Source organism: Tripterygium wilfordii, chromosome 15 (genome assembly GCF_013401445.1).
Source record: "Tripterygium wilfordii isolate XIE 37 chromosome 15, ASM1340144v1, whole genome shotgun sequence".
In the NCBI taxonomy this organism is placed as follows: Eukaryota; Viridiplantae; Streptophyta; class Magnoliopsida; order Celastrales; family Celastraceae; genus Tripterygium; species Tripterygium wilfordii.
The window spans coordinates 9,865,417-9,937,505 of record NC_052246.1 but is presented as its reverse complement, the minus strand read 5'-3'; the positions used below and the strand labels follow the sequence as shown (position 1 = coordinate 9,937,505).

Genomic DNA, 72,089 nt, shown 5'->3' with positions numbered 1-72,089 from the left:
TTTCAAAACTCGACTGGTGTAACTAGGGCAATTTTGGCAAATATATGTGATCAGTTTGAAAAGTTCCAAGTTGCTGTGGTGGAAGAGGAACAGAGTTCAGCTGCTAGACCTTGCTTTGTCATCTCGCGTCCTTCAAATTTCAAACTTAGCAACTGGACCAGTTTGGAGCTCCCAGTATCTCTCAAGAACCTGCAAGAGTAATCCCGAGTGCACTACCATCGTGGGCCTAACTCACGGCTTTCGTTTGGGTCTTTTGTAATGAGCATGCTTTACTTTGCTTTCAATAGATTTTATAGTATGGCGATTACATGTTCTATCTTTGTTCATATTTCCTTTTCCATGAAATGAAAATCTCCTGATAGTCATCCATATTCATGTTTCTTCATTTCCATTCAAGTGTTATTCTCCATTCTTAAAAACCACTTTCATTCCTTTCTTTAACAGGATTGAAAATGATGATAATAAAGATGACGAACTTAATGACCCAGATTTTGATGCACCCATTAGCAATGTTGAATCTGACTATGAAATAGACGAAGAAATTGAGATTTTTCCTGAGATATTAAGACAAGTCAATCAAGAAGAGAAAATAATACAGCCGCATCAAGAGTTAACTGAAGTCATGAATTTGGGAACTGAAACGGAGAAAAAGGAAGTCAAGGTAGGAGCTGCCTTTGAAGGAGAGAGCAAAAAAAAGTTGATAGATTTATTGCATAGTTACCAGGATGTCTTTGCATGGTCTTATCAGGACATGCCGGGTCTTGATACAAACATTGTTGTTCATAAGTTGCCATTAATTCCAGAATGTACCCCTGTGAAGCAAAAATTGAGGAAAATGAAAGTAGACATGTTGTTGAAGATAAGAGATGAAGTGAAGAAGCAGTTTGATGCTGGTTTCTTGGCAGTGGCTCGATATCCAAAATGGGTGGCGAATATTGTACCTGTCCCCAAAAAAAGATGGCAAAGTTCGGATGTGTGTCGACTATGGAGACCTTAATCGCGCAAGCCCGAAGGATAACTTCCCTCTTCCTCACATTGATGTTTTAGTGGATAATACAGCCAGGCATTCTACCTTCTCTTTCATGGATGGATTTTCGGGTTACAATCAGATCAAGATGGCACCAGAAGATCGCGAGAAAACAACTTTTATTACTCTATGGGGAACTTTCTGTTATAAAGTCATGCCTTTTGGTTTGAAGAATGCCGGTGCCACTTATCAAAGGGCCATGGTCACTTTGTTTCATGATATGATGCATAGAGAAGTTGAAGTATATGTCGATGATATGATAGCAAAATCCAAAGAAGGTGAAGATCATATTGTGAATCTCCAGAAGTTGTTTGATCGATTAAGGAAGCATCAATTGAAGTTGAATCCAGCTAAGTGCACATTTGGGGCAACCTCGGGGAAGTTGTTAGGTTTCATTGTAAGCAGGAAAGGAATCGAAGTAGATCCTGATAAAGTGAAGGCGATCTTGGAGATGTCACCCCCTCGGACAGAAAAGGAGGTTAGGGGTTTCTTGGGAAGATTGAATTACATTGCCAGATTCATTTCACAGTTGACGGCTACTTGTGAACCTATCTTTAAATTGTTGCGTAAAAGTAACTCTACTGAGTGGAATGAAGATTGTCAGGTAGCCTTCGAAAAGATCAAGCAATACTTGAAAAGTCCTCCAGTGTTGATGCCTCCTGTGGCTGGCAGGCCGCTTATTCTCTATTTGACTGTCTCAGATAGTTCGATGGGATGTGTGCTCGGACAACATGACTCATCAGGAAGGATAGAGCATGCCATTTATTACTTAAGCAAGAAGTTTACCAGTTGTGAAGCAAATTATTCGATGTTAGAGAAGACTTGTTGCTCGTTGGTTTGGGCTGCGCATCGACTTAAACAATACATGCTTTATCACACTACATGGTTGATTTCTAGGATGGATCCTATCAAGTACATTTTTGAGAAACCTTCTCTTTCAGGGAGGATAGCTAAATGGAAAATGTTATTATCAGAATATGATATTTTATATGTCACACAGAAGGCAACCAAGGGGAGTGCAATAGCAGATTATTTGGCAGAGGGAGCGATTGATGATACTCAAACTATGGATTTGAAATTTCCAGATATTGATGTCATGACTGTGTCGATAGAAGAAGAGAATCAAAAGAATTTGGCAAAATGGACTATGTTGTTTGATGGCGCTTCTAATATTATAGGATGCGGAATTGGTGCAGTGTTAATATCACCTGAAGAGAATGTTATACCGTTTACAGCTAAGTTGTATTTCGAATGTACCAACAATGTGGCTGAGTATGAAGCATGTACGATGGGAATTCAAGCTGCCATTGATATGGGGATTAGGAGGCTACAGGCCTATGGTGATTCACAGTTGGTGATTAGGCAATTGAATGACGAATGGGAAACCAAAGATGACAAGCTTATTCCATACTACCAGCATATCAAAAAATTAATCAAGTTTTTTGATTGGGTGGAGCTGGATTATATCCCAAGAGGAGAAAATCAAATAGCAGATGCTCTGGCAACTCTGGCAGCAATGTTTGATGTAGACGCAAAAGGGGAAGTGCAGGTGATTAAAATCGAGAAACGAGAAGTTCGAGGTTACTGTTTAAATTTGGAGGGAGAGCCTGATGGTAAACCGTGGTATCATGATATTCAACAGTACATTGAGAAGAAAGGATATCCATCAGGAGCATCAGAAAATGATAAGCGTACCATCAGGAGATTGGCGGGATCTTTCTTCTTGAGTGGAAATGTTCTTTATAAAAGGAATGATGGGATAGTTTTCTTACGATGTGTTGATATTGCTGAGGCTAAGCAAATCATGGAGGAAATTCATGAAGGGATATGTGGGACTTATTCTAGTGGATATGCAATGGCAAGGAAGATTATACGTGCAGGGTATTATTGGTTAACCATGGAGAGGGATTGTATAAGTTATGCAAATAGATGCCACAAGTGCCAGATTAATGCAGATAGGACACATGTTCCCGTTAATCCATTACATGTGTTGACGTCACCATGGCCTTTCTCTATGTGGGGATTAGATGTCATCGGTTCAATTGAGCCAAAGGCTTCTAATGGGCATCGTTTCATTTTGGTTGCTATCGATTATTTTACCAAATGGGTAGAGGCTGCTTCATATTCTAATGTGACGAGTAGCGTGGTTGTTCGGTTTTTGAGGAAAGAGATTGTTTGTCGATATGGAGTCCCGGAAAGAATTATTACTGATAATGGCACGAATTTCAATAGCAAAATGGTGAAAGGTTTTTGTGACCAGTTCAAAATTCGTCATCATAATTCGACGCCATACCGACCAAAGATGAATGGGGCTGTTGAGGCGGCGAATAAGAATATCAAGAAGATCATCAGGAAGATGACAGAGAATTACAAAGATTGGCATGAGAAGCTCCCTTTTGCTCTATATGGTTATCGAACATCAATACGCACATCTACCGGGGAGACTCCTTTCTCTTTGGTGTATGGTATGGAAGCAGTTTTGCCTATCGAAGTGGAGATTCCATCCCTTCGAGTAGTTCTGGAGGCAGGTTTGGAAGAATCAGAATGGACTCGAACGAGATATGAGCAGTTGAATTTGATAGAGGAACGAAGATTAAGAGCAATTTGCAAAGGGCAATTGTATCAAAGAAGATTGATGAAAGCACATAATAAGAAAGTCCGACCTCGCAATTTCAGGGAGGGAGATTTAGTGTTGAAGATGATTTTGCCACCTCAAAAAGATCACCGAGGGAAGTGGACACCGAATTATGAAGGACCATATGTGGTGAAAAAATCTTTTGAAGGAGGGGCATTAATTTTGACAAGAATGGATGGAGAAGAATTGCCTAATCCAGTGAATGCAGACGCCATCAAAAAGTATTACCCATAGCATAAAAAAAAATATAATAAAAAAAAAATTCTTTCTAGGTGGAAAACCCGAAAGGGCGACCTAGGCAAAAAATTAGAATTAAAAGCTCGATAGATTGAAAACCCGAAAGGGCGATCTAGGCAAAAATTAGAGCAAAAAAAAATAAAATTGCTGGAGTGAAAACTCCTTGTGGGTGCTTCAGGCAAAAATTAAGGAAAAAGGAAAGTCTCTGCTAGCGTGAAAATCCGTCCTGGGAGCTCCAAGTAACATTGAGATCAAAAAAGGCATGGAGAAAGCAATTAAGGGGAATTGGCAGAGGCCTTCATCAGGATTTGGGAAAATATGGGGAAATACAGTGAATAAAGATAGCAGGGCTGTATACAGTTGAACTAGTTATGATCAAAGATATACATGATGAATTTGTGGGGAAGAAGCTTCATATGGAAATAGTCAGATTCAATAATTGCAAAGTGGATGCACACAAAACTGGGGCAGTTTCGTGCAGAATCGGAATTATTTCATTTATATCTTGTAAAGATTTCTGCTATTTCCTTTGTTTCTAACCTTCTGGAATCATATATGTACCTCATCAGTTTCCCTTGTTATCTATCCATTTTAATAAAATGCTATGAGGTCATTCATTTCTGAGTTCCTAATTCATTGATTGTTTTCATCAAAATTTTGATTGCTTGCGTAAAATTCTTATATAGTACAAGTATCGCCATGCTGTTGAATTTATTTGAAATTAAGTAAAGTAATAAAAGAATTATGACAAGTGCATTAGGATATTGTTCTTAGCAGGAACTTGAAAGATTTTGGTGTTCTTGGCTATGAAGGAGCTAAAGGAAATTAAATGACGCTAAAAGGCATAGGGGAGTCGGAGAGATTTTGGTGTTCTTGGCTGTAAAGGAGCTGAAAGAAATTAAATGGCGCTAAAAGGCATGATGGAGCCAAAGAGATTGTAGTGTTCTTAACTCTAGGAGGGCTAAAAGAAATTAAATGGCATTAAAAGGCATTAGTGGAGGCCAGGGAGATTTTGTTTAGCATTAAAGGTATGTCGGATTTGATGGAAATCAGATGTAAACAGTAAATCGATGGGAAGATCAGACAAAAAGAGAATGAAAGATACAAGAATAAGGGTAACATGGCAGATTGAAGATAGGATGGAATCAAAAGATGCAGTCTTCTCACGAGGGATAATGGCAGGATGATAGGGGTGATGCTGCTGACGACAATTAACCGAAGTCGAATCTTCAAAATGAAAAAAATAAAATTTCTCTTCATACATTCATACACTCATGGATATTTTCTTGCATAAAGTTCACACAAACATTTGGCCAAGCCGGGAATGGCCTCGTGATCCCGTGCCATTTATTTTTCTGCACCAACATTTGGCCAAGCCGGGAATGGCCTCGTGATCCCGTGCCCTTTATTTTTCTGCACAAACATTTGGCCAAGCCGGGAATGGCCTTGTGATCCCGTGCCCTTTATTTTTCTGCACCAACATTTGGCCAAGCCGGGAATGGCCTCGTGATCCCGTGCCATTTATTTTTCTGCACAAACATTTGGCCAAGCCGGGAATGGCCTCGTGATCCCGTGCCCTTTATTTTTCTGCACCAACATTTGGCCAAGCCGGGAATGGCCTCGTGATCCCGTGCCATTTATTTTTCTGCACCAACATTTGGCCAAGCCGGGAATGGCCTCGTGATCCCGTGCCCTTTATTTTTCTGCACAAACATTTGGCCAAGCCGGGAATGGCCTCGTGATCCCGTGCCCTTTATTTTTCTGCACCAACATTTGGCCAAGCCGGGAATGGCCTCGTGATCCTGTGCCCTTTATTTTTCTGCACAAACATTTGGCCAAGCCGGGAATGGCCTCGTGATCCCGTGCCCTTTATTTTTCTGCACCAACATTTGGCCAAGCCGGGAATGGCCTCGTGATCCCGTGCCCTTTATTTTTCTGCACAAACATTTGGCCAAGCCGGGAATGGCCTCGTGATCTCGTGCCCTTCATTTTTCTGCACCAACATTTGGCCAAGCCGGGAATGGCCTCGTGATCCCGTGCCCTTTATTTTCTTGCATAGACATTGGCCAAGCCGGGAATGGCCTCGTGATCCCGTGCCCCTTTATTTTCTTGCACAAACATTTGGCCAAGCCGGGAATGGCCTTGTGATCCCGTGCCCTTTATTTTCTGGCAGAAGCAGTTGGCTAAGCTGGGAATGGCCATAGTGATCCTGTGCATTTTTAATTCCCGTACGAAATTTGGTTGACTACGCCTTTGTTTGCCCTTTATTTCATAAAGGACATACAAAGGGGGGCAGCTGTAGTAACCGGATTTCGTCCGATCCAAAAAAGAAAAAAATAGAAAAAAGAACACAAAAAATGCAAAAGCTCATTTCTTTGACCTATAAGCCCATAGATATTCATAATCCCTTTCTTGGATCCTTAAATACTCAAATCTTGACCCATTAAGATCAAATCTTAGAAAATATCTAAAAATAAGAGAATTGTTTTAAAAATGTCACATCTTTTTATTGTTTTTGCTAGAAGAATGGAAAAGTAAAAAAGAAAAAGCCAAGAAATAAGGAAAGTGGGGGAACAAAGAGAGAAAGGTGTGGCACAAATTGAGGAAAGAAAAAGAATAAAAAGAAGGAGACAAAGAGAGAAAGGTGGCACAAATTAGGGAAAGAAAAAGAATAAAAAGAAGGAGACAAAGAGAGAAAGGTGGCACAAATTGGGGAAAGAAAAAGAATAAGAAGAGAGGAGGCGTGAGAGAGAGAAGAAGGAAGGAGGCTTTGGCTTTTGGTGAAGCAAAACAAAAAAAAAGAAGAGAGGAAGAGAGGGAAGAGGAAGAAGAGAAGGAGAGAGGGGGAAAACCGATTCTTTGGATTTTTTTGGTAGAAGCTTCATACCCCTCCTATCTTTCACTCAAGTATTACTCTATTGACACTTGATTTCAATGTTTGATTCATTTTTAGCATCCTCGGATGTTGACTAAGAATAGATATGGTGTTTCTTGCATTCACCTTGGACATATGTGATGCTTGGGAGTGTTTTCGATACTAATATGTTGAGCCCCTTCTCTTTGCATTTTTTTTCCTTCTAGTTCTTGTTGGAAAAAGCGGGAGAGACCATATTTGGATTTGATTTTCTTGGTTTGGATATGTGTGAATCTCGTAATGTGGTCTTGACTCGATTTAAATCTTGATTTACATTTGAGTATTCTATTTTTCCCTCTCTTTATGTTTGTTTTGTTGGACGAGGCTCGGGCTTGGATATTATTTGGACGAGTTGATGGAGGCTTGAGCAATTTCAAGATTTTGTTTGGTTTATTGCGATATTTGGCCGCCATATTGTGTAATTTATCTTATTCATGTCGACTTGTATAATTTCGACATTTATTATTTGGATTATTTGTACAAGTATGGATTATGAATATATAAGTTTAAAATTGAATATAGGTCATTTTAATTAAGGAAATCATAAGTTGATTCCTTTTATTTGAATTATGGACCTTATTTGATTTCATTTATGAATTTGCCATAAGTTGGCAATAATAGATTAAGTTGATAGATGACACTTTTCCAAATAATCATTTATACCATAAGTTGGTATTTAAAATTAAACTTACCAAAAGTTGGTAGGGCATTTTATTAAATAAACCATAAGTTGATATCTAAAATTAAACCTATCAAAAGTTGGTAGGACATTTTATCATTCACACCATAAGTTGGTGTTTAAAATTAAACCTATCAAAAGTTGGTGGGACATTTTATCATTAACACCATAAGTTGGTGTTTAAAATTAAACCTACCAAAGTTGGTGGGACATTTTATCATTAACACCATAAGTTGGTGTTTAAAATTAAACCTACTAAAAGTTGGTAGGACATTTTATCATTAACACCATAAGTTGGTGTTTATAATTAAATCTACCAAAAGTTGGTAGTGTGTCTCCAAATACACTATCATAAGTTGATAAGTGTGTTGAAAGTAATAATTCAAACTTTAACAATTATACCTTGCAAAGAGCAAGTATCCATAAGATAGCCATGAAATTAATTAGGGTAACCGTTTTCAAATGGGAGTTGTGGGGTGCCTAACACCTTCCCCACACTCAATCGATCCCCGTACCCTTTTGTCTGGTTCGCAGGTCTTTACGGTGTCCAATTGCACCTTAAATCAATTGGTGGCGACTCTAAACATTTTTCATCCTCAAACGTCGGTCCGCGTCGTGACCCCGGTTGCGACACCTATAAAAGACATGGTGTTGCACGAGAGATGTTTAATCTCAATGCACTCACATCAATAATATTGTTCGCTTAATATTTCCCCTCACTTGTGGACTAAGACTAGACCAAACAAGTAGACAGGTAGAGATCCGTCCAACTAGAACAAGACATTGTTTTGGTATCATATCAAAAATCGCAGCCCACTTATATCAATATTGTCTGTTTTGGGTTTATCAGTTCACTGTAGATATATCAGGCCTACACAGCTTTATTTTTTGGGTTGTTGCTTATGGTACTTAAGTCCAGAAAAGCCTACAGGCCATCGTCCCTTTTGATACCTATACTTGGCAGTTGAAATTCATGGTAGAAGATTGTGTTTTTGACGTGTTTTATTTGATTTTAATTTTAGAATGAGCTCTCATGGATTTATAAAACCTACCAAAACACACGTTTTGGTGTGTTTTTAATTTATAGCACCCTAAAGCGGGTTTAGGTTCTCACGGGTCATGAATTAACGGGGATGAAAATATCTTTACTCTAATAGTAAGTTACGCAACATATATGCATCCTAGTTTTGTTGTTGTCTCATGATTTGCACAACAATCAAAACTCAAGAAGAATTTTTGAGTTAATTTTGACGTAACTTGAATCAATCGTTACTTTTTTTTTTGAATGTCTTGTGAATCATTTATTATAAGACAATTTATGTCATTTTAGTTTTAAAAAACTTTTGAAAACCCATCGAGATAAGCTCCCAAGCAATGAGTTTAAAATTCTCAATACTCAAAGGCTAAAACACCTAAAAACTCAACCCACCAAAACAACCGAAACCCATACATCATAAAACACCTGGAAACTCACCACAACATCAACCTTATGAAATTCCTTTTTTTGAACCCTTCCAACAAGTTGTGGATGATTCAATTATACTATCAAAAATCTCAGTCCACTCACATCAATAATGTTGTCCTCTTTGAGTTTATTGATTCGTTGTGAATACATTGAATTCGCACGACTTTATTTTTCTAAGCCATTGCTTACGGTACATAGGCATATAAAAGACTTGATGCATGAGAGATGTTTGAGCTTTTCTTATAAACCATATTGTTTGGTACTCTCTAAGCCATGAGGGATTACAAGATTGATGACAAACCTCTATTTTGAGGTCCCAATACCATCTAATTGGGGGGTTCTAGTGTCTAAAGTAATGCATTTGTGTTTAAATAAAGTAATTTTACCCTTATAGATATTTTTCCTCTGATTTTACAGGAAATTGGGCTTAAATGACTGAATTGGAGACTTTTGGAGCTGAATGAGGAAGCTGGAATTCATCAAGTGTCCGAACACCTTATGTACCGTCCGAACACTTCCTTAACAAATCGAAACAGAGTGACACCAAAACTATGGAAAGGAGAACCAACCTGTGCAATCTCTGTAAAAACCTTCTTGAATTAGATCTGTAAACCCAGTACAACAGTCCACAACCAACTATTCAAGTCATGATCATTTCAAGGAAAGAACTACTCAAGAGATAAAACCAACAAGGACAAAGCCTGTGGATAGCCAACGATGAATATACCAAGATAATCAAAATCAATCTCTGCCTACTACAACCAGACTAAGGGTTTTAAGAGACACACCAAAAGAAGAAAATACAAAAGTACCCTAACATAAATAAAACAAACCTAACACAAGTCTTCAAACAAAATAAAGTATTAAACAATGAAACACCCGTGTCATGCTCCCCCAGTTGAAGAAGACTCGTCCTCGAGTTTGGAACCAGCTTTGTCCACATAGTATGGAGATAAGTCAGAGATATTGAAAGTGGCTGAAACGTCGTAGTCTCCAAGAAGTTTGAGTTTATAAGCATTCTCTCCCACTCGTTGTAATACTTTAAAGGGACCATCTGCTCGTGGCATCAGTTTCTTATATCTTCCCGCAGGAAAGCGCTCTTTGCGAAGATGAATCCAAACTAAATCCCCCTCTTTGAAAGAGGCCGGTTTGTGGTGCTTGTTAACAGCCACACGATACTTCTCATTCCGCTTCACAATCTTGTCATGGATTTACTAATGTAGTTTTTTTATGGCTTGAACGCGCTCTTCAGCATAAGCGCTAAACTATTTTGTAATTGGAAGGGATCAAATCTAGAGTGCTAATTGAATTAAGGCCATAAACAACTTCAAAAGGACTGTGACCAGTGGTTTGACTTTGAGATCGATTGTAGGCGAACTCTGCTGGAGCCAACATGAGATCACATTGACGTATATTGTTACCAACAAGACTCCTAAGCAGGTTTCCCAAACTTCAATTAACTACGTCCGTTTGACCATCCATTTGTGGATGATGGGACGTGCTGAATAGCAATTGAGTTCCTAGCTTTTTCCACAAAGTGCGCCAAAAATGGCTGATGAACTTTGTGTCCCTATCAAAGACTATAGTTCTTGGGACTCCATGAAGTCGAACAATTTCACGAAAATACAAATCAGCCACCAATGAAGCATCTGTAGTTTTGTTACAAGGAATAAAGTGAGCCATTTTTGAGAATCGATCGACAACCACTATTATTGAATCCTTGTTCCGTTGCGTTCGTGGCAGCCCCAATACAAAATCAATACTCAACACCTCCCACGACACAGTTGCGACTGGCAAAGGAATATACAGCCCCTTGTTTTGCCCATGACTCTTGGCAATATGGCAAATTTTACAGCGCTCTAGGTGTCTTATAACATCATGATCCATCCGGGGCCAATAAAATTGATCCTTCACCAAGGCAAGAGTTTTATCTCGCCCAAAATGTCCTGCCAGCCCACCTGCATGAGCTTCATCAATAATTGTACTCCGTAATGAACATTGAGGAATACACAACCTGTTTCCCTTAAAAAGGAAGCCATTCTGCAAAATAAAATGCTTAAAAGGTCCTGTAGAACACATAGACAAAATGTGATTGAAGTTGGAATCAACTAGATAAAGCTCTTTGATGATTTCAAAACCTACAACCTTCACGTGCAAGGAAGTGAGCAAGGAGTGCCTCCTACTAAGAGCATCCGCAACCGTATTGAGCACACCCGATTTATGTTTGATAGTGAAGGGATAAGCTTGTAGTAATTCTACCCAACGTGCATGTCGCCCATTAAGCTTATGTTGGCCATTGATAAACCTCAAAGCTTCATGGTCAGAAAATAATACAAAATCTTTCGGCAACAAGTAATGATTCCAATGTTCCAACGTGCGCACAATAACATAGAACTCCTTGTCATAACTAGAGTACCATTTACGAACATCATTAAGCTTCTCAATAAAGTAGACAATAGGCCTTCCTTCTTGGCTAATGACAGGGCCAATTCCCACGTTAGAGGCATCACAGTCAACCTGAAATACTAATTCAAAATTTGACAGTGCAAGAATAGGGGATTCAGTCACCTTTTTCTTGAGAACATGAAAACTTTTTTGGGCATCATCAGTCCACTTGAACACTCCCCCTTTTAAGCAATCAATGATAGGGGCAGCAATAGTACTGATGTTGCGAATAAATCGACGATAAAAAGAAGCTAATCCGTGAAAACCACGAATCTCGTGAATAGACTTCGGAATAGCCAGCTTATTATTGCATCTATTTTATTGGAATCCATTTGGATCCCTTTGCTAGACACCACATATCCCAAAAAGACTACACTATCCGTGCAAAAGTGGCATTTCTTTTGATTAGCATACAGCTGCTGTTCTTAGAGTTTCTCAAAAACCTGACAAAGGTGAGATAGATGTTCTTCCATGTGATTGTTGTACACCAAAATATCATCAAAATATACCACCACAAATAGCCCAATAAAAGGTTTAAATATGTGATTCATGAGCTTCATAAACGTACTAGGGGCATTAGATAAACCAAACGGCATAACCATCAATTCATAAATGCCATCTCGGGTTTTGAAAGCAGTCTTCCATTCATCTCTAGGCCTCATTCTGATTTGATGATAACCACTGTAAAGATCAATCTTAGAGAGCATCGTAGCACCATGTAGTTGATCAAGGAGATCGTCCAAGTATGGGATAGGAAAATGGTATTTAATAGTGATTTTATTGACGGCTCCACTATCGACGCACATCGCCAAGATCCATCCTTTTTAGGAACAAAGAGAGCGGGCACGACACATGGACTCATGCTCTCCTTAACTAACCCTTTTTGAAGCAACTCATCAACTTGACTTGTAACTCAACTTGCTCACTAGGATTTATCCGATATGCTGCCTTGTTTGGGAGACTTGCTCCAGGCATAAGATCAATACAATGTTGTATGTCTCTCATAGGAGGTAGCCCAGATGGGGTTTCTTCTAGCATGACATCCCGAAACTGTTCCAATAGTGGTTCTATTACTAGTGGCACAACATTTATCTCCTTATTCTCCTCCAGAATTACTAAAGCATGGGGCTCAAGCAGCTCCATAATAGTCGTTTCCACTTTAGATTTTGACAACAAGTTACTTCCCTCCCCTGTAATAGGTTTAGGAGATTCATCCATCCTTGTAGGTCCCAACACTACCCTCACTCCCTCTTTTACAAAAGAGTAAGTATTAGCATAACCATCGTGAATTACCCTTCTGTCATATTGTCACGGACGACCAAGTAGCAAGTGGCAAGCATCCATTGGGATGACATCACATAGAATTTCATCTGAGTACTTCTTCCCAATGGAAAACTGAACAAGACAATGTTTCTAGACTTTAACTCATTACCTTTGAGAAGCCACGAGAGATTATAGGGTCGGGGATGATTTTCAGTTTTTAATCGTAGTTTCTCCACCATTTTGGTTGCTACTACATTTTCACAACTCCCGCCATCAATGATAACATCACATACCTTGCCTTGGGCAGTGCATTTGGTATGAAAGATGTTATTTCTTAGCCAATTTTTATCATCAATATGAGCAGCATTCAAACTCCTGCGAACAACCAGAGACTCCCCCTGATCAGCATAAATAATTTCATCATCATCTTTTTTCCCTTCATCGTATATTGGATCACTAGTTCCTCTTCCCCTTATCCAACACTTCTTCAACAAAAGACACAATTTTATGATTGGGACAATCGGAAGCAATATGCCTAATGCCCTGACACTTATAACATCGACGACCAGCAGGAGGGGTGGTACGATTAAGTGACGCACTCGAACTTTCTGGCTTGGTGACATGTGGGGGTGGTGGTGCCTTCACGGAAATTTTCGGTTTGGGTAACGATCTCGAAGTAGTACCCTCCCATTTTGAGCCTCCATCATGGTTTGTTGTCCGCCAATTGCCCCTACGTGACTCCTTCAACTATTTTTCAACCTTTAATGCGAGCTTGCACACATCATTGAAAGTCCAGTAGGGCTGTAGTTGAATAATATCACAAATTTCAGTACGTAGTCCCCCCAAATAGCGAGGAATAGTTTGTTCTTCAGGCTCTACCACATCGCATCATCAAATACCCAAATTTAGCCGTGTATTCAGTAACGGATAAGTCTTTTTGCTCGAAACTATGAAGCTTGAGAAAAGTATCTTGACGGTAGTTGTCTGGAAGAAATTTTCTTCTAAGTAACTTCTTCCTTTTCTCCCACGTTTCAATTGGAATCTTCCCTTCTCGAAGCCTCTGTTTTTTGAGCTGTTCCCACCAAATTGAGGCATACTTGCGAAGCCAAATGGGAACAATTTTTACTTTTTGAGGTTCCGCAACAGTTTTGTAGTCAAGAATTCGCTTCATCATGTGTAGCCAGTCAATGAATCCATCAGGTTGAGCCCTCCCATCGAATTCTGGAACTTCAATTTTGAAATTGAAAACTTCTCGCTGGGGCTCGAAATGTATTCGATTTGGATCGGGACTGGGTTCACGATGAAAGGGATTGAAAATCTCCCGTTCGTCGGTCGATTCATTGATCTCTGATCCGCGATATGAAGGATCATTCTGCAATGGCTGGTATCTCGCCAACTCTTGCTAAAGTTGATGTACCTACCTCCTTAGGTCTTCATTCTCCAATCGCGAAGTTCACGCTCACGGTTGGGTCTCTCAGGTTCCTGACCTCGGTGACCACCTCGACGACCTCGAGTTGCCATCACTCTCAACCTGAATCCGCTGATACCACTTGACATTGAAACTATGGAAAGGAGAACCAGCCTGTGCAATCTTTGTAAAAACCTTCTTGAATTAGATATGTAAACCCAGTACAACAGCCCACAACCAACTATTCAAGGCACGATCAGCTAAAGGAAAGAACTACTCAAGAGATAAAACCAACAAGCACAAAGCCTGTGGATAGCCAACGAATATACCAAGATAATCAAAATCAATCTCTGCCTACTACAACCAGACTAAGGATTTTAAGAGACACACCAAGAGAAGAAAATACGAAAGTACCCTAACACAAATAAAACAAACCCAACACAAGCCTTTAAACAAAATAAAGTATTAAACAATGAAACACCCGTGTCAACTGATTCCGGAAAGACTGACTCGGCCCAACCCAAGCCCAGCAACAAGCGTGCCTAACTAGCCACTAGAAAATTGGTTATCCAACGTCAGGTTTGTCCAACTTATATACTGCAACTTAGGGCCAGTTATCACCGATGTGGGATATTTATCCACATCACAGAGGCTTCACCAACTTGAGGACTCCTGAGGTGTCCGGACACCCTCTTGAAGTGTCCGAACACCTACTGTTCTGAGACCATATTTAAGTGTCCAAACACTTCCTTTGAAAAATGAAACAAAAGTAGCTAAAGCCAGCTCGAGTGTCCGGACACTTGTCGTGATTCTGCAATTTTCTGCACTGTAATTTCAGGGGCATTTGGGGCAAATCATGTATGTAATCAATGGGGGACGATTTTATAAGGGTAGTTAGGTATTTTATACTGTAAAAAGAGGGGAAAACCCTAGGATTTGGGGGATTGATGGATTACACAACATTAGAGCCACCATAGTTTTTCTCTCCCTTTTTCTCTCTAGGGGTTTTGCTTGATTCTTGTGATTTTGTTTGTAAACATTGATTTTCATCTATAAAATTGATGTTTATATCCATTATGATGAGTGGCTAAGTTTTCTTTCTAGTTTCTAGTCCCGAACGGTGGGTGCAAGGTTTCGAATACTCAAGGTATACTCAAAGAATCGTAGCTCCGATTTCTTTCTTTTAATTTCATGATAGTTGTGTGATTGGATATATGAGGATGACATATTTGATTGTATTCTTGGATTGTCTAGTCTAGGGATTACTTCTAATGTGTTCGATTGAGAATTGTTAAACCCATTGCATGATTTCCTTAATTAATTGAGTTTTCCATTGCATAGCTATTAATTATGTGTATTGATAATGGACTTTTGGGTTACTTTAGGAATGTATATGGGAGAGTTATGGTTAATTTGTCTTTGAGTGTGAAACTAGGGTGTTAGCAAAGCCGAGCCCCACGGGGGCACATTAATCCATAATATTAGGTGCATATCCATTTGCGTTCATCATACACTAAGAGACCCGATGACCTACATGTATGAATTGATGTCTTATAATCCCAATTCTCTTTGCATATGCATGATTGATAGTATCACACAATGCATTGTGTATGGTTGTGTGTGTTTACAATGATACCTTGAGTATGAGTACCGAGTAGCCATCGGGACGGATTAGAAACTAGGTTTTTTTCATTAATTGTTTTAAATCTAATTCTCACTTGCTTTGGTTACAAAAAGCGCTTATGCTATCGAGTCATTCGGCCATTTTTATTACTTTTCTTTATTTTGATATTCATTGCGTTTAGTAGTGTTAGCTAGTCAATTGCATATCATTCACCTTCAAATTTGCATTGCTTTCTCATGGATTGATACCGGACTCACCGGTTTATTACTTTCCGATACCTTACACTTGGGGTAAGTACACACACACACTTTGGTGTTGGTCACTTAACACTCCCCCGCACTTGTGGACCGGGGCCAAACCAAATAAGTGGACAAGTAGAGATCCGTCCAACTGAAACAAGACATTGCTTCGGTGCCATATCAAAAATTCCAACCCACTTATATCAACAATATTGTCTATTTTGAGTTTATCAGTTCACTATGGATATATTTGGTCTGCACGACTTTACTTTCTTGAGCCGTCGCCTACGATACTTAAGCTCAGAAGAGGGCTTGATGTATGATAGATGCTTGGACTTTCCTTATAAACCACATCGTTTGGTACTCTCCAATCAATGCGGGATTACAAATCTTGATATATACAAAGACCAAGTCCCGCCAACAAAATTTTCTAATTAACATAATGGTTTGCAGCTTTAAAAAGAGGTAGATTAGGCTGAATATGAGACTCACTATATATATATATATGTTGGCCTGTGAATGGGGACCTCAAGAATCAATTATGTTGGAATATATAACTCAAAATGGATTGAGATGCTTATATTTCTTATTTACATGACCTTTGAAATTTGCATTACATAGTTGACGCATACCAAGTCAACATAGCATTGGTAGACGCAAATCACTGATAGTGCATTGGAAGAAGAAGATATTTTCAATTGGATTAGTTTAAAAAAGGAAAAAATTTTGGAAAAAACCTCAATCAATTTTATGTAAAACCTACACTCGAGTCACTAGTTTGAGTGATAAGGATGGTGTGATCAGGGTTTGAATCCCCCTTCATTTATCAAAATTTTTTAAAGTAAAACCTTCATCAATTTTTTTTTAAGTAAAACCAACAATTATGTAATCAATGATATAAGAATCCGTCAAACATATCCATAGAGAATCTGCAAATACGTATCCAATGCTGATATTCAAAAAACTATTATTATGTTTTCACATTATCTACAAGATGACATGTGATTATTGATTCACCAAATCCGTCTACTGTAATTCCACAATTTGATTGCATAATATAGTATTATATCCACTATTGTACTTACAAATGTAAATTTTAAATTTTAATTAATAATGATTAAAATTTTATTTTTTATACTCGAATCTATTCATTATAGTCTAATTACAAATAAATCCCTCATGTAAGGTTTATAAACCAATAAGTACTTTATTAAAAGTATTATACAAATAAGTTCTTAAGCTAAACATTAAAATTTCATTAAGTACAAACTTATTTAAAATAAAAATTAAAATACAATTTTACCCTTACATGTTTTTATATAACGAGTTTTTTTTGTTTTACTTTGTGATGTCATGTTGACATCATCAACTTCTTTTTTTTTGTTTAAACAGATTTTAAAATATTTTATCTCTCAAAGTACATATCATATTAAACATGTAAGAATATTCATATGAAATTTCATAACAAACGAAGTATATATGGTAACTCAAACAAGTAATATCATTATTTTATAAGAATAGTAAAATTTCTTTAAATCAGTGAGATTCTCAATTATAACAGTGAAATTTATTTAACTTTCACTCATGATAAATCATATTAAACATGTAAGAATGTTCATATAAAATTTCAAACTAAACGGAGTACATATAAATACTCAAACAAGTAATATCATTGTTCTTAGAACAATGAAATTTCACTTCTGTTTTTCTACAAACTTTCTATCAGGATATCCAATTTTGCCCATAATTTATCTTTTTCTCAAGATTTTTAATTCTATACGGGGCTCCCACCTCACAGTTTTTATACAAAAAGCAACTTATTTCCCTTCAAATCTGACAACAACCGAGATTTTAAATTTTTTCTTTCACAACACCTGCAACAATATATGAAATAATACATCCACATTTTATACACTATATCCAAACTATTCCAAAATTGTAGATCTAGAAAAACAAATCGAAAAACTCAAAGAAAAAAAAAACAATGATATTACTTGTTTTGAAAACAGTGAATCATAATTGAAAATTGAGTGAGAAATTGAATTTCACTCATGATAAATTAGTTAGATTTTCAATCATAACAGTGAAATTTATTTAAGTTTCAATCATGATAAATCATATGAAGCATGTAAGAATTTTCATATGAAATTTCATAGCAAATGGAATATAAATGGTCACTCAAACAAGTAATATCATTGTTTTACAATAATAGTGATACTTATTTAAATTAGTGAGATTTTCAATTATAACAGTGAAATTTCTTTAAGTAATGGGCCAAATGGTGTATTATCAACCTATTAAGGACTTGTTGGTAAATCTCCCTTATATTATTCATTGGCAATTAGCCATATTTTTTTATGTAATTAGTTTATATATATATATATATATATATATATATATATATATATGTATATGTATTTTCTTATAATATAATAAAATATTTCTTGATATAACCTAAAATTTTTTTACCTAATTAATTATTTAAATAATTCATAAACATAGAGTCTTATTTACAAAAATAAACTTTTAATGCAACTACTATAAATTTTCACTTTTCTTTTATCAATATCAATAGGTAAAGTTCTAATCGAATTCATATTAATAATGTATGATTATTATTTTTTCTTGTTTTCTAAATAGACATATAGCATAATCGAATTATAAATTGGTGTTATATTTAGAGTAATGTAGCTCGAATTGTGAAGTTTGGCTCAAAGTTGAATTTTTTGCTTAGACCATATTGCCCTTCTCGAGGAAGGCCTGGGCCCTTCCTCCGGAAGGCACAAGCTATTATTTTTTTTTTAGTTGTAAAATCAGAATTCTATTAGATCTTGTGTTGGAATTAGGATTTTCTTCTTTATGTTTTGTGCGACCTATAAGATTTAAGGTTTGTGCGATTTTCTAGGGTGTGAGACAAAGCCGTCTAGAGAGAGGTTTGAGAGTGTGAGAGTCCGAGAGAAAGAGATTTGGGTTAGTTCTTCAGTTCAAGAGTTCATCTCTTTTGTAATCTTCTTCATATTAGTAGAGTTTTTCGTTGTTTTTTTCCCGAGAACGTAGGCAAGTTGTGTCGAATCTCGTTAAATCTTATGTCTTATTTCTCTCTTTTGTTTCCGCATACTTTTTATATTCAAGTTTTGTTCATTTAATTCACAACAAATTGGTATCGGAGCTTAGGTTCAATGTCGCTTGTAAAATTCGAGATAGAAAAGTTTGATGGAGAGAATAGTTTCAGTTTGTGACGTATCAAGATACTCGCACTTTTACGATAATAAAGTTTGATGAAGATTTTGTAGTAGATGAAGAAACACCCAAGGGGTTGTTGCACAAGCTAGAAAGCTTGTATATGATAAAGCTCTTACGAACCGGTTGTATCTGAAGTAACGGTTGTATACCCTCAAGATGGATTCAAGATCTTAGAAGCAGGTATAGCTTCGGATGAGACAATATGATGAACTCCATTTCGGTACTCTAGTTCAGTCTGTGGTAGAGAATTCTCAGGGAAGACAGGGTGGTCTTTCTCATATGAGAAGCATAGTTTCGGAAGCACTTACCAAGGCCACTACAACAAAAAACCTCATTGGCAACAATAATATTCGTTGTTTATAATCCTGATTTTCGTTGCCACATTTGTTGTTTATGCCGTGTTTTCTTTGCTCATTGGCAACGAATATTTGAGTCGTTGTCCACCACAGATATTAACAACGAAGTGGTAGTTGTTGCCATTACAAGTATTGGTAACGATAATTATTTTATTGCCTTTATATGCATTAACAACGAGTACTTAGTCGTTGCCTATCTAAGTATTGACAACGACAATTGTCTCATTGCCTATACATACATTGACAACTAAAATTGAGTCGTTGTCCGTAGAAGTATTGACAACGAAATATAAGTCATTGCCATATATGTATTTCCAATTAAATATTTTGTTCTCAATAATATTTTGTTAACCACAATTTTTTTGTTGTTGATACTTATTTTAATTTTTTTAAAATTTAACTCTTTAAAATTTTATATAATATATTATAATATTTTTAAACTGCAAAAGATAGTAAACCTCAAACAATCATCAAATAACGTTCACATACGAGTACATTTGAAAGTTTACTCCATAACAAGAAGAAGTGTATCACCATCACTTAATTAAAAAGTTCTAGCACACTTCAATCTGAGTACATGCTTAATCTCAAAAATTTGTGCCAAAGTTATCACCTCCACAAAATAGTCCAAAATAGTTAGGCACTCCACTAATCCTTGTACCTGCATAATGAAAGATCTCCAATGCTTAGAACTTACATCCACAAAAGGGCAAATCACATAGAAAAGAACCAGTCTTCACTAAGATTAAAAAATGCACCCAAAGTAATAAATTGGGGACATGTTAAAACCATGTCAATTATATACACGATCTGAAAAGCTTGTAGAAATGTCTTCTCTCTAAGTATAGACTATATGGAGTATAACAATTTCTCGATGCGTCAAAGTATAAACCCAATTTCTTGATGCTTAAGGCCTAATGAACTTTCAATCATCTTCTGTTTCAAAAGAGCTTCACCTTACTTATTATCTTCACATTCTTTGAAATTATAAAATCATCACCGACAACGAGAAAAAAGGAGGAATTCGATAATTAAATCCTCAATATTAAGAAAGATTTACCTCTAATCTGAATGAGAATGTCCGAGAGAAGAATAATCTAGAATTCTAAGTTTCTTCATCATAATATTGACTTGGTTTTTGGCCTTGGTAATTGTTGTGTTCCATGTCCCAACCCACTTATGTAACGCATATTTGATGTTCCAAATATATACATACATTTGCACATCCTTTACACATAAGTTCATCCCATTTTGAGTTGATTAAGAGTTGATATTGCCTAAGAAAACTATATTTGCATATTGTAGGTGCTAAGGCAAAAAAGGGAGGAAAATAGTGCAAAATGAAGATTTGGACTCCAGAACTGATTTCCGATCGATCGGAGCCATTCCCGATCGATCGGACCTGTCAAAACACTAAAAAAACTCGTGGAGGCAGATTGTATTTCCGATCGATCGGAACAGTGTCCGATCGATCTGAGATACTATTCACAGCACGCGCAGTTTCGTGAAAAAGTTTCGAATTCACTTGTTTTTAAGCCAAAACGACCCCAACTTGTTTTGAAAACGACATAAGAGTTTGGGAAAGTATAAAAGGGCATAAAATAGGGTTTTGGGGGAGTTCTTGGAGGGTTTTTCATTCTACCACCATTGGAGAGCTTGGAGCCACCATTGAAGCTTGGAGAAGAAGAGGGTCTACAAGGGGGTTTTCTCTCTCCTTTTCTATCCTAGTTTCTATGGTTGATTTCCTTTGTTTAATGATGTATTTTGCTTCCGTGAGTGGCTAGATTTCTTACTAGGGACTTAATGTAACCAAACCTTGAAGAGTCAATAAACTTGGTTTCCTTCTTTCTTGATTTCTCTCTCTCTCTTGATTGTCTATGGGTGTGATTAATGCTTTTGAATGTTTGGCCATCATTCAATTGATTTGTTGCCTAGATTGAGACCGGAAGGAGATATCTTGGGTTTGCCTCAAGCCATAAATGACATAGGGTGCATGAACCATAGGAATATAGGTTTGTGACTTATGCAATTGCTAAATGATTTTCATAGTTCTTAATGGGTTTTTGATATATTAATCCGTTTGTTAGGAATAACAGGGATTTATATTGAAAATACGTTTGATGTATCTAGGAATAGAACATTGAATAGGTTGGAAAATCGATTGTCATTATAGAGAGAGGAAATAGGGATTAAGGGACCAATGGAATTGAATTGGATAGGTGAGGTGAAGTTAAGTACCCTAGTGCTTTCCATCCTTGATTTCATACTTGTGTTTGATTTGTCTTTGTTCTTTTTAATTAGTTTAGTTAAAAAACAAAATCAAACCGCAAAACCTTTCCCTAATTTGCATAGTTGTTACTAGTTTGACATTGATTTCTATTGCCAACACATCCCTAGTGGAAACGATAATTTACTCACCTCTTTATGACTTGTGCAATTTGTGCGCTTGCAATTAAATCCATATCAAGTTTTTGGCGCCGTTGCCAGGGATTGAGGCAATTGTTTTTTGTGTCAAATTAGGTTTTCAATTGTGTTAATTGGTTTTTATTTTTCTACAGAAATTCTTTCTCTTGTATGAGCTTGGGGAGACGTTCTATTAATCCGGAATTAATTGCTATTGACTTGGAGATTGAAAGCACTCTTCACAATCTTAGACGGGAGCTTATTGATAATCAAATCGAAGGCATGAGAGACAATCAAGGAAGGGGGAATGTTGGTGATCTTGGTGGAGCTTTAAATGTGAATGATGGTGATGGTGATGGTAATGGTGGAGGTGCTAATGGAAGAAATGGTGGTGAAGTGGTTGAAAACCCTCCTAGGCAATTTGATCCTCGCTCTCTTGAGGATTATGCCATGCCTACTTGGGATACAAATCCTTCAAGCATCCGCTATCCTCCTATCAATGCTATTAATTTTGAGATCAAGCCGGCTATCATCAACATTATCTCTAATTCGGTGGTTTTCTATGGTCTTCCTAATGAAGAGCCCAATGTACATCTTCGCTCTTTCTTGCATGTGTGCACTACTTTTGGGATTAACGGAGCTTCTAAGGATGCTATCTTGTTAATGTTATTCCCATTTTCTTTGAGGGACAAGGCTAAGGGATGGTTGATGTCCTCGCCTCCCAATTCTATCACCACTTGGGATGAGATGGCGGAGCAATTCTTGAAGAAATTCTTTCCTCCGGGCAAAGTGGTGCAAATTAGGGTGGATATCATGTCTTTTGCTCAAAATGATTTTGAATCATTCTATGATGCTTGGGAGCGCTTTAAAGGCATTATTCGAAGTTGCCCAAATCATGGTCTTCCGGAATGGGCGGTGTACCGAGCTTTCTATAATGGGTTATGCATGCATACTAAGGAGACTATTGATGCGGCTGTGGGAGGTTCTTTTATGACCAAAAATCAAGAGGAGGCTAGGGAATCACTTGATAAAGTGGCCAAGACCACTAACTCTTGGTCCTCGGTGAGGGGGAATCCAAAGCAAGGGGGAAGTTGTAGAGATGAAGAAGTTATGTCTACCTTGGCTATTATGGCAAAGAAGATTGATGCATTATCTATGAATCAAGCTCAAGAGGTACATGCTATCCAAAACATTCCTACCTATGTTTCTTGTGATTATTGTAGTGGTGGTCATCCTACGGGGGTATGTCTTATTGCGTCTCCATCAAACTCTAGTAAGCAAGCGAATGTCATTGGTGGAGGTAATTTCAATCAACCCCGCAATGATCCTTATTCCAACTTCTACAATCCGGGATTTAGGAATCACCCCAACTTCTCTTGGAGCAATACTCAAAATGTGCAAAATCCTCAACATCTATGGCAGCCCCAAGAGAAGAAGAGGGATATTGATGAGATGTTCTCAAAACTTACGGGAGGTCTTGATACGCTTACAATGCGTACCTCCCAATTTATGACAAAGACAGAGCAATTCATGAGTAAAACCGATGCTACTCTTCAAGCCCAAGCAACTTTAATGCAAAATTATGGAGCTTCCATTCGGAATCTTGAAGTACAAATGGGGCAAATAGCTAATACTTTGTCATATAGGGAAAGAGGTACATTGCCAAGCCAATCGGAGGTGAATCCAAAAGGGAAGGAGAAAGAGCAATGCATGGCAATCACTCTCCGGACTGGTAAGGTCGTTAAAAATGCTTCTGATCTAGATGCTGAAAAAGCGAAAATTTTGCAGGAGGAGGAGAAATGCAGAAAAGGAGCTGAAAAGTGTCCAGGGGCTATTTCCGATCGATCGGAGGGGGTTCCCGATCGATCGGGCCTCTTTGATGAAACTTCACCCGAGGCTAATTCCGATCGATCGGAGCCCCAACCGATCGATCGGCCTGTGCAAGTGAAAGATGTGCAACCACGATATGCAATTGAGCCCGATTAGCCCGACAGTTCTCTCCCTGCACCTCTAGTCAAGGCTTATGTGCCTCCAATTCCATTTCCTCAAAGGTTAAAGAGCAACAAGAAGCATGATGATCAATTCTCTAAATTTTTGGAGGTATTCAAGAAGCTTCAAGTGAACATCCCCTTTGCCGAAGCTTTAGAGCAAATTCCTTGCTATGCCAAGTTTATGATGGAGATCTTATCCAAGAAGCGGAGATTGAAGGAGCATGAAAAGATACAATTAACCGAAGAGTGTAGTGCCATTGTGCAAAGGAAGCTCCCAATTAAGCAAGTTGATCCGGGAAGTTTCACAATCCCATGTACTAAGGTAACACCTTGATTGAGAGATCTTTGTGTGATCTTGGAGCTAGCATCAATTTGATGCCATTGTCGGTTGCGAAGCGAATTGGAGTGAACGAGATTAGTCCAACCACGGTGTCCTTACAAATGGCGGATAGATCAATCAAATACCCGCTTGGCATAGTAGAGGATGTCTTAGTGAAGGTGGGTGATCTTATGTTCCCAGTGGATTTTCTTATCTTGGATATGGAGGCCAATCCTACTACTCCCATAATCTTGGGAAGACCATTCTTGAGCACCGGAAGAACTTTGATTGATGTTGAAAAAGGGAAGCTTACTTTAAGAGGTGCGGGAGGTGACCAAATCACTTTTAAGGTGCTTGGAAATAGAAGGCACGAGGAGGTCTCTCAACAATGCCTCCAAGTGGAGCATATTGACATGGTCATTCGCGACACTATTGAGAAGGAAGCTCATTATATTCCGATTCAAGTTCTACTAGGCCAAGACTCCAAAGTGAAGTATGATTCCCAAGGCAACCACCCAAGCTGAAATTGAAGTGCAAAAGTCTCAAGTGGAAGATCTCAAAGAGAAGCAAAAGAAGAGGACGAAGAAGAAGAAGAGGAAGACCAAGAAAATGAAGAAAAATGTATTTCCTAAAGAAACGGTGGTGATGAAGGTTTGTGCTCCTTGCATGGCACCTAAGCAATCAAATGTCAATCCTAAGAAGCCATCAAGGGGAGTCTACACCACAACCCTCAAGGATCCTGGTTGAATTCACAAAGGGGAGTCGAGCTGAAGACTTTAAACCAAGCGCTCTTGGGAGGCAACCCAGGTTTTATTGTTCTATCTCTATCTTTTTATTTCTATTTTCACCTATTCCATGCATTGAGGACATTGCATATTTTAAGTGTGGGGGTGGGAATTTAGATTTCTCGTTTTCATAAAAAAAAAATTTAACTTCAAATGCCTTATGCCATGTCACTCTTGAGTGTATTTGGATGAATTTTGTGATCTTTGAAGCATTGATGGATCTTGCTATGGACATTCTTTCCAATTGAGTTGTTCCTATCTTGAAAATTGTTTTATCCATTGTGCTTTTGTGAATATGGAACACTTGACTGTGGGGTATGAAATACGACTTGACTTTGGCATTTGTGGTTGTTTGAGATCAATTTGATTCAAAATAGCACTACTTGAGCAATGAAAAATGAAAAAAAAAATAGAAAAGAGAAAAAAAAATTGTGTTTATGAATAAACGGTTTCTTTCATAAATTTTCTGCTGAGTAACCGGGCCTCTTGCCTAGCAAGCAATGAGTTTCGCGTAAAAAGGTAGGAAATGAATGTTAGAGTACCTTGGTGACTAGTTTAACCTCGTAGCCTTTTTGACTCGGGTAATTAGATCCGTTGGGGTGTCTTAACACCTAGTGCCCTAAGCCAACTGGATTGGGAGTCATTGGTCGAAAGCTCGTTACATGAGTCATTTAGAAAGCTTAAGGAGGTTGAACATTGCACAAGTCACCTTTGAGAAGAAAAAGAAAGAAAAAAAATGTGAATAAGAATGAAGTTTGAATAAATGCTCATTGTATTTGCTTTTTGATTCTTATTGTTCTTGGAAGACTTCATGGCCATTGTTTATGTCACTTTGAAGCCAAATATCAAGTGAAATCCATTATGTGCATCATTTCTTGAATTTATAAGCAAAGTGGATGAGATAAGATTTTTGAATGAATGCTTTTATTGGTTTGAATGCCCTAATGTTTGGTTTGTTAGTGTGGATAAATTTGCAATTGAGAATCCATTTTATACTCTTGTTGATGGCATGAATTTTGGCATTGAAGTTGTTTAATGTTTGTGGGTATCATTATGGTAAACCCTCAGGAGACACAACTCCTCCTACTAGGGGCACCTAGGGGTTTAAAGGCTTGTGACACATGCCAAGTGTCATCGTGAGCCCTACGAAAGTGGCATAGATTAGTTGCTTATTTAGAGTAGGTCTTAGTTGTTTTATTTTTCATTTGAGCTTAACGGAAAATACTCTTTCCCTCTTTTATTCATTCTCATTTTGCTCGAGGACGAGCAAAGGTTAAGTGTGGGGGTGTTTGATGTGCCAAATATATACATACATTTGCACATCCTTTACACATAAGTTCATCCCATTTTGAGTTGATATTGCCTAAGAAAACTATATTTGCATAATGTAGGTGCCAAGGCAAAAAAGGGAGGAAAATAGTGCGAAATGAAGATTTTGACTCCAGAACTGATTTCCGATCGATCGGAGCCATTCCCGATCGATCGGACCTGCCAAAACACTAAAAACTCTTGGAGGCAGATTGTATTTCCGATCGATCAGAACAGTGTCCGATCGATCTGATGTACTATTCACAGCATGCGCAGTTTCGCGAAAAGGTTCTGAATTCACTTGTTTTTAAGCCAAAACGACCCCAACTTGTTTTGAAAACGACATAAGAGTTTGGAGAAGTATAAAAGGGCATAAAATAGGGTTTTGGGGGAGTTCTTGGAGGGTTTTTCATTCTACCACCATTGGAGAGCTTGGAGCCACCATTGAAGCTTGGAGAAGAAGAGGGTCTACAAGGGGGTTTTCTCTCTCCTTTTCTATCCTAGTTTCTATGATTGATTTCCTTTGTTTAATGATGTATTTTGCTTCCATGAGTGGCTAGATTTCTTACTAGGGTCTTAATGTAACCAAACCTTGAAGATTCAATAAACTTGGTTTCCTTATTTCTTGATTTCTCTCTCTCTCTATTGATTGTCTATGGGTGTGATTAATGCTTTTGAATGTTTGGCCATCATTCAATTGATTTGTTGCCTAGATTGAGACCGGAAGGAGATATCTAGGGTTTTGCCTCAAGCCATAGATGACATAGGGTGCATGAACCATAGGAATATAAGTTTGTGACTTATGCAATCGTTAAATGATTTTCATAGTTCTTAATGAGTTTTTGATATATTATTCCGTTTGTTAGGAATAACAGGGATTTATATTGAAAATACGTTTGATGTATCTAGGAATAGAACATTGAATAGGTTGGAAAATCGATTGTCATTATAGAGAGAGGAAATAGGGATTAAGGGACCAAGGGAATTGAATTGGATAGGTGAGGTGAAGTTAAGTACCCTAGTGCTTTCCATCCTTGATTTCATACTTGTGTTTGATTTGTCTTTGTTCTTTTTAATTAGTTTAGTTAAAAAACAAAATCAAACCGTAAAACCTTTCCCCAATTTCCATAGTTGTTACTAGTTTGACATTGATTTCTACTGCCAACACATCCCTAGTGGAAACGATAATTTACTCACCTCTTTATTACTTGTGCCATTTGTGCGATTGCAATTAAATCCATATCAATATTCCGTCCAAGAACTTGGTCAGCAGCTTCATCATAGGTTAAAGGTTGGCTTTGCAACTCCTCATCTAGTCCCGAATCATCAAGTGATGGAGTTGTAAGCCGTATCATTTCTTCCTACGATTCCCATGTGTCAAATAAGCTCCAGGTTTTCGTGTAGCTCAGGGGGTCCCACGATCTCCCATTTATTTTTTGCGGATGACAGCCTGTTCTTTTGTAAGGCCAACCAAGAGGATGTTCGAACAGTCTCTCAGCTGCTGCATCTATACGAGCAAGCTTCTGGTCAGCAAGTAAATCCGGAGAAATCTAGTATTTTTTTAGCCCAAATACCCCCTCTGGCAGGAGGTTGGAAGTTGCCCATCGGCTTGGTGTGACGGGTTCTTACCATCAACATAAGTATCTGGGTTTGCCTTCCTTGATTGGTCGATCAAAGAAAGAAAGTTTTAATACCCTTAAATATAGGATTCTGGGGAAGATAAAAGGGTGGAAGGAGAAAATTTTGTCCAAAGGTGGTAAGGACATTTTAATCAAAGCTGTCGCTCAAGCTATTCCTACCTATGCTATGTCTTGTTTTAAGTTATCAGCCTTGGTGTGTAAAGAACTTTCTCAATTATTAGCTAGATTTTGGTGGGGGCATGATGGGGAGAAGAAGGGGATGTCTTGGATGAGTTGGGAGAGGTTGTGTTGTCCAAAAAATCAAGGGGGTTTAGGTTTCCGTGACTTGGAATCTTTCAACCAGGCTTTGTTAGCTAGACAAGGCTGGAGACTGCAGATGGAGGCCCATACCTTGCTGGCAAGAGTATACCGGGCTAGGTATTTCCCTAACGGTGATTTTTACATGCCCATCTAGGCTCCAACCCCTCTTATGCTTGGTGGAGTATTTGGGGTTCTAAACAAATCCTTACCCGAGGTATTCGATGGCATATTAGAGACGGGGCTGCGTGGTTGCGAGTTGGGACCCTTGGCTTCCGAGACCATATTTGTTTAAGCCCATCTCTTTACTGCCTAAGGAGATTAGAGATGTATCTGTTGCTTTTGTCATTGATCCTGAAGCTCATATATGGGATGTTGATCGTGTTCGTCATTATTTTTCCCCGCCTGACGCAGATTTAATTCTCTCTATCCTTGTTAGTCCTCTTCCTGCACCGGACTGTATGGTTTGGCACTGGGATTCTAAAGGGAAGTTTACTGTCAGATCTACTTACTATGTTGCCCGCTCTTTAAAAGATGAGTCTTTACACAGGGGTAGCTCTTCGTCTAATAATTGTTCCTATCCATGGTCTCGCTTATGGAAGTTAGCTATCCCGAGTAAGATTAAAAACTTTGCGTGGCGTGCAATCAGGGACTTGCTCCCATGTTATGTAAATTTGCAGAGGAGAAATATTAGTCAATTTATGGGCTGTTGTTTTTGTGGCAATCCTTATGAGGATTCTACTCATGTTTTGGTGAATTGTGTGGGAGCAAAGGAGGTTTGGCTTAAGGCTATGCCTACAGCCTACCTTAAGATGGGGGGTAAGGTGAAATTTGCTGATTGGATGACTGAGGTCTTATTAGAGAGGTCTTTGGAGGAGGCAGGGCTTTTTGTTTGCATTGCCTGGGCCATATGGGGGAGCCGAAATAATTTCATTCATAACCGAAGATGCATGAAGGCTGCAGCTACTATGTCTTTTGTTCTGTCCTATATGCAGGATTTTTCTCAAGCTAGCCAACGCATCAACTCAAAGAGGAGCTTCACTCAGTGGTTCTACTATAACCCCAGTATGGATGACCCCCCAGTTGGTGCTTATAAATTAAATGTGGATGGGGCTATTTTCAAAGAGGATAAAGCTATTGGCATTGGTGGTGTTCTCCGGGACCATATTGGAGATGTTTTCATGGCTTTTTCTGAGAGGATTCAAGGAGGGTTTGAGCCTATTATCGCTGAGTCCTTGGCAGTCTTTCGGGGGCTGCAAATATGTGGGGATTCTGGCTTTCGGGATGTTGTGGTGGAGTCTGACTCAGCGATTCTAACGGCGGCCATCAACTCAGATTCTTTCCAGTGGGTGCCATTTGGTCACTTGACTGATGCTATTAGAGAGATTGTGGTTTCCATGGGTCATGTAAAGTTTCAACATGTGAAGAGGACTTGTAATACAGTTGCTCATATTCTAGCAAGGAAAGCTCTAGAGTTGGGGCCTTTTTCTGTGTGGCTGTGGCTGGAAGAGGCTCCAGCCTGTGTGGCTTCTGCTCTTGCAAAGGATCGTGTAATCCCTTCACTTATTAGTTAATCTATCTCTGTTGTTTTTCTTATCAAAAAAAAAAAAAGGATTTTCTGAATCAAATTCAAACTCAATACACCTCGATTCTTATAGAACTAGTAGTTGATTGGAAATCAATAGTAGGTATAGACCTCACATCACAAATCCTTTTAAAATCTCTCTCTATGATGAACTAAAACTCAAAAAATTCCTTATTCTTTGTAACTACAAAAACAAAATTTAGAACCCTTGTCTTTTTTTAAGTGCAACTTTTCTCTATTTTTTGTCACCAACAACACATAGGATATGACAGATTTTCTTTAATTGAATCATTTTAAAGATAACTCATTTCACAAAACTCCAATTTCCATATGAGTAGAGTCTAGCATACCTGATATCTAACCTAGGCTGAAATGGGAAACGAAATTCAAATACTCGGATCAAATCGAATTCGAAAGCACAACGAGACCACCATCACTCTATCACAAATTCACAGCTCAAATAGTCACCCGCTACTGTCACTTTGTTAGTTTGCTGTCTTTGAAAATCGAGAGAGAGAGAGAGTCAGAAACCAATTGAACAAAGTTAAGTGGGTTTATCTATTCCATCATATCACTGTCTATGAAGCTTCAAAGAAATCTTAAAAGGATACATTGCGTATCCAATTTGAAGTGTTACGAACATTGTAACTGTTGACTCACAAAGTACTCCTCTTATTTTCCACTGAAAAATATGAAAATACATTATCGTCAATAATTAGGTAGGAGGTTATATAAAGACCATATGCTGCAGATAAATATGAGATTGAAGTACAAACTATGGAATCCTCATCAGGTGTTGATGTAGGTGACAAGTACCGTTCTTTCTTATATGGAGAAGGAGAGAAGAGCACCAAATGGAGATTTGGTGCTCCTCCTAATTACGATGTTGTCAACAAGCTTTTCGAAGAAGGTCGAACTAAGGTCTCTCTTCTTTTACTGTCTCTCGTCCTCTTCATATATACATATGGAATAATATTTTGTGCGAGTTCAGTAGTCCATGCCTCTATAATCTTTAAAAAGGTTTGTTCCTTCCTTCCAGATATGGCCTCCTGGTTCACTTGAAGAAAAGGTGCAGAACTTGTTGAAGACATATGAAATGGAGCTATTCCACAAAGAATGCCCTGATGACTACAAATCAGTTGACGCAAATAAGCTCACTTTAAGCGTAAATGGTAGTTGAATACCATGTTTTGCTTATTGTTCTCTCAATCAAAAAAAATTAATTGCTCAAGTTAACTTTTACAGGAAGCAAAGCTTTTAACTTTGGTGAATTGCTGAAAATCGGTGGCTATAACTTTCATCTTCAAACTTCCATGCCTGAAGAGTTAAGGTTGTACAATCCTGCTGTTGAAACTGCAGAATCATCCCATAATGCTTTTACGACGACGTTCCCACGAGGGTTTGCAGTGGAGGTTCTCCATGTCTATTCAGGGCCGCCAGTGATTGTGTACAAGTTCAGGCACTGGGGTTACATGGAAGGTCCATTCAAAGGCCATGCTCCTACTGGAGAATTGGTTCAACTCTTCGGCCTGGCCATTTTTGAGGTTTGTATACTTTCTGGTTCTCGTTTCTTCACTTGCAGCTTTCGTCGTCTTCGATTTTTACAGGAATTACAACCACTTTTTCTTTTGTTTCCTTTTTCTGGGTTGAAAAAGGTGGATGAGAGGATGAGAATTGTGAAGGTGGAGTTATTTTACGATCCGGCAGATTTGCTTGGACCTCTCTCAAAGGGTCCTAAATTGGATACTTGTGCTGCAGAGGAGGCAGCCGCATCAAGTTGCCCTGTCTTGAGGAACACGGGCTGATGAATATAACATTACAGTGTGGTTGTGTTGTTACTGTTTATGAATAAGTTGTTATCAGCTGCTGGAGTCAATAAGTCGGACTTTCGTAGTATTCTCTCTGTATTTTGTTTGGTCTACAGTGTGATTGTGTTACTACTTGGTATATTTTTTACCAAATTAAGAGTTACATGACCTGGTCTGATCATAGCAAGAAACAAACTGTAAAATGAAAACAACAGTATCCCTCCCCCCCCCCCCCCCCCCCCCTCCCTCCGTCCTAAATCTGCATTACAGCCAAAATCAGAATAATTAAGCAATACATTGTATTGGATGAGTCGTTTAATGATTTAAGATAGCTCTTAATTTCATCAAAAGAACCAAAAGGAACCAGCTACGGATATCTGCCACTGCTGATTATCTATTCTGATGCGAATATAGCCGTGAACTTTATGTACTTTGCTGGGACAAGATATAAATACAAAATTCAAACCTAGGAATGTTTCCAATGAAGAATTTCAATCAGCTCTCTCCCAGATGGCTAGCTATATTTGTCTGCAACGAAAGAAACATAAAACGATTAGATGTAGCATGGCTCCTTTTCAATACTGGAAAAGGAATTCAACATAATCAACCAAATAGTGATCGTTACAAAAACAAGCAGCATGGAGCTTCAGGAACAAATAGATGGAAACAATTACACAGACAATTACACAGACAAGCAAGTGTACATGGTGCCATTACGTCATATCAGATGCAGATGAATTCAACTAGAGTTATCTTCTCAGTTCTCAGTCAAAAAACAGAACAGATTAGCAAGATAAGAAATACAAAGTATCTTTGACGTAACTTTAAAAGAGCAGGAAAACACCAAAAACCTTTATTAAACTCTTCAAAGCAATCCCCTTATACCTTAATGCAATGAATGAAAACGGAGAAATCAGCTCCCTCATTTTTGTTCTTGATTAGAAGTTAAATTGGCCTCAATAGACATTTCTGTGCAACACATATGAAAAAACCCAGATTTCTAAATGCAACCTTTCGACGGATGAGGCAAAGCTAATTTTACAGATTGAACAATTTCCAAATCGTTCAGTATGGTGATGCTTCAACATGGCCAACATGAGAACTATCTCATTTTCCAAGAGACACAAAATATAAGATATTAAATGTAAACAAGAAACAGTGCACTATACACATGCCTTTATATATAATCACAAGGTACTTTAAAAGTCACCCTCATAAACAAAAGGATAATTCCATCTTGACAAGATAACCATTAAAACATGTCCAATAATTTTTACATCATCTAAGTAAAGCAAAACATCCTGCCACAAAAAATCATACTAACCTCCCAGAATGAAATTTCTCAGTAACGAATGGCAATGAAAGCTTAAACAAAATAAACTACCCATTCTAAATGGGTTCAAATTGTGTGAATTACTAAGAGTCAAACAAAGAAAATCGCTCAAAAGGCGATATTTAAATTCAATACAGGGGGATCTTAAGAACTAGCAATATTTAGCATTATTCCAGATTGTTTTAAATTTAATATAAAGGACCACTGCATAATTCATGTGGTAAAAAGCCAAACAAAAACTTTACAGAACACATAAAGCAATATATGACCCATGTAAGCACAAAAACCCAAACACATATGAGATGGCTCGGTTTATTAGCATAACAAAAATTGATAATCATGAGATATCGAGATAAGCCCTGAATAGCTATTTCTTTATGGTACCATAAAACAAGGCCGGAAACTACTGTTTCTAAAAAGTACAATGAGGATCTCAATGCAATCATCAATTTTTTCAAACCAACTAAAACAAGGCTATAACAAAGGTTTTATCCAACAAAATCCAGTTATTCATGCGGTAAAAAGCCAAACAAAAACTTTACAGAACACATAAAGCAAAGTACAAAATCAAAGTCCTCCACAATATATGACCCATGTAAGCGCAAAAACCCAAACACATATGAGATGGCTCGGTTTATTAGCATAACAAAAATTGATAATCGCGAGATATCGAGATAAGCCCTGAATAGCTATTTCTTTACAGTACCATAAAACAAGGCCGGAAACTACTGTTTCTAAAAAGTACAATGAGGATCTCAATGCAATCATCAATTTTTTCAAACCAACTAAAACAAGGCTATAACAAAGGTTTTTTATCCAACAAAATCCAGTTATTCATGTGGTAAAAAGCCAAACAAAAACTTTACAGAACACATAAACCAAAGTACAAAATCAAAGTCCTTCACAATATATGACCCATGCAAGCGCAAAATCCCAAACACATATGAGATGGCTCGATTTATTAGCATAACAAAAATTGATAATCACGAGATATCGAGATAAGCCCTGAATAGCTATTTCTTTACAGAACCATAAAAGAAGGCCGGAAACTACCGTTTCTAAAAAGTACAATGAGGATCTCAATGCAATCATCAATTTTTTCAAACCAACTAAAACAAGGCTATAACAAAGGTTTTATCCAACAAAATCCAGTAATTCATGGGTAGGTTCCACTTACAAACAGCATTAACCAATACATATTATGAAATGAACCAATTCACTGACATAATCATCCAAAACGTTCAACTGCAGACCTTAAATCCAAAAAAAATTGAAACAAGAAATCAAAAGAACTCTCACCATCAGAGCCAGAAAGCTTGCTACGCTTGATCTTCTCCAGTTGAACCTGCGTGTCCATAAACATCGTCATCCTCTGAACCTCCAAATCTTTCGCAAAGTGCATCCTCTGCTTCTCCAACTCCATCATTTGCCTTAGCTTTTCACCCTCCACTCTTTCATACACCTCCCCAAACCTCTCTATTGCCCTCACCAGTTTCCTCATTCCCTCCCCTTTCTCCTCGCTCTCCTCCTCCCTCTCCCTCTCGCTTTCCCTCTCTTCCTCCTCTTCACTCTCATCGCTCTCCGCAGCAGCAGCAGCAGCTGCAGCCATAGCTGAGTAATTCCTCCTAAAATATCCATCATCCGCCGGCCTCTTCTGAGGTAGTGCCACTGCCGTAGGAGGATCTGAGGCAGGACTCTTCCGATACGTGAGCGGCAAAGCAACCGGCGGGGATGGCGAGAGTGACGGAGAGGGTTGCTTCTGGACGCTAACGCTAGATCCGATTACCACATCCATGCGATTATAAAACGGCCAAGAGGAGGTAACGGTTCCATTAGAAGCGGAAACCCTACCCTTCTCGATCTTGTACTTTTTCTTGATGGTATCAACGCGATTCTTGCACTGGACATCGGTACGGTGAGTCTTCTTGGTCTGGCCATGGAGAGCGTTGACAGCATTAGCAACATTCTGCCAGTCCTTCTGGCGAAGATTGCCTCTATTAAGCTCCAGGTAACGGCTGCCCCAGGCGTCGACGAGAGTAGACGTTGCCTCCTCGCCCCAGCAGTCCTCGCGGACTGGCATGGGGCGAGGGTTGTGCGAGAAAGCAGTGGTGACGAGGTTGAGGGGGCCGGAAGACTGCGTCAGAGAGTCCGTTATATCACCCATGGATTCGGGGAAGCTTCAGGTGCATCAGTTTCTAGTTTTAGATTTGGTTGTCAATATTGTTAGGGATGAAGAGATCGAGAGAAGTAGGAAGTCGGTGCGGCGATGACAAACGCGCCGGATAAAGCACAAGTATGGGAGGTAGGGAAGAAAAATAGAGAAGCGTTCGCCGGATGTGAGAGAGCGCGTGAGGAGCAACGGGGAGTTGGCGTGTCATCGGATTCGGCTCGGCTAACGGAGCAACGGGAAGTAATTGTCTCGTCGACTTACAACTTCAGTCACAATCTGCAGTCTGCACTGTAGTCCTATAGTCTCTTTTTCTTATTTTTAGTCGGTTTTTTCAAAATATTTTTTTAAGGGATAAGAGTATGTCCAATGGACACTTGAAACATATTTTTTAAGTCTTCAAAAGTGAATTTTATGGAAAATGAACACTCAAAAATACCCCTGTTTTATAGGTTATTATGAAAAATGACACTTGAAAAATAAACATTTAGGCAAAAACATGATAATTATGAGTACATACTAATTTCTTTTTTTTTTCTAATTTTATAAACTGCACCCCAATTTCTCATCCCATTCTAAATAAATCTCAGGTAAAAACTTAATAATTATGAGTATATGCTAATTTCTTTTTTTCCAAATTTTGTAAACTGCACCCCAATTTCTCATCTCATTCTAAATAAATCTTAGACAAAAACATAATAATTATGAGTATACCCCAATTTCTGTTTTTCCTTTTTCAAATTTTATAAACTACACTCCAATTTCTCATATGCTATGTTTTACCTTTGTTTCTACTCAAGTTTGTTGAGTGCTTTTGGATCTATTAGTGTTAGCTCATAGATGGGCCTTAGTTTTAAAGACAATTCATAAATTATGTGTATACTGGGTAATGGACTAATGGGCCTTAGTTTATATATATCTTTTAGGCTTTATTGTTTATTTGTCTTTCATTTGTGTATATATTCATATCAGTATTATGGGTAACCTATTTATGCATATATATACATTTGCATAAGTATATATTTTTTTTATAAATCTGCACTGGGCTACAGCCGAGTGCAGTCCCCCCCTGCATTCGCCCTTGTATTGAATTAAATTGTCAAAATCTATGTGGAACGATACTATACTATCTCTTTATTACTTGTGCGATTTCATATACTTGCGAATTTACATCAACAATTCCTAAGAGTTGTGATAAACTTTACGAATATATGTATTAAGCAATCATGCTTTTACAAGTTTGGTTTCTCCTGATGTTATGCTCAAATTCTTTTGAAATGAATTGGTTTATGTTGTTCAATGATAGCCAATTAGGAATGGTTATTCGTACTTGATAATGCTGTTTTGGAGAGAAATATAGGTCTGTTTGACAAAGCATTTTTACAAGCATTTATGCTTGTATCTAGCATAAATGTTTTGTGCATGTCAAACGATCATTTTTGGACACATAATCCGAGACAATTCTAGAACAATATTATGATACTTTTGGAATACTCCTCTTGGAGACAATTTTGGTAGCATTTTTCATTTCCTCCCCATATTGTCCTCACTCTTTTAGTGTTATCCACCTAATACCCTCAAATCAATATCGAACTAATTAATTAATTAATTATATTTAATTTATAAATAAATAAATTATATTTATTTTATTTTAATTAATAATATTTATTTTATTAATTAATTAATGATCTTTAATTTTATTTTACTCAGTTATATTTATTTTACAATTAATTAATTATCTTTATTTATTTATTTTTTATAACTAATTATATTTATTTTATTTAATTAATTATATTTATTTTATAAATTAATTATTATTTATTTTTACATTTATATGTATTTGTTACAACTAAAATGTATAATACCCTTGCATGTAATTTGTCATAAAATATTGTCCAGCATAAATGTTACCAGCAAAAGTTCAACCAAACAATATCAAGCATTCATGCAGCATATCTGCTATTAAAATTATCCAACATTTTTACGATCATCATTTCTGCTAACATATCTACTACTTTGAAAATTATTTACCAAACTAGGCCATAATATCTCCTTTTTTGCTCTGTTGTATCAAGCTTTGCTGTGAGTTTCTTACTCATCCACCAGATTATCTTCTACCATAACTTGTTTCGACAAGGATTGAAGATAACTGTCAAGGAATGTATGTGGAACTTCCTTTTATTCTTCGTAGTCTTTTAGTTGGAATACCATAGTCGTAAAATTCGCAGTAGATTAACGTGGCTTGATTGAAAGATATTCTCCAACCTCAATAGACTGTTGACTGAAGGTTGTGATGGAAGGGAGGATATTCCTCTTTCAGTTGTGTTCTAACTGGTCAAATGTCTGAATAACAGACGCACAATTATTAGGGGTGGAGCCAGGTAAGTAATAATTGTAAATTGATCAACAAACACATTCACATTGTTGACAATTTTTATATTTTGAACCTCGTTCATGGCCCATATTTCTTTTGAACCAAAAATTATCTAAAAATGAAAAGAAAATTAGAAACAAAACACGTACTCTATTTTCGATGATAGAAATGGAAAATAGAAAAAGAAAACAAGAAAATAGAAAATAAACTAAACACACTATAAGCTTTTCAGGCGAGAGAGCCCACTAAGAGACTAGTGAAATTTTCAGGTTTGTGATCTCGCCGAAGATGGAGCTTTTACGGGAGAAGATGATTATAATTTTTTAGATTTTTTATTTTTTTATATTTTAATTAATAATTTTAAAATGACTTGTGTCATCATTTTATTGGTCAATACCACATGTCATGCTACGTCAATAATTGTAAAATATAAAAAAAAAAAACGTGACATAAATTTAACGGCCATATTAGCACCATTATAACTAAATGAGTGAGAGGGGCTTGTTTACCACATTCCTCAAAATACAAGGGCTTGAATGATCCCAAAAAAAAAAGAAGTAAACGGGCTCAATCTACCCGTTTTGTAAAGTACAGGGGTTTTTGTGATACTTATCCTTATACATTACAATGTAGATAGATCGAACCAAATATGTAATATTAATAAAATATTTTAATATGTTAAAATGTTTAATATTAATATTAATAGTAATATGTGTAAACAAATATTTGATATTAATAAAAATATTTTAATTAAGGGAATTTCACATTTAATGCAAGGTTAAAAACGGAAATTTCTTACAATTTTTCATAAAATTGTTTCAAAATTATTGAATCTTGAACAATTACAATGCAAAATTGTGCACTAGACATGCACATAGATAGATCGAAACATAACTGGTGAAACCCATTAGCCACAGCATATATTCCAATGAAACAAAAGAAACAAGATTATGACTATTTCAACGTTGTTATATGGTTTCTGCCATATTTTGTTTTGATTTTATGTTTCAAGCTTTGCGAACTATATATGTTCATGCTGTCAACATTGTATCTAGGTTCTAGGGTTAGGGCACGAGCAGAACATTAGTTATTATTTTTACGTGTATTGGAGCCACGTGTGCAACATCCTCATTAAATTCCACAATTATCGGCAAACCAGAAGAGTTACCCCACATATTTAATTAGTTTACTATAATTTGGACATAAATTCTGCGGTTACGTGTCCTTTCCATACCCACCTATCTAAAAGTGAGATCTTGCCATTTTAAAAGGTTATACCGCCAAGATTTGGCTACAACTTTTATCATTAATAACACTAAAGTCCTAAACTTTTGTATTTCTTATGCTTTGCTTTTTATTAGTATTTTGTTAGCTAGTCTTCAAGACCAAAAGTTGCTAGTGGGAGACAAAGCTCATAAAAGTTGGCACGACTTTTATAATATGTCACATGCCCCCTTGTAGTTTTGACTTGTACTACCCTTTTTGATTTTATATGATGACATTCGAGTTAGTATCAACCATTTCTTGTTTAATACACTAAAAGTATGCTCAATGACACTTCGTAGAATGAATGAGTATGGTAAAATGCTTCTTGGGGGCCTAAGGTTTGTGGACCATTCTAAAATACCTCTAGGTGGTATCTCTGCTCTTTATAGGGTGCAAGGTATCCCCTCTGATTTGGATATTCAACATCACCAAGTAGTACTTCCCTACATTAAATAATTGTATGAGTAGTTGGTATAAAAATATAAAAAGAATAAAAAAAGTCTTTTTGAATAAAATTTACTTGTAGGGGGTGAAGAAAATTGCTATGCACATTTGATATAATGGAATTGAATATTCATGAATCATGTGCTGACCCTTCCCATCCACCACACACAAATATGAACAATATATCGAAATCACATACTATCGTAAAATTCTGGGTCGTTACCCCCTTTCCTCCCTATATATGGAATACGTTTCTCATGTGAAACCATAGCCGAACTATGTGTGCCATCAGTGGCCCCAATGCAATCGTGAAAAATGAATTAAAATTATATTTTTTTGCGATTTGTCACGGAGTTACACTAAAGTCGATATCTCTCGGCCTTATAATATCAGTGAACATGCATATAAGGCTATTCAACACTTTGTGAATTTGACGATGAATTGTTTCACCTGAATGTTGAAATCGATCTTGCAATGCTCTAGTACTAACCCCTTGTGTAACAATATATATAAATATGGCGACCATCTCTCTCAATCCAACTTCACATGATGCCAATAATCCATAATTTGTTGACAATTCATTGCACAAATCAATGTTTTCCTTTCTCACTATAGACAAGGATTTGATTCGATTACCTCGAATTAAATTTGTTATCCATTAATGACGAGACAATAGAGAAGTTCAAAATTTTTGATGAGGCGTAGAATATGTTAGTTCACTAATTGCTACACCGCTCCTAAAATGCATGCATCTGTAGTAAACTCATCATTATCTCACACCTCATCATTCATCATAACCTGTTAAAAATCCCGTATAAGACAAACAGATGCTTCACAAAGCATCAAATGCATGAAGCCCCCACCAATAGCTTCATCAAACCTTGATTGTAAGTTTGTAACCACTCCAGCTGCCACTTCTTCCTTCTTATCCCCAAAAACCAGTCCCGATTTTCCTTCTTCTCAACTAAATTCAGTGCAAAACTTAGCAAAGGTCCCTTATTGGATGTCTCTAGAAAATCTTACGGCATAAGCATAACATTATCGATGCCCCCAGTATTGTAGACAAAATTCGCAACTGAAGTGAGACTCTATAGTACAGTCACCAGCTGACCTAACGAGGCATTGATCTCATCTCGGACATCAATAGCCTTCCTCTTGCGTCTTATGTCTTGCGTCTATAAAGATTTCCTGGAGTGGTAGAACTCCTGCTAGCACGAGTTGGTGGAGTGGGTGAGCTCTAGACATCAACAACCATATCAACATTTGCATCGTACTCCAGATCAATTCAAACCTCATATTGGGAAAGTGACACATTTTCAATTCCCCCTTTTACCTTCATCTATGGGTTGAGTGTCTTCATTCACAGTTTGAGGTAAAATATTAGTAAAAGGATTGAAAGCATGTTGTCTAGTAGCAACTTGTCCTCCAAACAGGAACTATAGTCCTTCCAAACAGGAACTATGGTCCCTCATTGTTCTTAATTTCGTGGTTGTAGAATTTAGCGCACTTTCTATCCTCTTAATACATATATTTGATGAATAAAATGTCAGTAAATGAATAAAAAGGATTAGTAAATTATCACTATCTATGAAATACATTGATTTTTGTCTCCCACCATTCGTAATCTGCCAGCACAGTCTAACGTTGATCATCTCATCCAAGACCTGTCTCTTCGAACATCAACTTCCCCCACAATCGCCACTCTTTCTTCACGTTATCCCATTTATTCTTAAGTTGGGTTTCTACCAGTTTTTTCTTTAAATGCTATGATTATATTCTTCCAACCCTCTTTACTGAAATGAGTGTTTGACCTATCGCCTGCTTTGTGATGATCGACACAGATGTAGACAAAGGTTGTTGTCAATGGAGCATCCCATTGTGCCTTGTCACTTTAAGATGAGTCTCCAACTACTTGATTATTTGTATGACTCATTCTATAACATGTTAAACAGTAAGCAAACTAGTAGTATAAAACTCAATTTGACATGCGTCCTAGTAGCATTCATATATGAAAGAGTAACATAATAAAAAATGAATAGTATCATGGTATTAATGCAAAGATAGCTTGAACTCATCCTATAACAAACATTAGGAGATTCAAAACAGAGAAACCACTGTCATAATAGAATTTGCAAGTACCAGAAACTATTGAACAAGACATCCAAACCCAAATAAATCAATACAAAATAGAGAAATCCAACAGATAGATTATCTAAAAAATAAACCTCCGTCCGCACATCAACAATACAAATCCATGATTCAATCGATCTTGTAAAAGGTGAGCACAGAACAAAAACATTAAACAAACCCTAAACCCCCAAACCAATTGAAGCTATGCAGAACCCAAATCCACGAAATCATGAAACAAACCCTAAATCCCCATTTAAATCAGACATGAGTTTGTATCAAATAAAAAAAATACTTGAAGTGGCGGAGATGATCGCCCTTAACACTTACAGTGGTGAAGATCACGTCCTTTTATTCTCTCAGATGCTGAAAAATTTGTCTCGTTTGCATGATTTAGGTTAGGGGGCAATTCTTCTTTTCAATGGAAAAGATGTAAATAAGTCGTAATTTTTTGACGCTGAAACTTGGCTCTTCCGTGTTTTTTAAGATGGACGTTGTTTTGTAGGGACTGCTTTTTTTCCCAAAAGGACCTGATGACAGCTTCAGCATCTACCACAAATTATTGTGTTGGCTTCCTACCTAAATTGAACTCCAAACAGATTTACGTGCTAAACCACAATTGCAATTGAACAAGACTCCGTTTTGTTGGTGCATAATAGAGACCCAAAATGGGCACTAGAAGATTGGTATGACAACTCTATTATAAAAGCATCTTTCTAATAATAGTTTTATAGTGTGTTTGGATTGAGGGATTTGGGGGAAGGAAGGAGAAAGGGAAGGGAAGGAAGAGAAGGGAAAGTGTAATACTTTCCCTCTCTCATGTTTGGATATATAAAAAAAGAGAGGAAATAATATTTGTTTAATTTACTAATTTATCCTTACTTTTTATGTTTAAATATTATGTTCAAGGGTAAAATAGATTTTTAACTTATAAATGACTTAATTAGTCATTTTTTTCCTTCAAATGACCCCATTTTGGGGAGGAAATATTTTGACAAAAGTTTAATGAAATCTTCCCGTCAATTATCTCGAAATCCCTCCCACTAATTTCTACTAAACTAACCAAACAAAGTATTGAAAGGGAGCTTACTTTCCCTTCTCTTCTCTTCACCAAAATCCCTCAATACAAACACACTCTTAAAGTTGCGCTCGCTCGATTATGTGGGCCGCACGAGTTGGGGTTAAAACCAAAGGGATTTGAGAGGGTTCTTGTAGTTCAAATGTTTTAAACCGCCCAACAACACAATAATTTTTTGTATTGAATATTTTTTGAAATTATGGTGCCTTGGGACCAGGCCCGAAGCCCTTACTTCAACTAACCTCTAGAATTTTCTCTTTAACCTTAAGGGAATCCTTTGGTCACATAAAATCACATATGCACTCTTCCATTTACTCCACCCGTTTTTAATCCCGTTAACTACTTCATCACTTATATCTCCATCTTCTTGGAAAATCGATACAAGATATTTAAAAGCGTTACTTTTTGTTACTTCTCTCCCATCTAATTCAATTGCTTGTTCATTCCCTTATCTACTCTTACTAAAATTACATTTCATGTATTTTATTTTAGTCCTACTTAGTTTAAATTCTTTAGACTCTAATGCTTGCTTCCATATTTCGAGTTTTGAGTTAACTCTCAATATCGTCTCATCCACTAGAACTATATCATCAGCAAACAATATGCCCCAAGGTAACTCACTCTGAATATGTCATATGAGTTCATCCATCACTATAATAAATAAGAACAGGCTCCATGTTTAATCCTATTGTGATAGAAAACTCCCCTGTAACTCCTATAATAGTCCTAACACTAGCCACGGCTCCTTCATATATATCCTTAATCATAGTAATATAGCTAATCAAGGCTCCTCTCTTCTCACGTCATTACTTTCCTATGCAGCCTATAATATGCCTTCTCCAAATCTATGAATACTAAATAAAGGTCTTTTTTCCTTTTGTCTATGTTTTTCTACAAGTCCCTTTAGTAAAAATATTACATTCGTTGTGGATCATCTCTGTATAAAGCCAAATTGATTTTTGGATATAGTATATACCGATCTCAATCTCCTCTCCACAACTCTCTCATAGAGTTTTAATATGTGGCTCATAAGTTTGATGGCTCTATAATTGTTACAACTTTGGATATTACATTTATTCTTGTATATAGGTTAGTGCTTCTCCTCTCCACTCATCAGACATCTTACGGGTCTTAATAATTTGATTAAATAACTTAGTAAGCCATACTATACCTACATCTCCGATACACTTCCACACTTCCTTTGAAATTTCATCCGGTCCCATGGCTTTACCCCTTGTCTTTTCCTTAAAGCTTCCTTCACTTCAGTCACTCTAATACGTCTTACGTACCATAGATCCCTATTTCTAGGAGAGATGTGGATACTTTCAATGTTCCCTCCGTGACCGCCGTTAAGTAGCTCATTCAAGTCATGTCTCCATCTTTCCTTAATTTCTACCTCTTTTACCAAAACTCGATCTCCTTGATGCATTTTACATGATCAGGTCCCTAGTGTTACTTTCGCGTGTTTTAGCTAGCCTATAAATAGCTTTGTCTCCATCTCTTGTGTCTTATTTGTTATTTAACTTGGTATATGTTTTGTGACGTGTCTCTCCTATAATCTTCTTAGCCTCTTATTTGGCTACTTTGTATGTTTCATAACTATTATCATCCCTAACATTATGTACCTTCCTATGACATTCTCTTAGTTCTAATTTGTTTTTTAAAACTCTTACTGCACCACCATGTTTCTTTCCCTTTAGGTATGGTGCCCTTCGACTCACAAGTATCTCTTTTGCTACTTGTTTGATACTGTTGAAGCATTATCACAAAAAACTGGTTAAATGTTACCTCAAAATTATGCTAAGAATGAAATCGAATTACAAATGTGAGATGATGGTTAAGTCACGAACTAAGTCGCTCTCTAAGACGATTTCGTGGTTTTGGCTCTGAATTGTGCTAGCAATAAATAGCAACATCACATCCAGGATAAAATAGCCTAGAATCTCTCTATATGAATGCTCTCTACACATAAGAATACGAAGAATTGCAAGTACTTTTTTCTCTGTCTTTCTCAATTCGGGTTGAACCATAGAGACTTTTCTTATTTTTATAATAAAAAATATGAAAACGAACATTTCGTTACATTCCAGAAAATCAAAACAACATAATCTCTAAGGAACATCGTAACGTTTCAATAAAAATCCAAAACACGTTTTATCCTTTACCACTATTCTATCCGTCAACTCAGGTTCAAAACCCACATAAAAATTGTTTTGAACATATACAAACATCAACACATACAAGTAGCAAACACACCCTTGTAAGGGCGGTTTGGGTGCTTCATAAATCATTGAAAATGATTGAACAAGTAATGGTCAAACCCATCAGGCCCACCCCCTCACCCAACTGCAATTTCCGCGACTCAATCTCCCTAGTCATTAATTATTAAAAAAATGATGGCACTTGATTTCAATCGCGAGGATATTAGTCTTTCGCTTGTCTATCTTTGTAGATGAACCTTATTTGTATCCCTCCATTTACTAGGTACACCCCTAAAACACATTAAAAACATTGATCTATAGACACTCCTCCTGACCCTATAGTTTTCCTCCTCATTCTGTCATTCTCCTTCCTTTCCCTTCTCACTCTCATCTGCAGAGCTTCTCTCCCAAATCGACGAACAATTCTTCGATGGTTTCTTGGCCGGAAACTTTTACGGAGTCATGGGCACAGGCGATGAAAGATGAGGAACAATCATTGTCGTTTATTTGGTTGCTGAGAGGGGTGGCATCGGCTTGTGTTGATATAGAGGTAGCGGCAGCTGCATGTGTTTGATTGAAGGAAGAGCTGTAGATCAATGGTATGTCATATGTAGCTTCAACCGTGTGATTGGAAGGGAAGCTGAGTTATTGTTGGTCACAGCCAGCCGGTGATGCTGCCAGAGAGTTACTTATGGGCTATGGGAAGAGCTGCAGTCCAATGCTAGTTCAAGTGGAGCTACAGTAGTATGATTGTTGTCCAATGACTGGTCAGGTAGAGCTGCAATTGTAGTGGGCTTGCTCGAGTTGATGACTGGTGGCATTTTTTGAGTTCCATGGTTGTTTGCTTCAGACTAGAAGGGTGAATTACTGGCTATTGACATTAAATCCTCAAATTATGGCATAATTTATTCCTCAAATTATGGCATAATTTGCTCCTCAAATTATGGAATAATTTGCTCCTCAAATTATGGCATAATTTGCTCCTCAAATTATGGCATAATTTATCCCATAATTTGCTCCTCAAATTATGGAACCTTTGTCCCATAATTTGCTCATCAAATTATGCAACATTTGTCTTAAGGTGTAATGTTTGATGCCTATATATATGAGGTTGTAATTGTAATGTTTGATCAATATACATACACACCAAATATTGCCTCTATTCTTCTCTACAATTGCTCCTATTTTTCTACATGGTATCGGAGCAGGTCATGTTGTAGAAACATTACAGGGAAATATGGTAAATTACACCTCAAATCCAATTTCCCTTATAAATGAGTTTGCAACCTATCTTCAGGAGAAGGGAAGAGTAAATTACACCTCAAATTCAATACATGGAGCTTCTGGTATAGGACACTCTAATTCCACAACCCTCCTTGGTAAGTTTGCTGGGTTCTTATCAAACTCGGGACATCAATCCAATGACAACTTTGAAGGTATTTTCAGTGCATTCTCTACTGCTATAGAATTTAATACCGTGCATGATTTTTGGATTGTTGATTCTGGTGCCACCGATCATATGACAAATAAATTAACCAATTTGTCTGACTTCAAAAAATTTTCTACTCCATCCCATGTGTCAATTGCCAATGGGAATGGTGTTCCTGTTCTTGGTGAAGGTAAACTTAAATTGTTGTCTAAAGATGTGACTTCAATGGCTTTATATGTTCCATCTTTTCCAGTCAAGTTACTTTCGGTTAGAAAACTCACTCAAGCTTTAAATTGTTGTGTTATATTTCTTCCTCATGAGGTACTTTTTCAAAATCTTGTCACTAAGAAGATCATTGGTAGAGGATTTTTTCTACAAGGTCTTTACTACATCTCAGGAAATTTTCAACCTAGCAAAAGTACTCAAGTCTCATTTTTTCCTTCTTCCTCGGCAGATCATGTTCTCTGGCATCAACGTTTAGCACATCCTTCAGATAATATTCTCACTAAATTGTTGCCAAATGTTGATACCAATTATTTTTCTTGTGAAATTTGCCATTTGTCAAAATCTACTAGATTACCTTTTGTGTCTTCTTCTTCTAGAACTACTAGAATGTTTGAACTTGTTCACTCCGATGTTTGGGGACCTACTCTTGAATCAATTGATGGTTTTAAATACTTTGTTACATTTATTGATGATTTCTCACGTGTTACTTGGGTGTACTTGTTGAGATCAAAAAGTGAAGTTATGAATATCTTCAAAGATTTTCATATGCTTGTTCAGACTCAATTTTCCTCTAAAATTCAAACACTTCGTTCTGATAATGGCACGGAATTCATGTCTAAAAATATGACACAGTATTTATATTCTCATGGCATTGTGCATCAGACTAGTTGTGTTGGTACTCCTCAACAGAACGGAGTAGCAGAACGCAAAAATAGAGACTTGTTGGAAAAAACTCGTGCTTTGATGCTTCACATGCATGTTCCAAAAGTGTTTTGGTCTTATGGAGTATTAGCAGCAGTTTATATCATTAATCGGCTTCCGAGCCGAGTGCTGTCTTTTAAATCTCCCCTTGAAGTTTTGCAGGGGAAAACTATTGATGTGTCTCACTTGAAAGTATTTGGTTGCACTTGTTTTGTGCATATACAAGCAGCTCATCGTGATAAGCTTGATGCCCGAGCTGCTAAGTGTATTTTTCTGGGGTATTCTTCGACTCAGAAAGGGTATAAATGTTATCATCCTGATTCTCGAAGATTATTTGTCTCCAGAGATGTTATGTTTGAAGAAGCAACACCTTATTATACAAATTCTCAAGATGATTTAGAGGACGTGTTTCCTTTGCCTATATCCGAGATTATTTCTGAAGGGGTTCCTCACAAGCCTAATATTGCTGAGTTTGTTCCGCACCAGGCCACTGAAAATCCTCCAACTGGACAAGCTGAACTCCTTCCAAATGTGCTAGCTGAAAATTTGGTTGAAAATCCTCCAGCCGAACAGCCCGAGAATCTCCAAGATGTGCATGTGCTTGCTTCCACTAATAATCATGAGGTGCTTGCTTCCACTAATAATCATGAGGTTTCACCGTCATTGGTTCGACGGAATCCTACTCGAAATCGTGTCCCTCCAACAAAACTTCAAGATTATGTCACTTTTTCTGCTTGCCATCCTCTCTCCAAGTATGTCACTTATCATCGTCTTTCCTCAGCTCATGTGGCATTTCTCACCGCTATTTCTACTGTTCATGAACCTAAGAATTTCAAGGAAGCAAATTCTCAGGAAATATGGCGACAAGCTATGGGTGAAGAGCTTCAAGCTCTTGCTGAAAATCAAACTTGGAGTGTTGTTAAACTTCCTCCTGGAAAAAAACCAGTGGGGAGCCGCTGGGTATATAAAACTAAATTTCACTCGGATGGCACCATTGACAGACATAAAGCTCGCCTTGTGGCCCAGGGATTTACTCAAACCTTTGGTGTAGATTACAAAGAGACGTTTGCTCCTGTTGCTAAGATGAATACAGTGCGTACTCTCCTCTCAGTTGCCGTAAATTGTGGATGGTCTATGAGTCAAATGGACGTCAAAAATGCTTTCCTTCATGGGGATCTTGAAGAAGAAGTCTATATGAAACTACCTCCAGGACATCCACAGAGTTCGGATTCTTCTTTGGTTTGTCACCTACACAAATCAATCTATGGGTTGAAACAATCTCCGCGTGCTTGGCACGCCAAGTTAAGTACCGTTCTTCAAGAGGTTGGTTTCTCTCGCAGTACAGCTGATTCTTCCTTGTTCATTCGTCATTCTTCCAATACTATAGTGGTGGTCCTAATTTATGTTGATGATCTTATTATTGCTGGGAATAGTATTGATGCTATTTCTCAACTCAAAACCACTCTTCGATCTCGATTTCCTATTAAGGATCTTGGTTCCTTAAATTACTTTCTTGGCATTGAAATGGCAGTTTCCAGCAAAGGTTTATTTCTAAATCAAAGGAAGTATATTCTTGATTTGCTAGAGGAAACCGAAATGATGAATTCAAAGCCAACATCCACTCCACTGGATAGCAAATTAAATCTTGATACAGCCAGTGAACCTTTACAAGAAGTTAGTGATTACCAACGGTTGGTTGGTAAGCTCATTTATCTCACTATTACTCGACCTGACATTGCTTATGGTGTAAGTCTTGTTAGCCAGTTCATGCACGCTCCTACTCTTTTCCATTTGGGCATTGTCAAACGAATCTTACGTTATCTCAAGGGTTCTATTGGTCGTGGCATAGTTCTAGCTAAGCACGGTCACTTACGGATTACAGGATATAGTGATTCTGATTGGGCTGGAAATGCCCTTGATCGAAAGTCCACTTCCGGCTATTGTATGTTTGTTGGTGGAAATCTTGTTTCTTGGCGTAGCAAAAAACAACATGTGGTTGCTCGTTCTAGTGCTGAAGCTGAATATCGTGCAATGGCATCCAGTGCATGTGAACTAATATGGCTTAAGAGTTTGCTCGCAGATTTGGGTTTTCCGAGTAGTCTTCCTATGACTCTCTTTTGTGATAATCAGGCTGCTATGCATATTGCTGCTAATCCCGTGTTTCATGAACGCACAAAACATATTGAAGTTGATTGTCATTTTATTCGTCATCAAGTTCAGAATCAAGTTATTCAAACAGTTTACACTCGAAGTCATGATCAACTTGCTGATGTTTTTACAAAGGTTCTGTCTTCTGGTCATTTTCATCGATTATTGTCCAAGCTTGGCTCAATCAATCCTCTTGATCCAGCTTGAGGGGGAGTATTGACATTAAATCCTCAAATTATGGCATAATTTATTCCTCAAATTATGGCATAATTTGCTCCTCAAATTATGGAATAATTTGCTCCTCAAATTATGGAATAATTTGCTCCTCAAATTATGGCATAATTTGCTCTTCAAATTATGGCATAATTTATCCCATAATTTGCTCCTCAAATTATGGAACCTTTGTCCCATAATTTGCTCATCAAATTATGCAACATTTGTCTTAAGGTGTAATGTTTGATGCCTATATATATGAGGTTGTAATTGTAATGTTTGATCAATATACATACACACCAAATATTGCCTCTATTCTTCTCTACAATTGCTCCTATTTTTCTACACTGGCAGGAAAGAGGGTCAAATCTAGGGTTACAATGAAGAAGGTGAATTGTTTTGTTTTGTTTTTTAATGTTTTTAATCTCAGTCGTTGATGAGATAAATTATGGGATGCAGTTTGAAAATTTTGATAAAAACATAAAAATGAAGTCAGTACATATTTGTTATATTTTTAATTGGTTTGTTTGGATTGGGTGTAGTCAATAAAAGTAAAGTATGCGGTGTAACTAATGTTGATCATGTTTGTATGCATAACTAATGTTGATCATGTTTGGATTGGGTGAAAATTTTGATAAAAACATAAAAATGAGGTCAGTTCATAGTTGTTATATTTTTAATTGGGTTGTTTGGATTGGGTGTAGTCAATAAAAGTAAAGTATGTGGTGTAAATAATGTTGATCATGTTTGTATGCGTATTGTGTAGAGTCATAGTTTCGTTATTCATGTATAAGAAAGAAAGCGCAAAAAGCAGACCGTGGGGACTATCAGTGTGTGCTTTCTCTCTCTGTCGGCTTTTCTTTGTTTTCACTCATTCCCCTAATCGTAGGCAACATTTTAGGGTCCAAGTAATCCGGATAAAGCTTACATAGACTTCCGTTTTGGACTCTTAAGAACTCGTTTTCTTTGATTGTGTTGCGAGAACGGGAGAAGAAGAGCTTCAAGATTCTAAAGAGGTTAGTTGTGAAATTAGTAGGTTAAATTTGAGCTTGTATACTAAATTTGCTTACATTTTGTGAAATTAGTCGTCACTGTTTACGAATTCAGGAATTCGTTTTCTGTTCGGTTTAACTGAGCGCATGAAAGAAAACGAAAGAAATTGATTCTTTTCTACTTGATTTTTCTCAATTACTCTAATAGCGTTGTTGATCAATAGTGTTTAGTTTTCCACTTTTTTCCCTCGAGAAACCAAAATTAATGCTCTAGTTTTTCTATTGTTGTTAGATACCATCATGCTAATTCATACTAAAACGTGCTTCACTCTATTTCTAAATTTTCCTTAGTTTCTTGATCTGTCTTTATTGGCGTAAGCAGTTCAAGTAGGGAAATTTTTTGATTTATAGTGTTTATGATTAGGAGTTCCTATTGCTCAAGAATCTGTCCTAATTTGTTTTCAGGGATTAGGGAGTAGGGAGAGTTCAGCATGATCCGTATTGCTGTTTCTTATTGTTGGTAATAATCTCCATTGCTAAAATCTTGAAACACATAGTGCATGCACAATTTGCATGATTGTGTCAGATGGGGGAAAGGAAATTGAATTTCAATGTACCACTTCTTTCTGTGAGGAAGTTTCCACACCGTTGAGGTCTCGTAATGGTGATCAAGGGAAGGCTACTGATAATTCTATGCTCAGAAGACGACATACACTTTCAGCCTACATGGCAGACCCCAGTCTGGAACAGGTTACAGAACCAGCTGCTGTTCCATTTGTGTGGGAACAAACCCCTGGAAGACCCAAAGATGGTGGTCCATTTAACCCCAAGGACTGTAAGGTGGTTTCTGCCACTTCAAGGCTTCCTTCAACAAGAAGGACCCTAGAAGTCGAAAAACATTCTACTGAAAAGCATTTAGAAGATCGAAATGTGAGTCAGCTTCAAATTGTAGCATTGCCATTGGTTGGAAAAATAAACGATGAGGAGGTTTCAGGTTCGGAGAATAATGATGATGATGTATATGCTGATGCACTTGACACACTGTCTCCCTCGGATTCCTGTTCCATAAAGTGTAGTGTTACTGGTATAAGCACTTCTGATGAATTATTTGTGAGACCGTCAGGAACCTTCTCTACTGATCCACAAACTCGGGATTTCATGCTGAGCTGCTTCTTACCAGCAGTCAAGGCGATGACTCTAGAGCCACATCAGTATGCTTCAAGGAAGCAGCCTGTGACAGTTGAGCGACCTAGGCAGGTTAAGGCAGTTCTTAGTAGTAATAGGAAATCACCTGTTAATCAGTATGAGAATAAGATCATACCGAATTATGGTGAGGAGCAAGAGGAAGAAGAAAGCGAAAATGAAGATGATAACTATGACCATTCTGGCAACATATCAGCCAAGGCTTGTGGTTTCATTCCTCACTTGTGCTTTAAAAATTCTTTAAGCCTTTTAAATCCTGTTCCAGGGATCAAAATTTGGACACATGCTTTTGTATCTTCCACATGTGAGTTTGGAAAATCTAGCGAAGCTGCATGTATCAAATCTAACAATCATACTGTGAAGAAGGTAACCATAAAAGGTTTTTTGTCCTTTGATATTCTTGCTACAGCTGGTGGAGGCCCTAAACTTATTACCTTTTTTTTTCTATTTTATTTCAGCATGCTGAAGATGCTGTCTATAAACACAAATCACATAGTCGAGCTCAGTCCCCTAAGCGACCAGAGGTTGATAATAAGCTACGTAGTGGCTCGAGCAGGTTTAGTTTTTCAAGTGATAGACAAGCAATATGTGAGTCATCTCCCTTCAGGCGCTCTTCTGGGATATCTCCTTATCGAAATGAAACACCTAGGTCCCCCTTCAGTGGACGGGATTTCCTTGGTGTTCCTCAAGAAGCAGAGGATTTGAGATCAAATAGATTAGATTTGTATAACAAGGGCACTAGTATGTCTAAGAGTCAGGGATTATTGTTTCAAAGTAGCTATACGCGAGGATCTCGCTCAGGGAGCCCAATGGTGGAAAAGACATTGCATGTAGATACTGTACATGTTGTACGAAAGTCATACTCAAAATCAGGTCCTTTAGATGCGAAGGGACGAATGGATTCTATGGGCAAGAACTTTAAGGCTTTTTACAAAAGCAGAGAGTTGGAGAAGAGTGCTATTCCAGTATCTTCTCTCCGCGATGTTAAAAGCCTAAAATCCATGGAGCGAGCACACAAATTGGAAGACAAAAATTTGGGTTCTAATGTTGATTCAGATTGCAGGGTCCAAGCAGACATTCCACAGGACTCATATCAGCAGCCTAAGTTGGAATGTATCAAAGTGACTGCTCATGGAAATAAAGATGTTATCAATGATCAAAGTTTAAAAGCAGATGATAAAGGAAATGTTGTTACCGTAAAGTCTCCTCTTCACCCACCTTTACCAAAGACACCTTCTGAGTCTTGGCTTTGGCGTACCCTGCCTTCAATAACCTCCAGAATCCCTTTCACCAATACTTATCTTGACTCTCAATTTCATCCTAAAAAGCAGCATCCAGAGACATCCTTTCCTAGTTCCAAGTGGGAAACCATTGTAAAATCTTCCCATTTGCATCATGATCATGTTCGCTACTCTGAGGTAATCTCGTCATAATATATCTTCATACTTTTTCTTGTGATAGAAGATTTTTAATGTAATAAAAGAGCTAACATATTTTCTGATGATCTCTTGTGGCAGGAGTTGGTTAGTCACGCTTCTCAGCACTACCAAACATCAACTCCTTACACCATGGTTCCTAGCTACAAATGGTTAGCCTATTTCTTTGTTTGGATATCGTTTTTCTTTTGTTCAATATAGTCAAAGGTGGCTTCACTCTCCCAGGCACAGAATTTTGTCAACTTTTACCCCTTTTCTGAAGATTGTCATCATCGTTTCTTCTTTTTGTTTGCTTGTTTTCCTTCTACATTAGGCAAGAGGAATATGCTCTGCCAGTGCTTGCTTAAGTTTTTGAGTCACCGTGAACCTCTCTTAGACTGCTATGACAATTAGGCATTACTGAAACTCATTATCTGTTGACTATCAATGATTGTAAAAGCTTCCTTGGTAATTACATGTTCAAAAGCAAAATAACAAATTGTTCCTTTTGGTTTCTTCTTTCATGCTTAACATCCTTGACCATCTAAGAATTTTATGCATTTGAGCTCCTTGTACCAAATTAAGTGGCATATCATATGAAGTTATCATCCTTATCTCATCAGTTAAGATAGAATTCTGACAAGTTCTTCGAGGAACTGTATAAATTGGAAAGCATCAGCAATGTAATATGTTTCAGGAAGAAGCTAACACAGAGTTTGTTATTGCTCACAACACTACAAGAAAAATGTCAATCTTATGTTTGATATATGTTTCAACCTCGTCTTTGGTTTAAACAGAAATTGCCATAGTAGAAAATTGGCATGTATAGTTTAGTAGACTGGAGATAGGAGACAATTACATGTTTGAGGGCATCATAGAATCACAGCAACTCTGCAAGAATGGTTTTCCTTGCTTTTTCCATCTTTGTTTTAGCCAATTTTTTTGCTAACAATACTGCCTTCCGAAGTAGAGTTATTTCTTGATTTCTTTTATGGTAAAGGCATTCAAGGTCGAAGATGTGTGATAGAACTGGCATCATAATCTCTTAACAGATTCTCTATTTTACTTACCCAAATACAACTTCTTTGATAATTTACAATATCTATAATCAATAAAGAATACATTAGAATCACTATCCTAATCTCGACAGTATTAAAATATTTGTCATACATTCTTTATAATATTTAATTTCAAAATAAAAAATGAAATTATCTAAAAATTACATTATATATTTTGTGTTACTTCAAAAAAAAGCCCAACAACTTGCATTTGGGTCCCGCAACGACAACACAATCCAAAAAATGAAAAGAAATCGTAGGTAGATATGTTTAAGATTTTTCAGGTTTATTTGGGTGGGCTTCTCAATTGGGAATCGGCTTCTAAAAATGAGCTTTCGAAGTATGTTGATCACACATATTATTTGCAATATGAACCTTAAAGTAAAATGAAAGACTCGCCGAGTGAGGGATGTTGGTTGAGATGAGTTTGAGTCACCCAAAATGGGTTAACCCAATCCATCTCCTAATTCAACTGCCATGGATTGTTGAAAGAGAGATGCGGGAAGTTGCAACTCCCCATGTAGGAGTTACAATCCCCCAACGAGTGTGATTTCTTCATCGAAGAAATTATTACAAAACAAAAAATAAAAAAATCTCTTGAAAGGCTCTCCCTCTCAACTTTGTGGTGATGGTTGTATTTTAATCTCACACTAAGGTATACTCTTTCATTTGTGATGTATCTTTGACTAGTATGAATTTAATCTTGATATGATGTCAAATATTGTTTTTGTTCATATTTGATGCATGTCATCATCTAACATAGACAAAAATATCACAACTACCCACGCGGTCTACTATCATGTTTTCGTGGTTGGCAAGGACCTTTCAACAGTATGTTGTTGGGATGATACTCTTTGATTGATTTGTGTAATCTAGGATCAGGTAAAAGATTTTCTGAATCAAATTCAAACTCAATACACCTCGATTCTTTTAGAACTAGTAGTAGACTGGAAATCAATAGTAGGTATAGACCTCACATCACAAATCCTTTTAAAATCTCTCTCTATGGTGAACTAAAACTCTAAATTCCTTATTCTTTGTAACTACAAAAACAAAATTTAGAACCCTTATCAATTTTCTAAGTGCAACTTTTCTCTATTTTTTGTCGCCAACAACACATAGGATATGACAGATTTTCTTTAATTGAATCATTGAGTGATAAAGATAACTCATTTCACAAAACTCCAATTTCCGTATGAGTAGAGTCTAGCATACCTGATATCTAACCTAGGTCGAAATCGGAAACGAAATTCAAATACTCGGATCGAATCGAATTCGAAAGCACAACGAGACCACCATCACTCTATCACAAATTCACAGCTCAAATAGTCACCCGCTACTGTCACTTTGTTAGTTTGCTGTCTTTGAAATTCGAGAGAGAGAGAGTCAGAGACCAATTGAACAAAGTTAAGTGGGTTTATCTATTCCATAATATCACTGTCTATGAAGCTTCAAAGAAATCTTCAAAGGACACATTGCGTATCCAATTTGAAGTGTTACAAACATTGTAACTGTTGACTAACAAAGTACTCATCTCTTATTTTCCACTGAAAACTATGAAAATACATTATAGGTAGGAGGTTATATAAAGACCATATGCTGCAGGTAAATATGAGATTGAAGTACAAACTATGGAATCCTCATCAGGTGTTGATGTAGGTGACAAGTACCGTTCTTTCTTATATGGAGAAGGAGAGAAGAACACCAAATGGAGATTTGGTGCTCCTCCTAATTATGATGTTGTCAACAAGCTTTTTGAAGAAGGCAGAACTAAGGTCTCTCTTTCTCAATCTTTCTTTTTTTCAAACTCTCTCATGCTTTCTAAACATGAAAAAACAACATATTAATTGAACTTGTTGATGCCCAGATATGGCCACCTGGTTCACTAGAAGAAATGGTGCAGAACCTGTTGAAGACTTATGAAATGGAGCTATTCCACAAGGCATGCTCTGATGACTACAAATCAATTGATCCAAACAAGTTCACTAAATCCCTAAATGGTATTGAAATTGAAGTTTGGTGCTCTACTTAATTTTACAATATCTACACAAATTGATGATGATAAACGACACTCACCTTGCAGGAAAGAAAGCCCTTAGCATAACTGAATCGCAAAAAATCGGTGGATATAATGCATTGTTGCAGACTTCCCTACCTGAAGAGTTGAGGTTGTATAATCCTGATGTTGAAACTGTGGAATCATCTCATAAGGCTTTTACGACGACGTTCCCACGAGGGTTTGCAGTGGAGGTTCTCCATGTTTATTCAGGGCCGCCGGTGATTGTATACAAGTTCAGGCATTGGGGCTACATGGAAGGTCCGTTCAAGGGGCATGCTCCTACTGGAGAATTGGTTCAACTCTTTGGCTTGGCCATTTTTGAGGTTTGTATACTTTTTGGTTCTTCTTTCTTCAGTTCCAGTTTTTTTCTTCTTTGATTTTTACAGGAATTACAACCACTTTTTCTTCTGTTTCATTTTCTGGGTTGAAAAAGATGGATGAGAAGATGAGAGTTGTGAAGGTGGAGTTCTTTTACGATCCGGCGGATTTGCTCGGACCTCTTTCAAAGGGTCCTAAATTGGATACTTGTGCTGTAGAGGAGGCAGCCGCATCAAGCTGCCCTGTCTTCAGGAACACAGGTTGATCAATATTACATTACAGTGTGGTTGTCTTGTCACTGTTTATGAATGTGTTGTTCCGTTCCTATTTTGCATCTGTTTCCGCATAAAAGCATATCACCTCCTGTTGTCTCATACATTTGTGGTTTATGGACTGCTCTGTATTCATGAATCTAACCAAATCAAGAGTTATGAAACTTATAAACAAGCTCTCATAGCAGGAAACAATCTATCAACTGTAAAATGGACAACAATCCCAAATTCTGGGGCGTGTCGCCACCTATTAAAAATCGGCTTCCCACTTGAACACCCCCTTTGTGATTCGAGTCGGGTTACTTTATCCCAAAAGGTTTAGAAGGAAAATTAACAAAATCACTAAGCATATATATATAATTATATGAAGAACACGTGAAGAATGAATGGCGGCATGATTAACCAAATCACTGCAATATGCAAAAGATCAACCAAGAATGCTTTTGTTAGCGCACGTTACAATGTTAATACAGCAGGCAAGAAACTCGAGTCACAGCCAGTTTTCATAGCTTCGACTTTTGAAGGAACACTATCAAATGATCAGATATGAAGATCTTCCAACCAACATGTCGATAAACCAATCAAACTATCATCCTATTATCCGGTAACCATCTCAACAAAGCAGAAAAGCAGTAAATAGGAATTTCATTTCTAATTTTTGAATATGGTGTTTCAAAAATATAAGGATATGTTTCTGACAGTTTGAGCCTTTTAGGTGGCTTTATCACTTGTCTTGGATTAAGAAAAACAGCTTAGCATGTATATTTCTACTCAGCCCAAGGTAGGGAGCCTGGATAAGTAACTGACTCACAATATCTGAACAAACCTTGAATTTCAGGACAGCCACTAGGGTAAGGGATTGTGCGATGAAAAGGATCACGTCGTAGTTTTTTCTGCTTTAGTGAACCTTTACACCCGTAAGGATCTTCTTGGAATTGGGCTCTAACCAATGCCTCACCTTTCAAACCTGCTTCTCTGGAAGTTGATGAGGCAGGGGTGCCAGAGTATAAGAACCTTGACTCTGGGAATCTGATTGCAAGGCGATGCAGATGTGCAAATCTCTCTTCCTTGAAATCGTAGCTTACAACCTAATTCAGAAACGCAAAAATGTTAAAAAAAGAGTTCAACACCCTATCTACCTAAAAATTGACCCCATATGGAAAGGATGAAAGGAAAGAAACAAATAAAAAGCAAATCTCTCTCTCTAGTGTGTCTTTTTGTCTCCCATATTTCTTCTTCCATTAAAGGCAGATCGCTGAACAGAAACAAATAGCAGTGGCAACAAGAAGCATACAGTTATATTTTGAGGATATGCGCCAGTGACCTCTCGGAACCGACAAACGCTAAACAGGAGATTCTCAAAGCTATCTCTGGCATGCTCTTCCGTCAATGCCCTCCATCTCACGCTTTCTTCCTTGCCTGACATCTCAAATAATGAAAAAAAGAATCACTGATTAGATGGCTCAAACCACCGTACAGGAAATAATGTCTACAAACACACAATTGATCATAGGGTAAAATTAATGCCATAAGATTTCCTTTTCCACCTAAGGTCATTTCTTTAGCAATTTGTAACCTTAAGTGCAACCACCAAACGTCCCTGAAATAGTTTTCAAAAGGTTTCGTACATGCTTAATCGAAAAATCTGTAAGCTGAATTAAAAGATGAATTAGGTGGTCTTTCACTTCAAAATACCTCTTTGAAGATGCAGATTAATATTGTGAACTATTTATACTCATCATGATGCAGCTAAATTTCGTAAATTTCTTTTTTATTCAAGCAAGCTACAGTTGACTTTACCACCACATTTTTTAGTCAAGCTTGTATTTTTATCAGGATTCAGGGGGAAGTTAAGAAACAAAGTACTTTTCCAACAACGACAAAAATGTTAAGTGGGTGCTTCTAAATACTTCACATCAAACAATGAATCCGCAAGAAGGGTTTTTAGGGTTCTGTAAATTTCATTTCCACCATACTCAATATCAATTTTTTTTTGAAAAAGGTAAATAGATAGTTTTCTAAACCAAGAAGGATAAAAATAATTTCCAAGGGCGAATTCGGTTCTATACAATTTATTTGCTAGTAACCCAGGAGTTTCTTAAGGATTCATCAACCCTAACAAAACATTTAGCCATAGGCCAAACGTACTTGCACTCACAAGCAGTAGATACAGAGAGAAAAATGTTTCAAGCACTACAAACTAACTAGCATTTCTGCCATTATGAGCAAAATTTTGTTTTTCACCTCAAAGCAGAAAACCTCTGTGCAAATCTTACAAAACAAAGCAAGTCACAATAGGTATGGCAATATGCCAATATGGCATTGAAAAGAAAATAGCAGATGTTAATAAGCATTTGAAATTGCACCGTCATCTACACACAGGATACCCAGAACAGTGGCCTAAATAAGTTCTAGCAAAAAAAAGGCTTCAACCTTCCGTGGACTCTCAGAATATCTATGCAGATCTATCTAGAGCAACATCTTTGGAAAACAAGCCTTACAAAATTCCCCAACCTAATTTCTCACTGAGATTGAATAGATGATATAAATCCCTCAAGCTAAAAATTTCGAAATACGAAAGTTGAGTCATGAGCTTTTAAGTAGTTTATATAGCATTCCTGATGCCTACAAACAAGATATCAAGTTTCAAGGTTATCAAATGATGGGACAGAAAACCACAAAATACACAAGAGGTTCAATTGCATCTAATACACGCTTCTAGTCAGTGAAAGGAGTACTAAATTCTGGTGACTTACAGTATTTTATATTTCATCTGAAACTTTAACCATTTCTTACAGCTTATACTCCCATATAATTCTCTCTCCAAACAAGTAGATGCCCGTGGTGAGAGCATTTTTAGTTGTAGAAGAGTTGGTCTTACAACTAAGGAAAAGTGGTAAAACTAATTGATAATCCCCATATAGTCCACAACTAAAAAGTGCAATTCTTTTTACAAGGAAGCTCTCCAAGACTCATATCAAAAGAAGAAGAAAAAGGATATATGAAGAAAACTCCAGCTACAAGCAATAATCCACTTCTTTCTTCACCATGCTTCCCTTGTGGGGAACAGAAAATTGACAAAATATAATTCAAGCAATAAGAAATATGAGATGGCAACTCAAATAATTGCAGGCCAAAATAAATTAAAAGGCAAGAAAAGCACACAAGACTCACCAAACCATCCTCTAGATTCAGCAACAGTCCAATAACTCTGTGCCTCACTACGTGGACCGGCATCTTTTCGAGTCTCACCACCGCTAAACAGAAGCAGTGCCCCATCATCTTTTGATGCAGTCTCAATCCCTTCCTGTATATGAGTCACAAAAGTAGCAGCCTGACCTGGATGATTCTGGTAGGACTCCAAAAACCAGGAAGGTAATTGCTAAATACACAGGTTTTTTTGCTAAATGCACACAAGTCTATCTGTCTATGGTCTGACTGATTGATTGCATAGGGTCCCTAGATCCTTGGTCAGCGCAAAGCACTGTACAAACAGTTTGATGATTACATCACCATCGACTTTGTTCCATTCTATTACCGATTACCAATAAAAAGAAAAAGCTTGGTCTAAGAACCGTACGGATAACACAACCCCAAGAAGTCCCCCTTCTTCTCCTACTGTAATAACTTGCACTCTCAATTCTTAAAAAACTTTAAATATTAAATTACTATTTTAATATTAAATTAAGGTAATTATAACTTTTACCTATTAATAATATAAACAAAATATATTTTACACTATTTAACCGCTATCAAAATCCTGATTTTAATCGTAAGATCGTATGATCTTAGGTAACCAAAACGATTCGAATAAATGTAAAATCCCAAAATTGATAAGATCTATCGATCTTACCATATGGTCTTATTGATTTTACCATCTTACTAATTTTATAATCTTATCGATTTTACTGATCATAACTTTAATAGACTTATGGAGTTATGGACTTATCGATTGTGGTTTACTAATAGGGATGGCAACGGGCCAGGTTGGGTAGGGTTTTTGAACACCCAACCTGGCCCTGATCTCTTAAAATCTTTCTCTAACCCGTTGAACTAGCAAGAAAACAAACAACACTTTCAATTTGCCATCATAGTCACAACACAATCAATTTGTGACGCAAACGCAGAATCAGAACACTTGAATTCGTTCACGACGAAATCAAGATCTTAGAATTCTCCAAGAACAATTGAGGAAACCTCAAGGAATTTTATTAAAAAACTAAATGAATGAATTACAAACGTTTATGAGACTAATCGAAAAACCTAAAAATATGGTTATAATCGAAAAACCTAAAAATATTAATATATATTATATAAATATCCAAACATTATATACATTAAATTAAAATTGATTATTGTTAAAGTGAAAGTGGGGAGACATCTTCATGTATGTTTTATTTTCTTTTATTTTTTTTCTTGATCATTTTATTTCTCTCGGTCTTATAAACCAAATGAACACCCCTACTATTTTCTTTTAGTGACACCCCCTTCCTCACTTGACCTCCTCTATCTTCCGCCAACATGTATAATAATACAGTGTCATACATTCTTTCTTTGTTGCCAGATTTATGCTTTAAGTTGTTCATGGCCAAATTATAGTATTTTGATATATATTAGATATTGGAATATATGAGATTATGAAATTTTCACTACATGTTGAAAGTGTTTGACATATATGTTTGAAAATCATTACAGCAGCCCTATACTTATCTTTCTTATTATCATTATAATTATAATTATTATCAACTGGTGATTTAGTTTTTACACATTATTTTTCATGCGTTGAATGAGAAAATAAATGTGTCTTTTTCATGTTTATGCGTCATATTCACTGGATTTGAGAGTCTTTGTTACCTTGTTGCTTGGTCATGGTAGGTAGGTTGAATATAATATACTAAATATAGAGCTTGTCATTTGTTTGCTACTTACAGTAACATATTTTTGTTGATGATGACTCAAGAAAATTTTTAAATATTAATATCAAGGACTTTGCATGACCATTTAATTCAAACTAAATCTAATTAATTATAATATCTGCCTCAAATTACCTAAATAATAAAAAAAATGTACAAAAAAATAAACAAAGGAAAATCTAGGGAAAAAGAGGCATGCGCGTGAATGAATATATGTGTGATACGTTTTCAGTGAGAGAGAGAGGTTTAATGGGGTTTTGATATATATGTGTGTGTATATAAAGAGAGAGGGGGACACATCACATCCATGTAAGGCAATGACCAAAGCAGAAAGTACTGGCCTCTCTCTCTCATCTCCTCTTCTCTGTCTCTTATTCATAGAATTCCGAATTATGTGTGCAATACATTGAAATCAGTGTTGTGTGTACCTAGTAAAAGTTGTGTGTATTTAGATGCACCCAACCAGGAATCCTCCTTATCAACTTTCTGACAACTACGGCTAGTATACACCGAATGGCCAGCAACCATTACAAGGTTCCTAAGCTTTTTAAATGGATTATTCTCTGACCCCAAATCAAAGTTTTGATTATCATCCATGGTTCCGTAATGGCTTTCGAAGAATGACACAATTATGATAAACGTGACTCCAAATGACAAGCAAAGGAAGAACACAAGACAAGGATGCAATTTGCTATAATAGCGAAGGCGATTACCGATAGTTTTGAGCATTCTGAAGGGGTGAAATGGTGAACCTTTGGCCTTTCTGGGTCTTCTAAAGCTTCCAGATTCTAAATCAAAGTCTCTTGGGTAGGCACTGAAGGACTTTTGACTATTTGACCCAAATGGATTATTGTTCATGATAGCACCAATCCAGCTTACGGACTAAAAATTTAGAAATCAGGCATACCCACAAGTAGATTCAGAGAAAACATAGCGACGGGATCATGAAATTCGCAATTAGTGTCAGGAATCAAACACAGGAAGCTTAAAAGAAATGATCGATTAATCACAACATCAGAGACAATGTTGGTCAATCAATCCCTGAATCCTCGCAGCTCGGAACAAGAGGAGAAAACAAGCTAATACGGGAATGGAATTCAAATACAGAAATCAACGCGCAAGAGTGAAACAAGTGCAGACGAACTTACAATTTGTTGGTCACTCTGACGGGTTTCGATCTACAGAGAATTTGCTGTGCATGGAAGAAAACTGTTGCTTAGAGAGTACTTTTTGGGAGAATCATGTGAAAAAAGTACCAACGAAAACCATAATTTAATGAGAGATTTGCTTCGTTTGGATTCGAACAATTCAAACTCACTCTATTGTCATTTCCAGTTCTTCAAGTTTTATTTTGTGATGGAAGTCGAATTTGTCAACGGAGACTGGGAGAAGAAATGTAGTCCAGCAAAGGCCTTGTTTCCTTCAGTAAGGCCCAATTAAATCCAATTATATGGCCTTTAGTTGATGCTAGCATAGCCCATGAGCCCATACGGTCTCAAGACTTGGTCTTGTTTGATATTTTGTCGCTTTTATTACATTTTATTTTTAATTTAATGAATTTGTAGGGGTTTGGAAACAATGGTAACTGCAAATGGGGGTCCCTGCAGTAGAAAATCTACTGCAGGGACTGCAGTAGGCTCATTTGAGCCATCAATTGTTTTTAAAAAAATATCTAAAAATAATAAATGTAATGTTTTTATTGTTTAGATCATCATGATGTAAGTTTTTAGGGGAAAAAAAAATGAAGTTGGTTGACAAAAGATTGATGCAAATGTGAAACATTTTCTACCTTTGGATCAAACTCTTATTTAATTTGTTATCATTTCTCAATGAATTTACTTTTTTTACCTTGAAAAAAAAAACATGATCTTAATTTATACACTAAATACTTTACATTTATAATTTTTTGATAATTTTTTAAAAATTATTAAGGCCTCTAATGGCCTTAATGTAGGCCCTGCAGTAGAACATCTACTGCAGGGCCCCGTAACTCATGGTAACTGTAGCGTAATGCAAAGACAAACCTTGGATCTCTACCTCTATTGTCCATTTATTTTCATAGATTACCACAAGGTGTAATCCAAAATATTATAAATTATAGAAATATGTATCCAAAAAAAAAAACATAAACAAAAAATTGTCCACAAACTGGAGCCAACATAATATTTTTGACACAGTAGCTTTGGACTGCACAGGCATTAACAACATACATCCATTGGTATTTTCGAATAGGCATCTCTCATGTTTTGTTTATGTTGTGTTGCGGAATTGTTGCTTCTAATTAATTAGGTTGTGATCCTAATCAACCATGCAATTGTTCATACAATGCAATGTTTGTTCATACAATACCCGAGACTGGGAGGCTTCTTCCTTCTGAGAGCCAATTGAACGCCATAGAAATCAACTTCAATCTCCTACGTCGATCATTGCCATCATATAATGCCTATAATTATACCATCCCTTCACCGTATTATAAGTTGTATCATTATGATATTGGAATCACAAATAAGAAGTACTTCTTATGGATTACTAGCTCTAATTTTAGTTGTTCCAGCAATTGTTCTGTTAGTACACTTTCTGCTTCATAAACACATGAACTATGGACCTTCAAAGAATCTCACTCTTACAAATAAACCAGGCTTCGATACTCAAGAGTGTATATCTCCTTCAGTCACTCTGAATTTTCAAAATGTGTTTATTATGTCATTGTTTAACTTATGGAAATATTTTAGGATTTTTTCGAGCCAAAGTCGTATACTACTCCGATATCACTATTAGAATGAGATCTCAAGTAAACCTGCGAAGAAAGACTTCAAATGGACATCAGATTAGTAGCAACTTTGTTCATTAGGGTTCCTTCGTTTGAAAGATATCGAGAACTAAAAACAAGATAATACATTAAAACCACAACTACATATAATAAAGAAAATTACAAGACTACCCTTAAAACAAAAGACTAAAACAGACATAACACAAAACTAACTTAATCAAGACAATAATGCAATTCACTTAACACTGACCTTGAATTGCATTCTTGTCATCAAATCCCTAACATACTTCTCAGAAAACAAAAAAAAAAAACATTTCACGTATAAGCTTGGAAAACCCAAGTGTAGGTGCCAAAAATGGTATAGCCCATTTATTATATGACGACAAAACAGGTTGAACTGAGTATTGGATTATCCTAGTCCATAGACCTAACCGTTGTAGTCAGGCCCAGCTCGAAGCCCACTTGAGGCCCATATGTGATCTTTACATTATTACTAAGCAACATGACAGTTGTCTGACACTAGGACTGTGACGATTTCTGAAACTTATTTGCAGGAGTATTATAGTCTGTTTACTCTACTATGTTTACCCTACTAGATTTCGAGACATCTATATGTATTGGCGACCGTGTGTAGGCGCCAACATGGTAATGGCGCTGGCTCGTACGAGCGTCATTTCATGGACTATCCCTCCTGTAAAGCAGTTCTTATCAATCTAGTCTATAGTCGATATTTGCGGATGTGACAGGCTCACATCCCTAGGTATGACTTTCTTTCATATACGTATCTATTCATTAATTATCGCCTACAATCCAACCCACACCTTCATCGACACCTGTTTTCATCATTTCATATTGCTACTTTATTCTTTTATCTATCTGTCAACCCTGACACAACCGGAATAATAGACCTTGCATACATTTCATTTATACAAGTTGGTCCAATGAAACAAGTGGAATGTACACACAATTCCCGAGATTGATCTTTATTCTTCTATAAATACCCCCTCCTTCCATATGCGGAGGATCGAGCATTTTTTCCAACCTAGAGAATACAAAAAATAGTTTTTACCAACCCCTCACAAAATACACTCAGACGAAACACTTAAACCATAGCTAGTCTTCCATCTCCGACAAATACTAACTTGATCGTCGGAGCCTCCACGACCGGCACCACCCAAACCGGTTAAGGAGCTTTCACGGTTCCTCTTGTTGTGATATTTGTAGGATTCAAAGTTGCAAATGGACCCCACAAAGATAGAAGTTGACCTTTCAACGATTGTAGAAATTTGCCCCTACAATTTGGAACGCCATGTAGGGGACTTTTGCAAGTATTTGGTCGAGAAGATTTCACGACAAGTCCCAATTATGGCTGATACCGATGAAGCCACCAACAAGCAACTGTTGGAGTTCATATAAGCTATGAGAGAAGACATCTCTAGAAAAAAAGAGCAGACGGATGCGCGGTTAGAGTCAATGGCTAACGATAACGCAGCGCTCCGTGAAGAGATGTCACAACTCAGAAGTCAAAACACTTCCCAAGGCCATGATCCTGCTTCAGTCCAAATTCCACATTTTCCCCGCCTCGAACAAACACCACTTAGAGACTCTTTACCTTATCCTCTAAATACCCAATTCGTCCCTGGGACCACCCCCGGGGGATATGATGCTTCTACCTCGCGAGGTAAGGACCCCGCGACAGAAGAAATAGAACAGAATGTCAATAGATATGCTGCTGTGGATTTGACAAATTCCCCGAGAAGTAGGCCTCCACAGCCACCACGTCTTCCTGCTGCACCTTTCACAGGACCTACTATAGCTTCTGTTGCTCAGACAGCTATGGCCAAGCAGATTATCAAGTTGAGGGGAGATATAGATAAGTTAACCAAAGCGCCTCCTGCCTTGGCCAAAATCAACTCCAATTGCTATATGGGGTCGCTGTTTGTTGATTGCATATACCAAACGGATTTGCCACATAGGTTCAGTGTACCAAGTATGAAGTTATACAATGGGACCGATGACCCTGAGGATCATGTAGCCCATTACAAGTTAAAGATGGGAGCGGTCGCCATACCGTACGGGATGCATGAGACGTGTATGTGTAAAGGATTCAGATCAACTCTTACTGGTCCTACTCTGCGTTGGTACATTAACTTACCCAACGACAGTATCGCTTCTTTCGAGAAGCTAATCGAGACATTTATGGTACAGTTCTCGGGCAGTCGTAAGATTCATAAGTGCTCTGATGACTTATATCGACTGCCACAGCGAGTGGGGGAATCCCTCCGTGATTTCCTGTCTAGGTTCAACACGGAGAAGGCGTCTATACCTTATTGTGATTCAGGGACTGCCATACAAGCACTCCGGAGTTGTTTACTCCCAGATGGGGAGTTTTATGAGGAACTCACGAAGTGTGATGTGAGGAGCTACGAAGAAGCTCTGATTAAAGCCACTGTGTTTGTTCGATGGGAGGAGGATGCGAGGAGAAAACCATCTAATCCTCCTAAGGAAGAAAAGCGCGAAGATAAACGTCCTAAGAAGGAGCAATCCACCATTGGTGAGCCTAGCAATAACTGGCGCTCCCGTAAGTCTGGAGCATCTGATTATGCAAAAAATTATCCAGAGTATCCCCTCCAGATACACCAAGTCCAGGCTATGCAAGTCTTGAAGAAGATGGGTAATGATGTGAAGTGGCCGCCCAAGAAGGAAACTGAAGGGTGGAAGGACCCTAGGAAGTGGTGCGATTTTCATCAGGATATTGGCCACACCACTCCTGGCTGCAGAGGCCTTAGGTATGGGTGGATTACCTGCTGAAGAAAGGTCATCTAAGAGAGTTATTATCTGAACGCGCTAGGGCCATCTAGGAAAAGAGGAAAGTCGATGACCCAGAGGCATTACCACCGCCACCACCAGTTACTCAAACTTATTGTGTAATCTCTAGAGGATCAGAGATTAGTGGACTGTCTCATACCTCTACTAAGAAGCATGAGAAAGAAGCGGCGAACCCAGCTGCTAAAATGGCAAGGTCTGTAGGGACTTTCACTAACCAAGTGATGGTCTTTGCTGACGATGAAACTACCCAACTTTTACATCTGCACATGACGCTTTGGTGCTTACGCTTTAGGTTGCAAACATTAATCTGAAACGAATTCTGATTGACAATGGAAATTCAGCCAACGTATTGTTCTTGGCTGCATATAAAGGGATGGGTCTGGATGAGACTTTGATACTGTGGAAGTCGACGACACTTATTGGGTTCAATGGCGAGGTGAGCCATTCATTGGGTGAAGTTGTGTTGTCCATCTATGCCCCAGGATTTAACAAGCAGACCCGATTTTCCATTGTGGATTCACCTTCTACTTATAATGCCATCCTGGGATGCCCTTGGTTGCATGCAATAAGGGCCGTACCTTCTACTTATCACCAAGTCCTGTGTTACCCCACTAACGGTGGCGTTACGAAAATTTTGGGAGATCAACACTCTTCCAGGAGTTGTTACAAAACCACTATGAGGAGCAAGAATGAGTCTTCATAGTAGTTACAGAACCAGGCACCCGGTCTGGAACCAGAAGAGCCAGGAATGGAGAAGCTTGACGAGGTACAGATCCATCCTGACTTTCCAGATCATAAAGCCCTGATTGGAGCGCAGCTGCCCGTTCATCTACGACAAAGAGTGATCCAGTTCTTATCGTAGCATCATGATTGTTTTGCGTGGAGCCATGCAAATAAGACTGGAATAGATCCTGAGGTCGTGATGCATCAGCTCAAAGTTAATCCTGAGTACCCTCCTGTCAAGTAGAAGAGAAGGAAATTTGCTCTTGAACGGAATCTAGTGATTAATGAAGAAGTTTAGAAGCTGTTAGATAATGGGTCTGTAGTGGAGGTACGGTACCCTGACTGGCTAGCTAACATCGTCGCCGTGAAGAAAAAGAATGGCAAGTGGAGAGTCTGTATTGACTTCACGGATTTGAACAAAGCTTGCCCGAAGGATCCCTTCCCGCTGCCACACATAGACATGATGGTTGATGCAACGGCTGGCCACGAATTGTTGAGTTTTATGGATGCTTTTTCTGGTACAATCAGATTTTGATGCACCCGAAAGATCAGGAGAAGACGACCTTCATAACTGAAAGGGGAATTTATTGCAATAAGGTGATGGCCTTCGGATTGAAGAATGCCGAAGCGACGTACCAGTGAATAAGATGTTTTCAAAATATCTAGGGGACACTATGGAAGTGTATATCGATGATATGCTGGTGAAGTCTTTAATTGCTGACCAACATCTTGAACATCTTCAACAAGCTTTTGATCTGCTGATCAAGTATAATATGAAGTTGAATCCTACCAAATGCTCCTTTGGAGTGGCATCTGGAAAGTTTCTAGGGTATATGGTCACAAAGCGTGGAATTGAAGCCAATCCAGATCAGATTCGGTCTATTCTGTACATCCCTTCCCCGACTTGTGTCAAGGACATTCAGAGGCTTAATGGGAGAGTGGCGGCGCTCAGTCGTTTTATCTCCAAATCGTCCGACAAGTGTTGTCATTTTTTCTCTACCTTAAAGAAATCTGTTAGCCATGAATGGACGCCTGAGTGTGAGGATACTTTGAATCAATTAAAAGCTTACCTTACTTCCCCTCCATTATTGTCCAAACCTAGCACCGAGGAGCAGCTGTACATGTACTTGGCTGTCTCTGGAGTGGCGGTAAGTGCGGTTTTAATCAGGGAAGAAGATAAGAAGCAGTTGCCGATATACTATGTGAGTAGGAGTTTATTGGATGTAGAGACCCGTTATAGTTTACTGGAGAAGTTGGCTTTGGCTTTGGCTTTGGTGGTTGTAGCCAGAAAGTTGAGGCCATACTTTCAATGTCATTCAATTGCTGTGGTGACCAACTTTCCATTAAGAAGCATACTCCATAGACCTGAGCTGTCTGGAAGGATAATCAAGTGGGTGGTGGAGCTCAGTGAGTATGATATCACGTATCAACCTAGAACAGCAATAAAGTCACAAGTCTTGGTAGATTTCATAGCTGATTTTGCTCCATCGATACAGCCAGAGGCAGACAAAGAGTTACTTTGCATGGTAGGTCAAGCACCAAAGGTGTGGACTCTATATGTTGATGGCTCTAGTAATGTCAGAGGCAGTGGTCTAGGAATTGTGCTGATTTCTCCAGAAGGGAGTGTGATTCAACGGGCAGTCCGATGTGGTTTCCATGCAACCAATAATGAAGCAGAGTATGAAGCTCTGATCATTGGTCTGATGTTGGCTAAGGAACTTGGAGTAACAAGTTTGAAGGTTTACTCGGATTCACAACTGATAGTAAACCAATTTCTTGGTTTCTACCAGGCCAAAGATCCCACGATGACTTGTTATTTGGAGCTGGTGAAAGAATTGCAACTGACGTTCATAGAATTTTCTATAACTCAAATTCCACGTGCGGAGAATTCATATGCGGATGCACTAGCCAATCTTGGGTCATCAATCCAAACCAATCAGGGGCAGACTATTCCTCTGGTACATCTGAAGTGGCCATCGATCAAGAGTCAGAAGGAATCAGAGAACCGGAATGACAGTGAAGTCCTCCCGATTAGCTCGGGCCAGACATGGATGACTCCGTTAATCCAGTATCTGGTTGATGGTGTTCTGCCAGCAGAAAAGAATGAGTCAAGACGCTTGGTCACTTAAGCTGCTCGGTATACAGTACATGATGGACAGCTATACAAAAGATCCTATTCAGGTCCTTTATTACGGTGTGTAGATTCGGTGCAAGCCCAGCATGTACTTGCGGAATTGCATGAGGGGGAATGCGGTAACCATTCTGGAGGAAGAAGTTTGACTCATCGTGTATTAACTACTGGTACTATTGGCCAACGATGAGGTCAGACGTGATTGATTATGTAAGGAGGTGTGACAAATGCCAAAGATTTGCTCAGATTCCTCACATGCCCCCAGAGAGACTCACTCCTATTGTGGCACCTTGGCCCTTCATGAAATGGGGAATGGATATAGTTGGGCCCTTGCCTAAGGCGTCAGGTCAACGACAGTACTTTCTGGCAATGACGGATTATTTCACCAAATGGATAGAGGCTGAGTCTTATTCGTTGATCAAAGATCTGGACGTGAAGAAATTTGTTTGGAAGAATATCATATGCAGGTTTGGAGTGCCTAAGGAGATTGTGACGGATATGGTCCACAGTTTGCTAGTCATAAATTTCAGGAGTTCTGCGCAAATTGGGGAATAAAGGTGGATTTCGCAACACCAAGACATCCACAATGCAACGGCCAAGCTGAAGCCTCTAATAAAACCTTGATCAAAACCCTGGAGAAGCATTTGGAGAAGGCTAAAGGCGCTTGGGCTGATGAATTACCTGGAGTGCTGTGGTCATATAGGACAACTTCAAGGACGCCTACGGGGGAAACTCCTTTCTCTCTTGCCTTTGGATTTGAGGCTGTTATACCAGTTGAAGCTGGACTTCCATCTGCCAGATTTCAATGGACAAATGAACACCGAAATTGGCAAGAGTTGAATGACCAGTTGGATACTATAGAAGAACTCAGAGGCCAAGCGCTCACACGAACAGCTGCTTATCATGATAAAGTATCAAAATACTTCAACAAGAATGTTCAAACTCGAACATTTAAGGAGGGAGATCAGGTGCTCAGAAAGGTCTTTGAGAATACCAAGGAACTGAATGCTGGGAAGTTGGGTCCAAACTGGAAGGGTCCATATTTGATTGACAGAATACTAGGTAATGGCGCCTATAAGCTACGCAGAGAGAATGGTGAAGAAATCTTGCATCCTTGGAACACCATTCATCTAAAGTTGTACCATTCCTAAAACCTCTGACCTTTTGTCTTTATGCTGTTATCATTTTTTGTATAAGTTTCTTTAAATATCTTTAAATGTTTATACTTTTGCAGTTCATAGTAATGTGTATGTTAATAAACTATGTGAACTAATTTAAGCATCGTAGTGTCGATAGGAATCCCATCGACTACCTTTGATTGTTCCTTTGAGCGCAGGGACCGAGTAGTGTGAAATTCTACATTTCAACCGGCTGTTCAGACGCCAGAACATAAGGACGCCATCGCCACAGATAAGCTTTTGTGATTAATAAATTTTTGTTGTTTTTACTTATTAAAGCTTTATTACTTATCATTTGCAATTTATATTATTTGCGGAGCATAAAGAGACATAATTATAGAAAACAGTATAAAAAGAAGTATAATTTTATTAAAAAACCTTATTATACAAAAACTTTCAAGACCATAAATCTAAACTTTCATTCATTTTTTCTCTAGTCTCCTTAATCAAGACAGAAAGATTAAGGAGAGAGTCTTGAAGTTTTGTAGTATTCTGCTCCATAGCTCGCGTTTCCGCGAGTTCTTCAAGTTGGAGCATAGCACTTCCTGCAGTTTGCAGAGCCTTGGTAAGCCCTGTAATCTGCTTCATGTAGTCTTGCATATTCTTGTCCATCTCTTTCAATTCTTCCTTCGGATCAGTAATATACTCTGATGGATTCCGATAATCTGGGGGAAGGAACGAACTCACGTCCCTATTATCGTCAGAATCAGAGGGAGAGTTGACAGAGTTTTGTGAGGCAGCCATTTGTGTGATAGTAACAAGGGTTATACTTTTCGTAGATTGATTTTTTTGTCAAAACCAAATTCGCCTTGATGTAGCGATACATCTTACCTTTTCATCTTCTCGAAAA

General features: G+C 37.7%; 4 protein-coding genes and 1 non-coding gene across 8 annotated transcripts; 2 read left to right on the top strand and 3 right to left on the bottom strand.

Moving 5' to 3' along the window:
• Positions 1–22,734: 22,734 nt before the first annotated feature.
• Positions 22,735–22,840, bottom strand: LOC119980157. The gene has a single exon (XR_005463797.1). It is a non-coding gene; the product is annotated as a small nucleolar RNA R71 (small nucleolar RNA).
• A 7,727-nt stretch (positions 22,841–30,567) lies between these two features.
• LOC120016336 (pathogen-related protein-like) lies at positions 30,568–56,882 on the top strand. Of its 4 annotated transcripts, none has more exons than XM_038869064.1 (4): positions 30,570–30,784; positions 55,914–56,046; positions 56,130–56,428; positions 56,539–56,882. In XM_038869064.1, exons 1-4 carry the CDS (start codon positions 30,641–30,643, stop codon positions 56,686–56,688), a joined length of 726 nt encoding a protein of 241 aa, XP_038724992.1. In that variant the 5' UTR covers positions 30,570–30,640; the 3' UTR covers positions 56,689–56,882. The 4 variants fall into 4 exon arrangements, with proteins under 4 accessions (XP_038724990.1, XP_038724992.1, XP_038724991.1 ...); XM_038869063.1 differs by lacking the exons at positions 55,914–56,046; positions 56,130–56,428; positions 56,539–56,882 and adding exons at positions 30,903–31,035; positions 31,109–31,407; positions 31,519–31,834 and having other exon boundaries at positions 30,573–30,784; XM_038869065.1 differs by lacking the exon at positions 30,570–30,784 and adding an exon at positions 55,597–55,821.
• On the bottom strand, positions 31,731–35,483 carry LOC120016335 (trihelix transcription factor ASIL1-like). Its single transcript, XM_038869061.1, has 2 exons — positions 34,304–35,483; positions 31,731–32,199 (listed from the first exon to the last, which is right to left on the bottom strand). Exons 1-2 carry the CDS (start codon positions 35,166–35,168, stop codon positions 32,186–32,188), a joined length of 879 nt encoding a protein of 292 aa, XP_038724989.1. The 5' UTR covers positions 35,169–35,483; the 3' UTR covers positions 31,731–32,185.
• LOC120016333 lies at positions 50,650–53,404 on the top strand. Its single transcript, XM_038869059.1, has 3 exons — positions 50,650–51,939; positions 52,032–52,991; positions 53,091–53,404. Exons 1-3 carry the CDS (start codon positions 50,944–50,946, stop codon positions 53,208–53,210), a joined length of 2,076 nt encoding a protein of 691 aa, XP_038724987.1. The 5' UTR covers positions 50,650–50,943; the 3' UTR covers positions 53,211–53,404.
• A 275-nt stretch (positions 56,883–57,157) lies between the features above and the next one.
• Positions 57,158–62,970, bottom strand: LOC120016334 (uncharacterized protein C57A10.07-like). Its single transcript, XM_038869060.1, has 5 exons — positions 62,927–62,970; positions 62,072–62,800; positions 59,870–60,063; positions 57,990–58,114; positions 57,158–57,783 (listed from the first exon to the last, which is right to left on the bottom strand). The coding sequence occupies exons 2-5, from the start codon at positions 62,464–62,466 to the stop codon at positions 57,463–57,465; spliced, it is 1,035 nt and encodes a 344-aa protein (XP_038724988.1). The 5' UTR covers positions 62,467–62,800; positions 62,927–62,970; the 3' UTR covers positions 57,158–57,462.
• Between the last annotated feature and the right edge of the window lie 9,119 nt (positions 62,971–72,089).

Excerpts from the sequence above, each read along its gene's own strand:
- LOC120016334 (XM_038869060.1), bottom strand. The coding sequence starts at position 62,466 with ATGAACAATAATCCATTTGGGTCAAATAGTCAAAAGTCCTTCAGTGCC. Across the intron at positions 60,064-62,071 it reads GTTGATAAGGAGGATTCCTG|GTTTTTGGAGTCCTACCAGA; the intron begins GTTGGGTGCATC and ends ATTACCTTCCTG. Across the intron at positions 58,115-59,869 it reads TGAATCTAGAGGATGGTTTG|GCAAGGAAGAAAGCGTGAGA; the intron begins GTGAGTCTTGTG and ends TTGAGATGTCAG.
- LOC120016335 (XM_038869061.1), bottom strand. The coding sequence starts at position 35,168 with ATGGGTGATATAACGGACTCTCTGACGCAGTCTTCCGGCCCCCTCAAC.
- LOC120016336 (XM_038869062.1), top strand. The coding sequence starts at position 30,641 with ATGGAATCCTCATCAGGTGTTGATGTAGGTGACAAGTACCGTTCTTTC. Across the intron at positions 30,785-30,902 it reads TCGAAGAAGGTCGAACTAAG|ATATGGCCTCCTGGTTCACT; the intron begins GTCTCTCTTCTT and ends CCTTCCTTCCAG. Across the intron at positions 31,036-31,108 it reads GCTCACTTTAAGCGTAAATG|GAAGCAAAGCTTTTAACTTT; the intron begins GTAGTTGAATAC and ends TAACTTTTACAG.
- LOC120016333 (XM_038869059.1), top strand. The coding sequence starts at position 50,944 with ATGATTGTGTCAGATGGGGGAAAGGAAATTGAATTTCAATGTACCACT. Across the intron at positions 51,940-52,031 it reads ACAATCATACTGTGAAGAAG|CATGCTGAAGATGCTGTCTA; the intron begins GTAACCATAAAA and ends ATTTTATTTCAG. Across the intron at positions 52,992-53,090 it reads ATCATGTTCGCTACTCTGAG|GAGTTGGTTAGTCACGCTTC; the intron begins GTAATCTCGTCA and ends CTCTTGTGGCAG.